Source organism: Pholis gunnellus (assembly GCF_910591455.1).
Source record: "Pholis gunnellus genome assembly, chromosome: 10".
NCBI lineage: Eukaryota > Metazoa > Chordata > Actinopteri > Perciformes > Pholidae > Pholis > Pholis gunnellus.
Genome location: NC_136537.1, coordinates 22,508,951 through 22,574,852, shown reverse-complemented (window position 1 = coordinate 22,574,852; position 65,902 = coordinate 22,508,951). Strand labels below are relative to the sequence as shown.

The following is a 65,902-nucleotide window of genomic DNA, read 5'->3' as shown; positions in this document are numbered from 1 at the left end:
ATCGCTATGTGATTGGCTGCTAAAGGGGAACGTCCACCTGTCAGACAAGGAAAAGGAGGAATGCGGCGAGCATGAGCTGTGACTCCGACTTTATGCTGCCAATTTCTGACAGGTTTTTCTGTTCTCCCTCTGCCACACATATACAAATATGGAAGAACAAACTTGCTCCAAAAATGCTAAAAAGTGTTGAATTCTATATTATTTCAAGTTTAGATTGTAAGCAGCGCAGTTAAAGCTGCAAGGCAGGGCAGGAAGTTTATCGTTACCTCTGTCTCGGTCAAGTTCACGCGTTTGTCAGTCATCCTGATGCTACGGAAAATAATGCGTCGTAATTTGTAGATGTCTCACAAAATGATTTTGTTCGTCATTCACGTAACCATGAGCGAGCAAGTGTAAAGACCGCAAAAGCCCACTTGGGGTAGTGTGGGGGGAGGTGGATGGGTCCATCAAACGCTGGTCTTTCACTCAGGAGACTATTTGTTTTCCATGTGAAACGAGAAGTCCAAGTTGATTTATTTGTCACGTAACTTGCGGAATTCAGTAACGGCACTTCCGTATTGTTTTGTGACCCAAACGACGATCTTTTCCTACGTTTTGTTGCCTGAACCTAACTAAGCTGTGTCCTGTAAAGACGAAAGTTTATATTGAAGCGTGCGTGCATGATACAAGCGGAAATTGACATGTGCTGCTGGCTTTCAGAGGAAAACGAACCAAAAATGAAGAGTAACGTTGTATGAAAATGATAATGACGTGTCTGATTTTCGAGCCTTAGGCGGAACCTGCCACTGTGAGACCAGCAGAGGTAGCAGACAGACAGAAAAACGTAACAACATACAACAACAAAAAACCTTGAAAGTAAGTTCAGTTTGATTTTCACACAGGCCTTTTCTACCGTACCGTGGTGTTTTGTTCTTCAGTCTTGTCTTTAGCAAAAAAGCTAAGCTCAACCATATGACTTCATTTGTCAAAAACACACACTGATATAAGCTTCTTATTCACTTATTGTTTATCTAATGAAACATTCTGCACACTACAGCTTGAATCATTCTTCACAGCATCTTGAATTTCAACATTTGAGCTCCTTGATTTGCTGGGAAAGGAACATCGTGGCTCCTCGCCTGAATTTCATTGGGAAGGCAGGGAGGATTTGTCAATGGGGCTCTTGAGTGCAGTGTTGATGTTGTGTGGCTAATGTGTTTGCGCTGGCTGTGATAGAGGGGATTAGCTCCTTTGTGGTGGTCTGCTGGGACCGCAGACTACTGGACTTTGAAAGCATACCTGCCAACTTACTCACAGGCAAATCAAAGCCTGTGAAAAATTGTTTCCCTCAGCACCTAGTTGACTGGTTGACCTCGGTGTCGGAAAAGGCACAAGCGTAAACACACACAGAGCCTCATCAGAGTCTGCACCTCATACTGTTTGCAGATGGCTGAGGGTCAAGGTGACAAATGGCAAACACCAAATAAATCTTCTGTGAGTTGATCACCCGCTAACTAGTCGGCCTACAATTAACCTACCTCCTCTGATAGGTCACTGCTAGAGAAAACATCTTCTCATAATGCTATTTGTATTATTGCCTTACATTTCAGTTTCACAGTTTAAAATGGTTTTACAACTGTTGTTTTGTGAAAACATTTCCCAAAACCACAGGAAAAAAAAGGTTAAAATGTGTACAACAGGTTAAAATAAGATAATAATAAATATAATAATAATGATTTATGATGGAAAAGCCTCATCTTTCCACAAAAACTTCACTGTCATGGCTAACTGGGGCACTTAATGGAACTAACCCATTATTAACATTCATAACTGTGTTTTGCCGACTATGATAAGTCAAAATGTCTGCCGTGAAAAAGGTCTATTGTAAAAACAGGATCGGATAAAAACACAATAGATTAAATAAGAAAGAGAAATAAGTATAAGTAAAGAAACAAAGAAACTGGCTTCAATAAATTGTCCCTGATGACAAGAAAAGTATGACATTAAGTCCCCATATGAGGTCCATTACAGCAGGAATAGCACAGGTGTAAATAACATTAACAACGGCTCCATTCCATTAAGTGTCCCAGTTAGCCATATCAGTGAGTGTGGACGCACAATAACAGACGGCTTGAACTAACTGACCTAAATGGAATGCAGCCATCATTAACGTCATTAATGATCCTACTTTAACGAGTCAAAATGTGCCAAGGAAATTATCACGAGTACTTTATACACATATATGCTGTGATTGTTTCTTATTTACTTATAGTTTTTGTAAAATGTTATTTATTTTAATATTCATTTTTTTTTTTTTTTTTTACAAAAGGCTTCATAGTTCAATGAATATTATATTTGTTTAATCTAAAATAGTTCATAAATCAGGTTCTAACAACAATAAATGTGAAGCACTTGTGTTTATGTTCTGAAATTCACTTTAAACTTTAATTTAGCCGTTAGATTTGTCTTTGCTATTTTGTTTAGGTACGGTTAATCTAATTTATGCCACTTAAACATTATTTAATACGTCTATTATATTTTTCATACGGGTTTCTCAAATGGGGGTACTAGTACTGTTCTTCTTGTTCTTCTTCTTGTCCTCAGCAGGTAGAGTCGTTAGCTTGATGAAGCTCACCTGGGCCTCTCGGGCTGTAGCATCTGATCCACGTGCTCACTGTCTCTCTCTCTCTCGTCCTACAGCTAACATCCACTCTGCATCATTAGCGCACATGCCACACATCCTATTGCCATTTGCTGAACTTACTGATCTGCACCATCCATCGTTTAGTTTGAGTAAACCTTAGTTAATAAACGATGTTTCCTTGCATGGACTCCCTCCGTGTCACATTCCTTGAGCCAGTTTGTGAAAACACTCATAAGGGGGACCCTCTATTGTGTATGGGGCCCACTACATGTCAAAAATTGAAATAGAACCATTTGTTTAAAATACAAAAATAATCCTAAAAATAAATAAAAAAATTAATAAAACATGTTGAACCTGTATTGATCAAACTCACTTACTACATTGAAAATACTGCAGAATCTAAATTCTTCTCTACTTCCCCTCCAGTTCTCTGAAGACAAGTCTTCTTTTCTTCATCTTTTCATCCTCCATCACTAACTGCAACTTAACTCTATATGAAAGCACCGTGACTAAAGCCTCCTGCACCCACACACAAACACTCATATGTGACCCCTGCTGAGCCCCTGCCACTGTGTTTACAGTAAACTGAACCAGTCCTAAGTGTACCCCACAAAGGACCCCGCGGCCTTTGTCTTCCAGCACGCTCCCAGGAGACTCCGTGAGGATGAAACGGAGATATGAGCAGCTAGAGTTACCTCTTCATGAAACGTATCAGCACCACCAATCACGGCAACACAGGCTGCCAATAGCACTTCGCCACGACTGGACGAACTCTTGAGGGGCACGAAAGAGGAAAGTCGGCAACACAACGGAGGAGGTGTTCACCTCCTGCGATCAGTCCTGAGTGAAAAGGTGTTTGAGGATAAAAAGCTGTTTTGCCTAAATATGGACATTGCTGTGTATCAGTATGAATAACTTCATACCATTTTCAGCAAAAAAACTCTTTAACAAATTGATACGCTAGGTTAGTTGCAAGCTGGTGAACATCACTTTGCATTTAGTAGCTGTGTAGGTGAGGTGGTGAGACAGCCCAGTCTCATGCACAGGGAGTCAAATACCATTTTTTCACCACCTTTGGTGTCTGATACCAATGCAGAAGGCACCTTTTAGCGTCTATATGAAACACACTGGGCTTTCGAGCAACTCGAATGTAAAACCCATCCGCTTTAGAATTAGACGCTCAGAAAAACTTCTCCACAAGTCAAGAAACTTGCTAAAGTTTGCCACAACAACTTTCTAAGGTGATAATATGTCAGTGTTTGTGTTTACAGTGGATTCTGCTGCCCTCAAGTGGCCACAAAAGTCAGTTAATGCTGCTTTAACCTTTTTTTTTTTTATCAGTGTACTATTTAAACATGAGGGTAGCTCTTTTTTTCGGGAAAGCAGCACAGTTTACCGACTGTACATATATAAGAACAGGTGTTACTAATAACACTAATGATGACTGTGTGTGTTTCTCCATGTCAAGAGCATGAAGCCGGGTTGAGTCAGCTTCCCGGAAAGGATATACATTAAAGCGAGTGTAGGCTTTTATCTACAACAGTTAATCCTCCCTGAGACCCATTTTAAATTTGGATCAGCGATGTCCTCACTGTGGAACCCTGGTCTACGTTTAACGAGATTCATTTCACTCACCTGTGTTAGCCCTCGTTAGTGAGAGTTTGTGCTCACAGCACACATCAAAGCTGGAACAGATCACTGAAATCCTCTAATTAGAGGGACTTGGTTAACCAAATGGTTTAGGTCGCCTTACCTTCATCATCTGCTTTAGTTTGGCGTGAGCGAAATAGAAAAACATAATCACTAAATGTTTCGCAGAAATGTTCAATTGGAGCATTTTGAACATTTTGTTTGCTGGCATGCAGGAACACATCAGCAGAACACTGTTTACTGTTTCATTAGCAGAACTTTATATGCAACTACTTCTAGGGAGAGCACGGTTGAAGGGCACAATGTCCTGACAAGATATGTAACAAACATTCTTGTGTATAATCATATATATCACACATGGAACACACAAAAAGAACACCTTGCTCATTTTGGCAGCGTAACTCTAGATAGCGAGATAAAGAAAGGAATGTCAATGTTTATTATTGTAGCAGCTAAATCATCTGAAAAATTGTCTCTACCTTTTCCAAAGCCAAAGTCTTTCGTGAAGTCTTGCGGCTTAATAATATTCCGCAAGATTCTTGAGGGAAATTCCCAAACAATGCTGAAATCACACAGTCTGTTGTAATGGGACGAGGGTTGTTACAGCTATTTTACAGCTTAGGGACAAAAACCACAAAGGAAAGAATGAGAAGAATGCTTTTTTTTTCTTCTTAAAGACAACCAGTAGTTTTTGAAATGAATACGGCAGCGTTTCAACAAGTTTCAAGGCCTTGAAGATCACAAAATCCCCTCAGTACATAAAAGACCACGGGAATTTACATTGCAAAGTGTTCTACGTCATTTCCATATGACCTGAAATAAACCAGGCAGGTGTTCTCCTGCTGTGGCTGCTGTGGATAGATTTGTTTATCTTTAAATGTCAGTCTTTCTTCACTGATGTGTGACTCGTATGTAAAAATGTATTTCTCATGGTTGCATCAATGCAATCAATTCAAATTTCAAAGCACTTTTAAATAAATGTTTGGTATTGTCAATTACTTAAATGATGGACCTTGCTGATATTATCATTATTTTTCTTTAAATAGATAAAAATAGGCCTTTTTCATTAAAAACATTTTTATTTCTAAAACATTCACTCACACTCAAAAAGTGCCAACAAGCCATGGAGCTGAAACCGAAGCAGCTAAATGGAATTCATCCATCATCATTCATTTGATTATTTACACGTGTGGAATCCGTACTATGACACTTGTCACAGTAGGAAATGTCTTCTGTGAAAAGAAAGGCCATTTAACATTAATCTACGGGTTATGAATGTTTGCATGGCCCTGCTGAACATTCTTGCGGGGGAAAAGTATTCAACCTCGATTTCGGTGGATTACCACCCGTGGAAATAGACCAATGACATCTTTTGTTCCAAGTGATGTCATACCTCCAGGTATAGCTCCAGGTAGCTTGCTGTCGAAATGGGGGAAGGGTCTTATTAATTTGGTTTCTCAACAACCAATATTGTACGACACACACAGTGACGACTACCTTAACCACCAAAGAAAGCACAATATATGGCTTGAGATCGCCCAGCAGCTGGTGGGATACAATAAAGATGGTAATGTAGCTAAAGTTATAGGTTGGTCACAGAACGGGGCTAGTCAAAACAGCTACTGTTGTTGTACTGATGTATTGTGTAGTTAGTGTTGGGTTGTAATACATTTTAGTTCAATGCTGTTTCAGAGGATATTACAGTGTTTATACTGAACAATAATGTTGATGTATGTATGTCTTTGCCAGATTTAAAGATGGGAAACGCTGGTATATCAGCTGTTAAGTGACTTCATTGTTACTCAGTAATCATAGCTACAACCTTGCTGTCTTTTAAAGTCCTAAACACATACCTGAATGTGTTAACAACACATTTAAAAACATTAAATCCCCAATAAAGTGTTCTTTACTATGATTATGTTGTACGTTTTCTACTGACTTTTTTACGTGGTTGCTCTTATTCATCACAGCGACCCGTTGCATTTTTAGTAAAGCACAGCATTGTGAGAATTACCGGCATGGCTGGAATGCATCATTGACCGATGACTTCATTTGGATGTTGCATAATAAGCTGTGTGGTCTGTGTGGTCTGACTGAGCATATTAGGCTTCATAAGGGAGGGAAATGTCTCTGAAAGAATGACAGGTATGATAAACCTTTCTCTAAATGTAGTCCAGTTGGAATGCAGGTCTAAATAAAACACAGACGAGCATGTTGCTACAGGTGACAAATAAAATAAAGCAGCGAGGGTTTAACAAATATGAAGAGCTTGTTTCCAAACAGCTCTGTAAGAAGTCATGGTTACTATCATCGGCGCCGACACCAGAAATACCAGCGACTTTTTATAGTTGAAGATGATGATTTCATATTTAACTGCTGTAACTGTTCAACAGTAAAATATCCAGCGAGCATCGAGGCAGGTCCTCTCTGTGTGGTGAAGCTCTGAAACAATGCAGGAACCTGAAGTTTCCCATTTTTCAGAAGGCTTCGTCACTACTTCCAGGACCAATCTAATTATAGTACTTTCATACTGCTACTGAAATCACTACTGCTTCTGCTAATACTACTGTTTCTGCAATTACCACAACTTGCTACTTTTGCTACAATCATGGTTAGGGGTTTAAAATCGTACTTAAGTAAAAAATACACAAGTATTAGCAGCTACATGCTCTTGGCCCTTGCCCCAAAAAATAACAGCTAAGATGAATCGGGAATAGCTTGCATATTTCTGGTCTCTTTTAAAAGGGAAGACACTAAGAAATATGAAACCATTGAAAGAAACCTATTTTCAATACTATTCCAGAGTAAATAGTTGTTCAATAATGGAAAAAAATATGATTTTTATCCATGCCTTGTATATAATCTAAATGTCAAAGCCAATACCACCATTCTCCTGCTCTTTACTACAGCTGGGACTGTACATTAGTTTGAGCTATTAGCCATGTTTATTGTTTGACTGTTTGGTTTCTTTTCTCATCGATGCTATATTACAAGCCTCACTGCTGTTACAAAACTGCTACTACCTCTATTGCTACAACAATGCTATGACTACTGAAAGTGTCAATATATAGATGACTAATTGAACATGTTGTTGTTGCAAAAGGAACAGTTAAAAAAAAAAAACACATCAGCAAGCTATAAAGTGAATTTCAAGGTTCACATAAGGGGAACTGCCTGATTGCATGTCTCCCAGCCAACCTGTGTTCAATGCCAGGACACACATGAAGAGGCTTTTCTTTACTGCTCCAGTGCTAAACAGAAATCCTCAAACCTGTCTGTGTGGGACTTTCCACCGTGACTATAGCTACACTCATTAATCAGCCCCCAAAAAGCAATGTCAAACCATATTTGTCACATTTTAATGATTCATTGCTTTGAGAGGAGGTGGAGAAAAACTCTCCCCTGAAGCCGGGCTTTCACCCGCAGCAAGCAATTCAAAGGCAATTTGTTGCTTTGTCATGTAAAGGTTGCACAGATAGTGACGGATGACCAGTCAGAAGCTTTTTTGTTTGCACAACAGTCGTACAAGACGTTAGAGGAGTTCAAAACTGAGACTGTTTTCATACAGCTGTGATGTATGACCCCGCAAATTGTCTGTGATCAGATTACAGCAGCTCCTGCTGACCCGTCAGCTGTTATAGATGGGATCGCAGACTACCTCAGTCCAGGATGATTTGACCAAGCTGTGAGGAAGATGATGAATGCCGGCAGTAGAAATAAATAGCAATGAACAAGTAGTTATTTGACTCCATTTCTCAGTGTATCCAGATACAATTCCACTGTTAGTTTTATTAAAGACACTATGTGTAAAATTGTATATACTTAGAGAATAATTCAAATGATGTTAAATTTGTTTGTCGAAAAATTAGAATTGGTGCAAAATTGGTGCAGTGTATTCACGATTCACTGTCTGCCACGGTGTTTTTTATACTACCACTGGTGGGCGCCAAATAAATTGTTGTGCCCCTTTAAAACGTGCTAGATCAAACAGAGCATTTTATGCAGTTTTACGTTTTTGTTGCTAGACAACCCCGAAATGAGTGCTAATGTTAACTCAATACAAACCATAAACTGCACGTTATCTAATAGTTGATAGTACAGTTTAACTGAAATCTCACGTAGCGTTTGCCTCCTGCTGTTCTCTTTTCAGGTCATGGTCTGGTTTTAAACTCATATAGCTGAAGGTATCCAGCAAAAGAAATATGATGACGTAAGGCGCTTTTTCGCTTTGAGTGGCATTTATTCAAGGCCCGTGAAGCATTCAGGGCACTCCTGCAAAAAAGCAAAGTGCGTAGAGCGGAAAAAAGTGAGCAGCTCAAAAATGCAAAAGCAGCGCGCAACACGCTTCAATCTTATTAAAAGATTTACAAAAAGCCTGGTAAAACACACTGATCAGGGCCTTCCTCAGCTTCTTAATATCAATGATTTACATGAACACACTGATTTGTGCCGTGGCTGGTGACTACATGTGTGTTCAAGAATTAACGTAGCTGTCCACACCCACACCAGCAGTGCACCAGTAGGAATTAGCAGTGACCACAATGCACCACGGGGAAAACAACACAATGCTTAACACAGTACGCGTGGATGTATTACTGCATGGAAGCTGCAGACAGAATGGCGAGTTGGCCTTGCAGTTTGAGAAATCTCTCAGAAGAGGAGTTTAAAAGCTTTTATTCAAACATGCATGGAATTATATTTCTTGACATTAACACAAAGTCAAATGACTCCATGTAGTGTGGAATTGTTGCTACTAGGTCGGTAGGCAGATTACCTCCAATAGAAAAGAAATGGTGACGATGTGGCAGAGGAATCCTGAAAATATTCACTTTTTATTATTTATTATAGAAAAGACAGACAGACAGTAGACTGGACTGATGTTGATGTACTAAAGTCACCCATACATTGTTCTCCATCTCATCCACAGTGAAACATTATGGCAACGTGCATCCTCCTCCTAGCTTGAGAATGCATGTTGAAATACTTTCTCACAGATCCTTGAGCATAACTTTAATCATAACCATAACAAGTATCGCTTGACAGTGTCAGAAAAGCTCTGCAGATGTGTGGCTGTGTGTCAACATCTTCTCCCCAGGGAGGAGAAATATGATATAGATGCCTTCACAGATTTGTGACCTTTTGTTTTGAATGTGGTCTTCTTCTTTTTATTTCCCACAGATTTTCTTGAACTATAAAATGTCTGGTTGACATTGAAGAGTGCACCACACAAGTAAAAAGGGGGCATTTACTGTGTGACCAAAAAAAGGAAAGATATTCAGTTGCTTCCTAAGTGTTGAAGTCTGGTTATTTTATCAGATTTGTATGGATGAGTGGAGGACAGACAAAATAAGCGGAATATTTTAAAAGTGACAAGAGGCATTAAAAGAAAATGTCTTGGTCTTAAACAGAGCTTATCTTGTAGATGACGATATTTGTCTGTCATCAACCCCAGTAGATTTGTGCTGCTCAGTGACTGGAGGGTTCTGATTTTAAAAGTTAAATGAAAATGTATCTCCACAAACAAACGTTCATGTAAGTACAAAAGAATAACCTTTCACAACCTCGTAAATATTACTACAATTCATCACAAACACCACTGGATTTAACAATTTTCGAACACATTTTCTTTTCTTAAATTGCTGCAAGTAGTGATGTTTTATCACTGTAATCAGAAATAAATCTAAAAAACAAAGTCCCATCGGAGTTTGTCTGTCAGTTTAAAAAGAGCCGCAAAGAGGAACACTGAGACCCCAGAGACAAAGCATCGGATTCCTCCATCTAATAACTTGTGGACAATTGCCAGTTACAGCTTATAGCGAGGGTGATGTAATGTTTGTACAATATAGGAATATTTCACTTCCCTGTCAAAGCAGTAACTCACCTGCGTTTATTCAATCTCCAAAGAATCCTCGGCTGCTGCAAAGGTGGAGAGACAATGATCGGTCTGTCACTGAGCGGGGAGGTGGGCGGGGTCCCAGCTGAGGCCCGAGCTGGGTCTTCAGTCGCTGATGGTGGGGCTAATGGAAAATGTTTACTACTTAAACCAAATCTGGCTGAACCAAGCTCAACTAAACTGAGCTGAACCCAGTTCTGTCTGCACTCAGAGAAAAACACATGGTTTAGAGGTAACACTTTGTTAAAACTCAACGCTCTGGTCCTTGAACTTGTACAGTCCTGTTTATGCCATTAGTAATTATAACATGCAGTAGAATCACAGTCTAATTATGCTAATAATGCCTGACATCACATATTAATCACAAAACGTAAGGACACAGCAGAAGCATTAGTGCTGCATAAACTTCTGTCAGCCACCGGAACTTGATTTCCCCACAAAGGTCCTGATGATGCAGGATGACAAGACTCCAATCGAGGAGTTACCGGTCAATCTGTACAGCTTCATGTTTACTCCTCTTGGTTAGTTTGTAAAAAGTCAGTGTACACATGTCACGGTGTTGGTTTCGTTTCATTCCTGTTTTATTTTGTATTTCCCTGCCTCTTGTGTCCCATGTTAACTTCACTTCCCACCTTTGTAATTGTCCCTGATTGAATCCTCCTGTGTCTAATCACTTGCACCGCCCAGTGTACCCTGTGTTCCTCTGTCTCCTGTTGGTTTGTCTGCTCTGCTCTCTGCTTTGCTCCCGGCTATGTTCCTACTATGTTCCCTGCTATGTTCTTGTTTTGTTCCTGCTTTGTTCCCTGCTTTGTTTCTGATAATATCGCTTGCACATGTCTGAATTACCTGATCCTGTTTTGTGTTTTGCCTGTTTTTGGACTATTCTTTATTAAAATCACTGTTATATATCCTTCTTCCCATGTCTACCTGCATTTGGGTCCCTGTTGCCCTTTTTGCCCTCCACGTGACAACACAGGAACCGGACCACAACTAAAATACTTCAATGTATATCTGGTCAGGACCAAATCAACCCAACTACAGGAGTGCAAGCACCCTGAGACGCTTGTATGTGACGCTCTGGCAAATCACTCAAATGTCCTGCTATTTGTATGTTGTACACTTGGAAAGGTATCTCAAATGATTGATCTGGCTTCACCAGAGGCTTCACTGAAGTTGAGTCCTCACAATGTGGTTGATACAAGTACACATGAACACACTCAGGACAACCACAGCTCCTTGTGAGCCGTCCTCCATACTGCTACTCCAGTGGCGCTTATCTGTGGTCAGAAGTGTAAAATGTGATCTGTGCTTCTCTGTTGAGGTGGTCTGGAGCTCTATAGCTGTAATTCTCCACTAGATGGTTTTGTTATTCATTATGAACCCCAAATAATTATGGTTATATTCTAACATTCAATTGCCGTAGAGGAAAGGTACAATAGTCTTGTATCGCAAGTTGCAAAAATTAAAACTGCTGAAACATGCAATCACTTTATGCTCTCAGTAATCATGACTCTTCTCAACAAGTGTAAGTGGGGTCATGGGTTTAGCATTGCTCAGTCATGTTCTCGTGGAGCGTCGTTACGATTGGACAGTGCCGAGTCGAGGCTCACGCTTTTATGTGATGCTGGAGAGGTGGAGTGCCGAGCTCTGCTCAGAATCAAACCCGCCTCCCTTTAACCAAAACACTCCCGAATCTGTGACGTTGGAATATTCATCCAGCTACGCCGTCAGGTCTTCTCAATGCACCTGAAATGTTTTGACAGATTCCAAACATATCATTAAATCAATCAGATATTTTGATAAGCATCCAAAATGAATGGCACATTGTTGAGCTGGTCTTCAGCTCTCTGCTGCTGGATAACCCCAGTTTATCTCTGTGCCATTAGATCCGGGCCCATCTGCATGACATAATCATTACACCACTGTGTATTTCACTGATCGAAATCAGACGGTGTGGTGATGCTGTTACAATGGTATTAAAGACTGCTATTAAAGACGGTGTTGCACAGAATTAAAACCAGTTTGCCAATATAATATCGGTCAGTACTTAGGGAATGAATTTTAAATAAATAAAAATACTATCTCAAAAATCTGATATTTTTTTGCATTCACCTTTGGGGTCATTGCATGAGGTGAAGTGTATTTCTTTGCTGTCCATTTGTGCGGATAGTTTTGTTGTTGTCTTTTAATACTCGTGCAGTGGCCTGTTCAGCCATTTGCTCGGGCCTCCAGTGTTGCTGCTGTCTCAGAGTCACATCCATCCACCGTGGCCTCCTTCCTCTCTAAGAGGTTTTGCAGAGCTACCAACAACACGCTATTTCGATCTTTGGTCCTGACAGATGCATAACTCAGAAGAGAATAATTGTACTATACATAAAAAAAAAGGCAGAAAATAAATAAATAAAAAGGAAAACATACTGTGCAGTGACGAGATGTGTTCAGGGTAACAAAGTAGCCCAGTGGAAAACGCGTATTTGAGCAGAGCGTTGAGAGTCCCAGTGAAGATTCAGCGCACATTCTTTATGGCAGCCATAAAATCCAAGAGAGGATTCTTCAACATATGTTTGTGTACACCAATGGCGTGGCCTTGTACCATTCCTTTAAAACAGTCAGTGTAAATAAATTACAAATATGAGGCTGACACAGTGGAGGAGCAAGACGGATTGTCTTCGAGCTCCCTCGTTACCGTGAGTTAGTATCGACACCATTTCCATTTTTCACAACATCCAGCTGGTGCATTGTGGGATTACCGGCACGGCTGGAACGCATCAGTGACCAATCGGGTGGCTAGGCTGAAACTATCCGTTGTGTAAGAGGCTGTGTGGTCTCATCCATGAGAATGTGATTGAGCATATTAGGCTTCATGAGGGAGGGAAACGTCTCTGAAAGTATGACAGGTATGATAAACCTTCCTCTAAATGTGGGCCAGTTGGAATGCAGGTCTAAATAAAACACAGGAGAGACAGTTGCTACAGGTGAAAAATAAAATAAACTGAATTGCATTTCTTAAATGCCATATATCTATTTTTGTAGCGGAAAGTAAAAATCCATTACTCGGAACTTCATCTCTAAAATATGTAATCTGTGAAAGTATTTAGCAAGTCGAGGCCTTAAATCAACTCTTCCCTGATAAAGTACGATCAGTTTCTCAATGCTGTTGAGAATTGGAGACTTATAACCTCATCTCATCATTGTTGAAGTGCGTGCATTGTAACATAGCAGGCCACATCTTATACTTAAACCCCGTAATCTCACCCATCAAGCCTTGACAAGGTGTATGCTGTAGCACAAAACTGTGTTGATAGAGGAGAACTTCATGAACGCGGTGGTACTTGTAAACCCCATCATCGGGTCTTATCTCGCAGATAATTTGTTTCTCATTCTGCGAGCGCTTCTTTTTCCCCCGGACTGAGATGTTCAGGCACAAAGCTGCAGACAGATCTCCCTCCGATGAAGATAAATGTCATCCCCCATTTCTATGTGTAATTTGTCGAGTGGAGATGTGTTCCCAGGATAAACACTGGGTGATAAAAAGAAGAAAACTCAGCTGCAAGAATTATGCTCCTCTAAAAGCAGCATAAAGCATTGAAGATTTATCATGGACATAAGAGGACCCGAGGAAATAAATCTGGACTGGATTGACTACATATGCTCATCCAATCATATACGGTTTAAGTGGGAACTTTTCGATATTTTTGGTCTCAAAGAGAGTGACTTTTTACACTAATATATGATGCAGACTTCTCGCAAAAAAGGGCTTCATGATATCTCGAAGCCCCCAGTTTTTTGTTCCTTATAATAGAAAAGTGTCAAAATACATTTCCATGGCGCCCTGTTGTGCAAGGGGTTTAAAGCACTGACCATGTCATTGTAATGAAGTGATACCTTGACATTCATTTTGTTAAACCGTACCGTATAGTCGGATCCATAATTGTAAGTGGACCCTGAGTTTTATAATCCTTGACTATTGTTTATGTCTAATGACGTATCTCACTTTCCATTGAGTCGTGTCTCACTGAGTTTTGATCCATTGCGTCGTTTACAGGCCCGTGTTTTCTATGGGAAGCACTTTGGAGGCTTTTCTGTCATCGAGGTAACTGGTTGGATTCCTCGGCACACTGGCAAACAGTAGCTTTTGTGTTCACTGTGCTGGATCACTGAGCAAGGAGAGGGAGGGAGAAAGTGTATTCTCTCCTCTCCCCAGTTCGTCTCTTTAGCCTGTGTGGCATTCTCCTCGCTACCTCATGTATGGAACCTTTTCAGAGACGAGGCTGCCTTTGCTTTGGGAAAAGACAGACTTGTTTTGCATATTGCACAGCTTCTACCAGACACACAGTCTTCTCACTGTCTCTTTGTGCTTTTCGCTGTACGAAGAACACCGAGTGTTTCAGATTTCTAGAAGATTTCCATAAAAAACTTTAATCTCAGGTCACTATTACTGTAAAGGAAACAAGTTGTAATCCTCAAACAAACCTTTGAAGAGGAAAGGACCAGCTAATACTTTATGAAGTATCTTCGCTGTGGTTTGAACCCAAATCGGTCTTTTTTAAAGTAAAACACCTACATGCATGCAGTGTAAAAATGTAAACAGTTTATTAAACTATTTAAGGACTTTGTGTACCAGGTGCTTTTCTAACCGTACATTTGTTGTATTTACATATTGACAGCAGTGCAAAGCCTCCCCTCCTGGGGTTAGATTGTCTGTCTATCCCAAAAAAAGTGAAGCCGAAACATCTCGATCGCCCCCTGGTGGCTGGATGCAGTATAGGTCATAAACTCCGCCCCCTCCATATTAGCGGATGGGACAACTAAAAAAATAAAAGTATACGTCAAATACATTTTTCCCAATTTCCCAATTTAAAATTTTTCTGATAAGTTTGGTTTTCATTATTTGATGCTATAAAAAAGGGTGTGTGACCTGATTATTGACAGCTGTGATGCTCTCACGCTAACAAGTTATGGACACATTCTGGTCCATTTGTGGTCATTTTGTGTCTCTTTGTAGTCATTTTGTGTATCTTTGTAGTTGTTTTGTTTCTTCGTGGTTATTTTGAGTCTCCACTGGTTGGTACTTGTCTCTTTGAGTGACATTCTGTAGGTGAATGCCACGGTGGCCCCTGACACTTTGGCCCGTGCCCTGTAGGCCTATTCAGTTATCCAGTATGGCTCCAAATGACGTCAAAAGTGCAAGATGGCAGCCTCTGTATCCGGGATATTTTGGCTTCATGTCTGTACAGTGGGAGGGAGTGGAGATGCGTTGTCCATTTATATAGAAAGTCTTCTCTCACACACAGTCAGGCTGTGCATGACAGTTCCACTACTCCTCAGGATCAGTTTGGGGTTGAGTGTGTATCTTAAATAGACTTTATGCTTTTATCTGAGAATCAAACCACAGACCCTACGTTTACGGCGTGACCCGCTCTACTTGAGTGGTTCACCAGTATATAACTTCCATTTTAAGGTGGATGTTTCAAATCAGGCTCCTCTCTGTGTCCAGTACAGCTCAGGTCCCTGAGTGATTCCTCCAGCGACCCACACTGTATGTTGAGTGGAAGCCCTCTAATCTTGTTGGTCACGGATTAACAAAGGCTTCAGATTCTCGATTCCAGCTTTATTTCATTTGGTGACCTTATCACTGCATGCTGTTATTCACTGTGTCTCCAAGCAGGGCAGTTCCTGATTAGCTGAGTATGTGTGGAAGTCGGCGGTGAACGCCCTTTTGTCCGCCTCCCTCTTCGGTTTGGATTGAACGTGATCTGACAGCAAGTGGAGCACATGTGCCGGCCGTCAGCGATGTCATAATGTGCGTATGTGCAGTGTCACTGTCGAATAGTCAGGAGCTGCCCAGCACTTCAATACTTCAACTCCACTTACAGTTTTCCCATCGAGGATCAGGTCTGTTTCGAACAGCAAATGGTCCACAAACGTTTGTCATGTAACCCTCCGTTTCATCAGGAGTTTGCCAGAAAGTTAGTCTTTTTAGGAGTGATGTAATTTTATGCCTGACTGAAACAGCCTGGAGAAAACTATATACTGTAGATCACACTTATAGTTCAGCATCCACTAAAATACCTCTTTAAGGCAAGGCATCCCTAACGTAGTGACGTTTCCTTGCTGATCACTTGGCCCTGCTTTTAAAAAAAGAATTGTGGAGGAAGAAATATCTCAAGTGCATGCACCCTTACTTACGTTTCTGAAGCCCCTTTCCCGCTGGACAAAATACACCCAGTAACATCTGGCTTTTGTCAGCAGTGGGAAAAGTTACAATCTGTATTTATCCACAGGACAAATGATTCTGCAGAAGTCAAGAGTAATTATCGGCTCCGTCTCCGATCAGCAGTGTTGAAAACATGACACCCGGGTGGACACGTTTGCAGCTTTTTCAGCGCGATTCTTTGTGACAGAAATGAATGAGTAATAAATAAAAGCAACAGGGATTTGGACAATCATAATGTATTAACCTACAAAACAAACAATTTATATGCTCTCCTCTAAGTCCCAGGACTCCGTTGACAGAAACAGTCATTTCACTTGCTGATTGTTGTAAAACACACTTCATTGAAACTCAACAGAAACAAAATAAAACTCTTCGAAACCGTCTTTGTTAGTCTTTTCACTCTTTCAACAACCACCAATTCTGGTTTGAGAGTTTGAAAGGGAGACGGAATAAAAAAGCATGCAACGGCACAACATTCTCGCTATGGTTAAGGAGTCTCTTGCCTATTTACAGCGGGTTAACCCATGTTTAAAAAACCTTCATCTACGTTCTAATTTTAATAAAGTACCTCTGCTTGAATATCACCAGCAAAATTGATGAAAACTAAAGAATGAATGAGAAATGAATGAGGAAAGCATGACTTTGATGATGTAAATTGAGATAAGATGATGTGTAATTCTGCAATAAGCTAGATGGGGAAAAAAACAACTAAACGTAAACAGTTGTAGGTTTTGCACATGACTGGATTAATGGCACATTGTGTCTGCAATGTGCAAGTAATTTACAGCAAGAGACCCTAAGCATGCATGGGGAAGATTGGTAGTGTTTCTGATATGCAACAGGAGGGTGTGTGCACACATTGTGTGTCTAATGAAATGGGTGGCGGCCATCAAAAGGGAACAAAGTAAGTAATGCATGAAGTAAAAGTTATGCCTTTGATTGTCCTCTATCAGTGTCCAGTGGGAACTGTAACAATCGCTCTCACAGCTTAGGATAGTTTGTGTATGACAGAAAGAGTAAAGTCACCTTTACATGACAGAGATGAGTCAGTGAGAGCAGAAATGTTGTGCATTACAATGCAAATGTAAGTGTGCAAGTGTGTGGTTTCCTTTTGTTTCGAGAATATTTAATATGAATATTCGATTTTTGTCTTCCTCTTTTTAGTTACTGCCTCAACAGCGGACTAGATAAGTTGTTTTTTTAGCTGCAGCTTTAACACAGTCAGAGATGGTTCAGAAAGGAGCGTGAGGCCCTGAGAGTCAGTTTCCTGTATCTGTGTCACGCTACTGCCTCCCCCCTTTAGGAGACCAGTGGCAGGTCCTGAGTCTATTAACTCCAATGGGAGAAGTGAATGTGAACACAGATTATGACTGATTCTTTCACCACCCAAGTAAACATCGGACACGTTTCACAAGCCACATATCTTGCAAACATTCTGACGCTAAAATGGCAAATCAGGAGACCTGTCTTTGTCTCTGCAAACAAATTCTCGTTAGCCAAACTGTCAAAATGTTAATCAAATCTCAACTGCCATCCGCCAACACCTGAGCTAGCTAATTATGGCTGTTAGCTGTAATGTTAGCAAAAGAAAATGTAAATACATTAAACTGCACCCAGACCCATACCATTGGTGCAGCTTGTAATGCGACATCTTTATTGATAGAGGCTGTTTCTCTGACACAGTAAAGCCTCCTCCAAATGTAACTTATATTATATTCATATATTATATTTGAGAAGCACCACAACACACAGGAAAACTGCTGATATCTGCAAACCTTTCTCTGCTGTGGTCACTGGCATCAATATTTATAGAGAAACTTTACATTGCTGTTTAGATATTCTAAAGTCAGGGTAACATGTAGTTTGGTGGACGCTTTAATCCGGAACAGACTGACTGCAGCACTGTGGTTGCATACATGTTTTTATATGGGTGGCCACAGAGGGAGTTAAACTGCTAACCTTGGCAGTGTTCTGCTCCCTCTCGTTGATTTATACGTGACGTAGAGCTTAAGATAACTTCTTAAGGTATAAGGATGTACTGTATAGGTATTAGACTGCTTATCTGGTGTAGAAATGTGTATTCATCCTTCATGGCTACGCCTCTCTGGCCTGCCTTAAACAGCATTTATTTTAGGCAACTGGGGAGGCGATAAGATTTGGTTTTAAAAAAATCTTTAAAGATTGATGTGATTGACAATGTATTAGTTATAAATACCACCTACAGTACAACTCACGCACAAAAAGAGACATACCCTCGCAGCCTCTTTTCACTCTTTCTCCCCCTGAAGCACACTGACCGTGATTGATTGTTGGGAAACAGTGGTAATGTTGCGGCGCTGGAATGCCCATTACGGCAAGATTCTCGCACCCCTACGAAATTCCACCTCGCCGGTGAGTTGAGACGTCACAGACGGACTTAAAATACGCCTGGAATCTACATTAATTCACATTTAAAAGCACAGGGAGGACTCGCTGCTCACTGTTTAGAGAAAAAGATCTTCCACCAAACCGTTGCATCTGCTCTCCTCCATTTCTCTGTCTTCATTTCGTCGTCTCTCCACTGCTCTGCTCCGAGTCCATTTAAAGGCAGCAAAGCAAACATTGTCTCTTTCATGTACAAGCTTTTAGGCCTCTGTTCTGGGCCCGTCCATCTCATAAAAGGTTGATGGCACTTCACGGGCCGCTGGGTCACATGAGAGAGGAGCCTGGAGTGCTGTGCTGCAGTGTAATCAGCTCAGGAGTCTGTGGCAGGGATGCTGGGATGTAGCAGACGCTGAAACCTCCTACACTAAGTTTACCCACCTTTTTATTTGTTAATTTATATATCCCATGGGGTTTTCTTTCCTCTTAATTTGCACAATCTGTTATTATTCTCTCTTCTACATCTGCAAATAAACAAACTAAGCTGCTCAGTGATGGATGGTAATGCCCTGAGCTTTGTCCATGATCCCTCTGTCTGGTGTTAATTAGCACTCAGGGGCTGAGGTTGACCATGACGTGATACTGGCTCTGATGTCATGGAGTCCAGCGACCTCGCAGGTCAGACGCCACATTGCACACTGCGGCTTTGATGCTCAGAAATACTGAGTCATTTGTTACAGTCCTTGGGTGGCATTGGAAATCATCTTCTGGAACGCCGATGGAGACGTTAGAATGTTCGTTTGGCTTTGCCAGTTTGCAGGAGTGTGATTCCTAAACTGAACTGACTTTTTCCCATCTGAGCGTGGAGAACAACAGGGCGGCTGTAGTCACAACAGAGCTGGGAAACAGTTCTTCATTGTCTTGTAGCGTTTAATTGCAAGACAGAACTTACAATGACATTGTTGGGGCGGTTGCTTAATTTGTATAACACACAAAGCTAAACACAGCTAAGAAATAAAACAATAGTAAACTTGCCCGAATTAATGAATTAAATACTTAATCACATCAAAAAGGATGCATTTCAAAGGTTTTGTAATATGCATTTTTAATGCGTAAAATGTTCCTGTAGTTAAAATGCTTTTGCTTCCCTCTGTCATTGAGACTCTTGAATCTTTCTCTTGCATGTGTTGTTCTAAAAATGGCTTGTTTCCAAAACCCAGTCGCCCGGAAAAAATGTTGGGATTGTACTTTTCTGCAACCCACGGTATACATTGATCGATATAATTTCTAAGCCTACAATGTTTCATGAATACATATCATATCAGCCTCCCATAACATTAGCAGAAATGCACAATACCGCGTGGTTATCGTTGTGAAACGTTTGGTTAGGTTTAGGCAACAAAACTTGGTTACGGTTGCAAAAAAGATGGTTTGTGCTTTATAATAACAACGAACGTAACAACAGTAACAACATAACTCGTGTAAACATGACTTGCCCTTAGCAGACTTTCTTACGTAACATTATGCAACTGGTGTGACAACCTATAGTCAATGTTTACTTTTGGTTTCACACGGGACACTAACAACAGTCACCTGGGTGAAAGTCTTGTGTTTGACTCTTTCGCTTGTTATACTCATTAATATACCCCATAACTTTCATACCACGTATATTTCAATAACGTCCGCTCCATGTACTACATAATTTGCTCTGCGTGTCACTCGTTGTTATACGTCACTTGCTCTGACGAATGCAAAATTGTCAAGATTCAACGTATTTGTGCAAAATCGCACAATGCCAAATTTTTTTATTCGATATTCATTTTCTACTTTTCACAAAATCTCCTGTTGTTAAGCGTCCTCGAGATGTCTCAGACATGCAATTGCTAACACATTTGCTGGTGCATGCATATCCCTGCCTACCTTTGCATGGAAGCCTTTCAATCTCCCTCCGTCTCCACACTCACTGGATTCAGTTGCTTCTTGTTGAACCACAAAAGCCCCTCGACTGTGCCGACGAGCCAGCACATATCTGCTTGCAAACTATTTGCAACTTTTTTTTAATCAGGTGTCTGCAGTGACAGCACCACCGTCTCTGCTGGCAAGTCGGCTTCAACGTTGTGTCAGGGAGCAAGAACGAGCATGTGCAAAGGCACCTGATCAGCGTGCCAGTCAACTGATGTGTCAGCCGTACAGAAAAGGATAAAAACAATTTGAAAGAACACAAAAGTGGTGTCAGCTTGCCACGTAGGAGCAAGGTTACACGTTGGACGAGATGATTGACTGAAACATGGCATATGCATTTGACTATGACAACTCATTTGGACATTTGTATTGTTCATCTCAGAGACCATTTGTACTGTCAAAAAGCAATGCAGGAACAGAAAACTTGCTGAGAGTTGTCCAACATTTGCCAGGATACGTTTGGTAGCAGCCAGGTATGTTTCACCAAGCAGAAGTGCTTACAAAAACACAGTGAGTAACAGAAGAGTTCAGGGCCTCAGACGTGAACTATAAATACTTTTAATCCATTGTACGTGCCATGAAATAGCTGTGAGACCATAATTCTCATTCGTAGTTGTGTTTCTGCATGAAATCCTGGCTGCATATTGGGGTGTGACTTGACTTTTGGAGAGACTTGGTTTGAAAGGTTTGTTTAAGGCTGGACAAAAACTGCAAACTGGTCACTGACATGAGACAGTGGGGATCACCATCACCCTTATAGTTACGGACAAGATGGAGAACAAAGTAGATGAGGGAAATGTTTTCACGTTGGAGACGTGAAACAAATGACAATAATGTTGGCGATTTTGTTGCCAACCGTCGAATGCACACATCTGATGCATATTGATGCTACTAGTAAGCAAGTTAATTCACCAATAACATAGTTTATATTGTTTAAACAGACTGCACTGCATTATCATGGAACAGTAACATAACTTTGACAAAACGTAGTACAAGACTTTGTATTTATTTCCATACTGTATTGGAATGCAGATGCATATCTGTCTGAAAAGCTAAATAAAACAAAACAATTAAACTGAGATTTGATTTGGAAAGGAGTTGTCTGCAAGTAGCTGTTTGCAAAATATATGGTGCTAAACCAGCTGCTCAATTACATAAAATACCACTTATAGGCATTAAAAGATCAACATTATTCAAATGCAACTGCAGAGTTGATAGGGAATGGGTTATTTAATGAATACCAGCTGCAGCATGCGGCTGGTATTGTTTTTATTCTGTGTGAGTCATCATGGCAAAATGTGGACCTGGAAACACCTTCTGTAACGAAAACTACCACAGGAGCCGTTTTGAGTAGTTTGCCAGGTGTTTATATTTCTGTCCGTGGACAGATCTTGTCAACCAGTCACAAAACTTTACAGGTGTGTAGTTGAGATCTAAATGAAGGCCGAGGTCGAAGAAGGGTGTGGTCCGAGCGAGGGCGTTGGAAGTAGTGGGGTAGGAAGTGGGGTAGGCCCCTGGCCCCCATTCTAGCTAGTTAGCTCTCAGTTTGGGATGATTAACTAAAGGGAGTCTTCTCAAGCTGGAACTCAGTGTTTTGAAGTGGAGAATGGAGGTAAAGTTGAGAGTTTACTGTGCATATCACCTATGAATTTTCTGAGTTAAGTCATGCAGTCTGCAACCCCTTGATGTAACAGCTCAACTGACCAAAGGGATGTCAAAATCCATGTCTGCCTTTTGGAATGCTCTATAGATCATTTCTGTGTGGACAGCTTCTCCAACATGTTTTGTCATTCAGGTACAGTTGAGGTATGGGCTGCATTAGCTGTCTCCACACGCTAACACAAACTTTGGACATCAAAGAGTACCGCGAGGACATTAGATTTAACATCATCCAAACAAACTGAGAGTTTCTATTTTCCCCCAATGAGCGTGGCAGCTAGCGCAAGATCACTACAGAAATATGTTAATATTTTCTTTAGCAAAGGTATAATATTGAATCCATCCCCACCCATTTTTGATATGACAGTTTAGGTATGGTGTCAAGTTTACACAGCAAAGATAAATGAAAGCATACTGTGTTTGACAGGCTTTTACATGGTTGAGTCTAATTCTGTCAGAGGACAGTCTTGATACAATGACGCTGTAAGAGACGAACAATGAGGCAGTAATGAGTGGGACTAAATATTTTCAAAACTGTTTTATCAGTGCTTGATGGTGGGTTGCTGCAATGAATGATTCTCAATCATGAGTAAGAGATGAGGTACATTTGTTGTGGTGAAGAAGAAAAGGAACCAGCTGAAGACAGGGGAAAAAGAAGAAGAGTAAAAGAATGAGAAGAACAACAAGAGGTGGACAGTTGTCAGGTTGAGACACTTCTCCTCTTCACGTTGAGTTTACTGCTGTAGACGCCCCATTCAACAAGTTGCTACTACATTGACAAGGATTGATCCCTCACCTGCTTCCTAACCGAAAACCACGTGGAATCGGGGATGTATCAAGAAAAGCTATGTTCAAATATGGCATCTCATTCAGTTTAGTAAGATATTCCCAAAAAGGCTTTTGCGTTTCTGATCATATACTGTAGGTGCAGTACAGTCCTTCCCTGCACCCTGGTGGCCTGAATCCCAATGTCCCCAGTTTGATTCCCGTTATCGGCTGACTTATCTTATTCATTTTCTCATTTGAATTCTGGAGGTTCCCATTTCACACATGTAGCACACAACAGGTGATTGACGCACTCTCACCTATTGTAAATACTCTGTTTTGTTTAGGCGAGGAGCGGCGCCTGAGTAGAGCGTGCAGGAGGCAGGACCTGATGCAAAAAACACGTAGCTGGTTCATAATTTGGTCATAAGCAACGAGTCTCATGCTGTTCTTTAAATACTATGTTATAGTAGTCGGCTATCCTCATTAACTGATCCTTTGTACATTGATCTAACAACGCCTCGGACGGAGCTTCAATGAAGTTATCCACCCCCGCCATGACGCTCAAACGACCGATGCGCAAAAAACATCACCGTGCTCCCGAGTCAACTACTCGCAACCACTTTCACCCCACACTACATTCATAAGAAAACGAATCCCTAATGGGAAACGCGATATTCCTACACGGGAGTCAATTCAACAATTGTGCCATTAAGAGGTTAAAACTTACCTTCTTTTGTCCCGTGACTATTTTTGCAGAAACTTTAAATAGACAAAGCCCTTACCCGATAGCACTAACTATAAACGCAACATATGAGAAAAACAACTCTTCGCTCCCTACGCGAGCGCAAAAAAGGGAACCCACTACTATTACGTTACCCCCCCCCCCCCCCCCCCCCCAACCGGCATCTAGGGAAGGCGCTAACTTACAATAAAGCACTCTTTACAAGAGGAAATATGCCAAAGAAGTCATCAATCATCACGCCGAGCCGACTCTTCACTCCGTGACACATCACTCAATTTACCTTCCATCATCAACCTGAGTTTCTCGCTTTCTAAATCCAATTTAGCCCTTTCCGTTTGCTGTCTCATTTGTTCCAATGCTAAAGCTTTCTCTTACTCCGTTTGCTGTCGTACTCTTTCCAATTCCCAATCTCTTTCCTCCAGCTCTGCCAATTGCCGCACCAACATCCTCCAGTCCTTCGGGTCAACCTTCAGAGGAGTGGAGTTGCCCATGCCAGCCGTCTTTCCCTTGAGCATGGACCGGCGTGAGGCGCGGCGGACAGATACCTCCCAGTGAGCATTTTTCCGTTGAAAAGACGTTTAGAATTGGTTCAAAAGTGAAAGTTTTTTCGACGACTATTTATAGACGTTGATTGAACGTTCACGCTTAGACCAGATTTCAAGGGGATTTGCAATACTCAAATTTTCTTTCCTCTACATTGTGCTAATACTAGTATATCATCATTTTAGAGGCTTACTAAGAAACCATATCCACATTTATCAGTTGAAGGCCAATACTCTTTTATAACATTAGGCTACAGGGACAGTTCACAAAGAGTCTCCAACATTAACTAACACACATATGTTTACTGTTCGTCCATGCTGCTGTAGCCACATGCTAACGCTGCAAGCTAACAGCCTCGCCCGCATAGTGAGCATAAAATGATATTAATGGTGGATATTTCGGTTTGCAATATTGGAATAAAGTAGTTCAAGTACTTACAGAGTACGTCGTTAGTGTGAAGCCTCGTTCATTCCGTCAGCTCGTTCACTTCGCTCCTCCCGTGCCGTGTTTCCAGATACAGGGAAATGAGTGAATGAAGTTGGAGAAGGTCTCTGAGCCTAAGTCCCATACGCATGCGTGTTCCAGCAGTAAACACAGACACGTATTTTACATTAACATACAGACAGAATGTGCTCTGCTCTCATTACGATGTCCCGGGAGCTTCTTGTTGACAGCACACAGTCGATAGTTCCATATTTACGACGTTTTATATAAAATATTAAATGCGTTGAAATCACGTCTTTGTGTAGACCACATTTCACCAACCAGCATAATATGACTTTGGAGAAATACATTCAAAGTAACCAATGTAGTGTCTCATTCAACCTACAACTGAACAAACCATCAATATTTTAAAACAAATTGGTGTTTTTGTGACACGTTGATATTGTAACCGCATTTTAGCCGGTTGAAAAGACGGTGAAAATAGGTCTTAGACGTTCAGACCCCATTTCAACCCGTTTTCAACCAGAACAACGTTGAAATCCGGGTTAGTGCTCACTGGGCTCAGTCATACTGTGCTGCAGACTGCCCAGCGAGTGACCGTTCACTTCATTTTTTTCCAGTGATCTTGTTTTGGCCATTATTTCTGGCTCAGCATTACAATCGCCTGAAAACATGCGGTTGGCTTGTTGTTGGATCTCCTCAAGCCAAACCATGTCGACATTCTCAATTGTCATTGACAAAATCTTGTACTTTCCCATCAAAATGTGCCTTGATGGATCGTTGGAATGATAGTACGGTGTTCATGTCGATGGCTTGAGGGAAAGATTGCACTTTGATATCTTGAGTCTGTTAGACCAAGCCGGAGGTATACTGATGCTGTGTGAGAGATTGTATTGTCATCCTTATTGAGGACCCAAAACACCTGGTTGGAGAAAAGCAAAAAAACTGCCATGACTGCCTTTTTGGCTTAACACTGCAAGGCATCATCTGGTTGGATGAAAATGTAACCTGACATTTTGTGTTGTCTTATGAAAAAGTGTTTTGCTCTCCTTGCAGTTTTTTTGCCTGCCTTCATGTTTTCTTGTCAACTCTAAAAATTACAGGTGTGGAGTTTGCAAAATAAAACTGCTTCGTTATGACCAGCCAAACATTTCCATCAATTGCCTTAGACTTTCTTTTTGCTGTTTTTTTTAAGTTTCTCTTTCTTTTACTTCCTAAATCCTTATGCACCATCACTGCCATAGAGTTAGAATAAATAACATATTAAAGCACTTATTTGGAGTTGCACATTTACAGTGTTTCTGTTGTGTGCATGTTCAAGCCATGGGAATATAATTGTCTTTCCTTCCATCTAAAACCTTATAAAGGCATCATATTTCAAGAGAATATTGACTTTAAGAATGTAACTTCAAATGAAGTTAAAATACCAGGAAAAAACACAGATCAAAGATCAAACCGGGCACTCTGTCAAATAGATATAAAACTGAGAAATTGAAACAAATCATAAAGTAATCTCTTGCTCCCTACTCCCTTTTGAAGCAACAGGTGATACAACTGCTGATTTAAAACCCCTGACTGTTGCGGCACCAATTAGTTTGGTGAACATTTACATGTGTCTGGGGCTCACGGACACTCGTAGATCATGCTGACTCAAGTGGGAGCTGTTTGGCCTAGAGCTGCACGGATGAATTATAACAGTTTCCAGCTCTAGCTTGGAGGGCCCCCGTGTTTTGGGGATGAATCAAGGTCCTACATCGCTAAACTGTCCATCTTAGCAAATCACCTTGTAGTCAGCGCTAAAATCATATTTTTCTGCAAACAAGACATGGGTGCGGTGACACATGATCATAAAGTTAGCTTGAGCACAGCAAAAATAGAGTGATCATCATTATTTTAAGATGACAATACTGATAAATATCCTAATTCGAGACTTTAAGTTATTTTGTGATTTCTCTACCTGGGAATTGTTTTGTTTTAATTTATGCCTCAATAAGTAAGCATCCAACTTTTAGTTGATTATAGCGCTAGAAAAAAACTCAGGGGATCACCAAATATAAAAAGATGATTACCAAATTGCATGGCAATCAGTCCAATAGTTGTAACTCAAAACCACAAATGTCTGCCTCATGGAGGGGATCTCCAAAGTCTTTAAAATATATTAAACCAGGAAGGTACCAATCCACCCGATAATCTTGAGAGATTTCATTGGATAAGTGAAAACGATGACCTGCTGGTGGCGCTGAAGCTAAAGGGAAAGGATCACTGAAGTCATTAGGTTTCATCCTCTGGGCACCATGAATGTCTGTACAAAATGTGACAGCAATCACACAGTTGTTATTTCAGTCTGGTCAAAGTGGTGGACCCTGCCGTTCATAAAGCCTTGCTGCTAGCGCGGTTAAAAGATAATAAACACATGATACCGTAGTTGTCCTGTATCTGACCTCCATGATGCCAGGTGCATACTGTCTTTTAAAAGAGTCAGCCTGTGTGTGATTGTGTTTGTCTTTGTGTGTAAGCGTAGTAAGGAGAAATATGAGCCTCCTAATTGAATGCTTTTGTGGCACGTTTTCAGAGTTGTAGCAATACGAGTTAACGTTTCCACAAGTCCCTCATTTTTCAAGGAAAGAAAGAAAGAAAGACCCCAAAAATAGCTAACAACCTAAATGCACTACTTTAAAAAGCTTTACTTTCATGTCTGCAAATGGATTCCTAATGGTGGGTGTTCTTTTAAATGGCATACATCTCTTTTTTCAATCAGTCTATGCATTTGTCAAAAGCTCAAACGGGCATCTTGTGAGGGACGTGGCCCCATCCATGACCCCGACTTTACTGTAAGCGCCCTCACCGTCAGACTTCCAGCACATGATGCAGAACCTCACTAATCAGACGGTGATGTTGAGAAGAAGCCTCAAGACATGATGCGAGATAGAAAAACGCTCTCTGAATTAAACATCCTGCTCTTCACAAACCAAGTGGTCTTTGTCCTTTTTTATTTTTTCTCCTTTTTTTTCTCCTCCACACTATTTGCTAATGAGGGCTTGGGGTCAATGTAATTGTTGCAGGAAACACTGCGCTGATCAGAGGTGCAATTTGAGGGAAAATTAGGTTCTGTCGGATGACCTCATCCCTTTGGTCGGGCAGGCCGAGCCCCGCGGCTTTTCTGATTCGTCTTCTTGGGTCAGCACCACCACATATGCGGTATGTGTGTGTGTGTGTGTGTCGTAGACTCAAGTGATGTCACCACGGGGGGAAAAAATGCCAGTGAAGATGAGTCCGGGTGCGGAGTTGAGATAATTAGACCACCTACAGATGATTCAGCGCCCAGTCGGTTCTCAGCAGACCCGCTCCTCTGTCTTATCAAAGCTTTGGCAGCAGGAGAGCCGATTAGGGATCTTTGATTAAACAGGAATGTAACATGATTTAAGTTCAGTTGATAAAGGATGAGTTAATGTATCATCCTTGTTGTCCGTAAAGACCAGTAATTGAGAATACGACCAACTCCTTTACCCAAAGCTAGAAATCAGAGATAAACGACACTTAATCACAAGGTAGGAAACCAGGGAATGATGACTTATACCTGCGACGTCATCAAAGTGTAACTGAGGGAACTCTTTCTCCAAAACCATTAATTTAAGTGAGCATTTTGTGGGATCACATGGTGCCCTGCTCACTTTTTAAGGAGCAGAACATACGTAATGGAGGATTTGTCAATATTCTCTGATAATATACCATGTGCATAGTACGGCAGGACAGGTAAGGTGGTGGCAAGTCTCATTTCTTCTGTTTTTTTTTATTTACACAACACAATTAACAGTGCTGCAAGTTTTTTCAAATATCATTTTTATAATTACTGGTGGCTTGAATACAGAGAAGTAATGCATTTTTTAGCTCTATTACAACAGAAGGGGATTGAGTTTATATAAAAATAGAAAGAACAAAATAAATGAAAAGACTAACATCATTGAGTAAAGCACCTTTTGTTATAAAATCACTTGTTTCAATATGACCCCATACTCAAAGAGGGTGAGTACATACAACAAAACATGTAAAGGAGGCTCCTGAAAGAAACCTTTGTCCACTTATTCCACATGGAACAGCGTGCTTTAGTTCTCCTTTAATCATATCATATCTTTGATCCACCCACCTTTTAGAAAATTAAAGGCCCTCACTCACAAATTCTCCATTAGCTGGGAAATGTGTGCAGTGGACTGGTTGTCCTCGCCAAACCTCCACCATTACCAGCTGTGGCCAAGCCTCACAGCGAGGAACACGACCAGACAATAGGTAAACACAGTCTGACTCCAGGTCAGAGGCTTGGGTTGAAATCTGGATCCTTTTGATCTCTGTATCGGTATCACAGTTTTATATCAAATAAGGGAACGAGTTTATTTGAACATTTAAAGTGACGCAGATGACACGCAACAAAGATCAGAGGTAAGATCAAAATGCAGGATGTTGCGTGTGGTTGTATTTAAGTCATTGTGTTCTTTTTAAGATCATCGTTATGGAATTTCTGCTCGTAGATAAAATGAATGACTTGTGATAAAGATCCAGATCCCTCAAGACTTAAAGACTCTTCAACAAGACGCAGAGGTAAAAGGTGATTGTCACTTCTATGAAAGGACATGTATATAATCACCAGGTTAGCCTGCCACCCGATGCACTGCACATCTCAGTCACACAAACTGGAGCATATTCCAGTTGGACATTTGACAGTTGCAAAAGTGAAAATGTTTTCTCATTTGACACCACGCTGGTTAAGGTTTGGTTAGGGTTTGGCACTAAAACAACTTGGTAAGGTTTATAAAAAGATCACGGTTTGGGTTAAAATGCTACTTTTTCAAGGTTTCAACATTAGCTGTCTGTAGGAAAACGCAAAGTGAACCATGGTCTTCTGTGACATAGCCTGATACACCCCCAACCTACTTCAGTGGACCTTGTGGCACTGTAACGTCACACTGCTTCCTTCTTTGCTCCAGACGGACAAAAAGTCTTTTTTCACCTGAACATATGTCGTTAATGAGCATTTGTTCGGATGCTTTCACTTTTCTCTGGAAGATTGGATTTGGGTATTTCATGCATCTTAAACTATGGAGCAGAAAAAGAGAAAACATAGATTATGTGACGAAGTATTTCAGTGAAGTGTGCAAAAATCATAATTTTACTGATATTACAAACAGTTTAATGCTAATGTCCCAATCATTGACTCCTTCTTGCACCAATGTAAATCATGCAGCCAGTCTTGCAGCCACCACAGCCGGCTGACAGACAGGAACATGTCAGTTTCCACATCTCAACACTGAACAAACATACAAAACCTGAGAGCCGCCAAAACTCTATCCCCCTTAATCTCTCAGCCTACATCACAGACCAGGAAGCAGCCAGACAACCCCCAACCCAAAGCCAAGGGCAAGCAAGGGAGCACACCTTCGACTGCGGAGAGCAAACAGGGGAGAGGGGAGATCTATATTTCACAAAGCCGGCCCCGGCACTCAGGGCTTGTCAAAAGTAAACAACAGCACTAGCAGGCCCATAATTGATGGCACCGTTCCTTTTTATACAGTAAATAGATGTCAAACAGTGGTGGAACGCAGCGACCAGATTACAAAAGATTTGCAACACCCCAGGATTACAGAAGAATGCCTTCCTTTGATCTTACACCACTTAGCCTTTGATTCCCTGTAATTACTCGAAGCAGCCGCTTTCTTAGGCACAGTCTGAAAAATGATGTATGGCCCTTTAACAATTTCTTAATTTTACGAGGAATTAGTGACTGGGCACTGGTTTGTGCAAATGATGGTGACCAACAAATAAGGTAAAAAGTCCATTTTGGTTACTTTTAAAACTATGCAATTATTGGGGGGGCGGGGGAGCATATCTTGGATTTATGGATATATAGCTGGTTTTTGATGATGTGGAATGAAAATCGTGTCTCTAATTTGTTCACTTTTTGATGAAATACTGACCCTCATGTTTTTTTAGCCATGCTAGCAGCACGACTCAAGGGATGGCAGTCTGTCAATTAATTAGTCGATTCACCACTTTAGTCCAGACTGGAATATCTCGATTACATTTGATGGGTTGCCATTACTTTCATAGAGGTGCATCAAACCCACTGTAGAACTAGAAAATTACCATTCATACTGCTCCAGCATTTTCATATCTAACTCTTACTGTTTATTATGAATTACTTTTTTTATTACCAGTATACATATGAACATTACTCTGCAGCTTTTGTTCTTCTGGTTGAATGCTAATCTGCATTTCATTGTCTCAGCCGCATGTGCAAAAAATTGAATCTATTATAATCCAAAACTTTAGACATGGTGGCTTTACATTTTAGATGCCCACTAGATTTTCATTTTAAAATCTGTACCATGTTATTAAATGTCATCTATATGTGCAGCAACTGCTGTAAGTACCGATGAATCCTATACTCTTCAGCTCCCGTCCTGCCTGTGTCAGTGACAGTGAGTGCTGAGCGTCATCAAGGCGACTTGTGCAGATAGCTCTGCTTCCTCCAAGAGGTGGTGGCGTGGGTCGCCGGTCTCAGCAGTTGCATGCTAGGAAAGAAGATGGCAGGGATAGATGAAAGACCGCCTGCATGTGAGGCTGGAAGAGAAGAAGATGAGACGGGGGTGAAGTCTCCAAAACAATTCCATTATTGAAACAGTAAGTGCAGGCAATGAGGGTCTCCTCTTCTGGGTCCTCATCAAAGTTCTTTACAGGACGCCAACAGGGAAATAATACGCCAGAAAGCTTGAACCAAATCACGCTCGGGCATCAAAGGATTGCCATTATCTCATGCAAATACACACACGCTCGCACACACATAAGCTCACAGCATTCTCACAGGCATCTTGGAGCAGCGTCATGCTTTGATGTGCATTTATCTGGATGTTGCAAACTGGTGTTACAAGGCTGCCATGTTTGAAGCAGTCGACCGAGTTACAGTTAGTTGATACCAATGCTGATATTTGTGTAGACAGCATGTGACCAGAGCTCATCAAAAAAATGCATATCTTTAATTGTGTCCACAGGGGGAAAAAATCATTTTCACAGACTGTTGTTCTTGGCATGTGGTAGCAACTATGACATTTCTTTACCATATCACTATTTCCATATAAAAGCCCCATTTTGGGGGATATCCTGGTGGCATTGATGTGTTGGCAACATCCCCAGTTCAGGTCCAGTTGGGGACCTTTGTTGCATGTCATCCCCCATTTCCCCACCCTCCTCTCCTGTTCACTCTACATGGTCTCTTATCTAATAAAAGCAATGAAATACTACTATTTGTTACAGGTTTGCATTTTTACGGCAACCTCACAAATATTCAGTGACTTCTTTTTAAAAGTTTCTTCAACATTTTGAGACACTAGATGTCTTCACTAGAACTCAAACTGATGAAACTAGCAGATCTGCACGACCCATCTGGCCTGCTGGGTTTTCTTGTACAAAACATTTTTTGTCATAAACCATTTGCAAAGATGTTTTATTATATATTGAAACAGTTTTTGATTCCTGAGATCTTCCTTTTCGACTTTTGCCTTCAGATGTAAAATTTATTTGAAAAAAAATATATAACTAAACAATAGTTTATCATGTGGTCAAGACCGAATAGTCATTATACTTCATAACTTGCAAATACTGTATGTCGTGAAAAAAACACGATATCGGTCTAACCCTGGGCAAGACGGCCGGTAACGGCGGCACTCACCTAGCCTGCATCCTTTTGGCGACGCTTCCTCTCTGTTTGTTATCCCTTTACCCTTATTCTCTTAAATGGCCATGAAGATAAGATGGCTGTGGGATAAGTGAGCGTGCACCTCCCTGAAGATACAGCGGATTACAAGACGAACAAGTGTGCCTGTCCTCTCTCTGTGTCTTAAATATCAAAGAGAGATCAGTATGGGCAGGTAGAGCTGTGATACTTGCATGAATGGACCGTAACAATATGGTCACATCACGTGAGAGATGAGCAATCTCCAAAATCAGAATTAGATTGTTTATTGTCATTTGTATCCTCACGAAAGCTACTGAAATTCTCTGTTATGCAAGATACCCTGATCCATAAATTACATGATTTGCTTCTTGTTATGAGTGGGTGGATTATGAGCACATGCAACAAATCACCTTATCTTAGTATGACTCTGTGTGTGTGTGTGTGTGTGTGTGTGTGTGTGTGTGTGTGTGTGTGTGTGTATGTGTGTGTGCGAGAGAGAAAGAAAGAGAGTCTACTACCACCATTTTGGGAGGTTCAGAGAATTACTCAATTCAGAGATAGTACTGAAACCGTGGATTCTGTGCCTTGCTCAAGGGCCCGTTTTGTGTTTAATGTTCCATGTTTGGTCTCAGGATTCACTTAACAATTCCACAGACCATCATCCTAAAATGTATTTATTTTTTTTTATTTCACAATTAAAAGACTCATGTTTCATGCAACTTGTGGAGAAAAGTCAAAGTCCTTTGACAATCCTGAGATAACCGAGACGCTTGCAAGTGATCACGGATCACTGCATCTTTGTGAGTGCATTTGTGTGCACTTGACACACACACACACGCTACACAGGCCAGAACACACAGATACACTCCTCACAAAGCTGCACACGAGCACGTGATTAATGAAAATTCAATAGATGACAGACAAAGCTCTATTGTGCCACATTAATAAGATTTAATACGGTGCTTTGTTTTGCCCCGACACTGGCAGGCCAACTTGTTCTTGCTGGCAAACTCGTCTTATCTCAGCATCTTCCAGTCGTCTCATTCATTATTTGGCCTATAGCTTATCTGAACTGAGAACTACAGTTTTCAAGGAATACTGACTCCCACAGGAAGGAAAATGTGATCTTTACAGTCAAATAAAATGCATTTGCTTCGCAAGAGGATTCATTACAACAACACAAAAGACAGTGGTTGTCAAAGCAGGTGCCAGATCTCTGTGTGCATGAACTGTTTTCATTATTTGCATGTTTACTCCAGTGCAAAAGAGGCAAATGCTGATTTCCAAGGCATGATAATGTCACTTCTTTTAAGACGTAAAAGGTTCAAAATTCTAAAGTATTTTATATTGTAGAGCAAAACGATAAAATAGATTGTGCTTGTCTTAACCACAGACCTATTTCAGACTAATATACGAGTTTTGGAATCATTCCTGCAGAACTCTGTTCAATGGGCTTAAATGAAACCAGGGCGTTTTCTCCATGCTGCTTTGTCAAACCATGCGGGATGTCTCATGCTGATCTGTGGGCATTGTCTCTGTCAAACAAGTTGACAAATGAAAAAAAAAAAAAGAAAGAATGAAATATATCCTATTTGTGCTCTGCATGGAGTTAATGTGATGACCGAATGCACAGACACATTAGGAACTTCACAGCACAAACACACACCATTGTACAAATTGAATTTATCTTGTGTGCGTTTTGTTGATTTACACTGTATTTGACTGCTTTATTCATCGTACTGTGTGTGTGCCATGAAATTCTGTGACTCATCAGCAAATCCTGGCATCATTCGCTCACTGAGACAAATTCCTGTGCATGTATTTTATCCAGCTTTCGCAGTGATTCAGATTGTGATATTGGACGTTTTGGGTTTTGTGCCAGGGGGAGGCCTAAGGGCTTGCCCTACATCATTCATTATGCACTTGCCCATAAAGCAGGGCAAGCTGTACTGCTCTGGAGTCATTCCAAGAGGGCTCTCGTCATTAGCTTGCCACTTGGCGGCCAATTGGTGAAGCAAAAGAGACAAAAGCTGCAGTCCACCTCTGCATGCTCTGATTGCTCAGAGAGAGAGAGAGAGACAGAGAGAGAGAGAGGGAGAGAGAGAGAGAGAGAGGGAGGGATGGGGGCCTCCTTTCTGGCATGGCGGGCCGCATGTTCTAGTAGCAGGGTGGTTGTGTAGTTGTTTTGGCACAGGACGTCCAGGACAGAGGTAAATGGGGTCTCTATCAGCTCAGAGAGTTGTCAGTAGATTCAGACCCTCGTGGTGTAGAGGAGTTTCCTCATGCGTGATTTCACTACGCGGAGTAACAGTCAACATCCAACCCAAGGACAGACACAGAGAGGAAGTTTGTAATCCGCCCTCGCGTTTTTTATTTCTGTCATTTCTCAATAAAGAAATAATCCTAAAATTATTAATAATTGTGCCACCTTTGTAGTCCTGGCAGGTGTTTGATCCAGCAGATAAACTAATCATTCCACCATAAAAGTGAAGGACGGGAGAAATAACTGACAGATTTGCAGGCACTTCAAGGAGATAGGGGTTCTATTGTCCATGATTTTGACATGAAGAAATGACAGCAAATGAAAGGCTTGGATCAGTCTTGATCCTCTCCCTTCTCGTCGGCTCTGTTGCCTCTTCCCTCACTCTCTCAATTCTTCTCCCGGCCGTTGGATTTTGCCATGCTGTGATCCTCCTGCGCCTCCAGGCCCTCAGGTTATTTGGATATCGCGTGGAGTCAAAGCCCTGTCAGTCAGATAAGCAGTGACCTCGCGGGCCCAGCAGATAAGACGTTACATGGCAAGAGGAAATGGCGGGGGACAAAAGGCCTGACTATGAAGGCTCGGTGAAGCGAGACTGATCACAACGGCTCTTCAAACTAAAAAAAAAAAAAAAAAAAAGGCTGCCAAGGATGAAAATATATTGCTTGTGCAATTTTTTCACTTTAGATTGACTGAATCTGATTTGGACTTCATTTGGAAGTGCTTGTCTTTTCATCTGAAGAAAAAAAAAAAAAGGTGTTCCAAGTTTCCTCTCACAAAAGGATGAATGGAAAAGGGAACATTTTTAAAAAATGACAGTTTATTGGGCAGCGGTTAAAGTTCTTACTCCAAAATGTCAAAATCCAAGAATCAATTATGAGTCTTAGACACCAATAAACAAACATTCATGCCAGATTTAACAGTCTGAATAAATGACTTGCACACTAAGCCATTTTAGCTGCTCCAGACTCACTGAGGTGGTTGGAATAAGACAAACTTGCCAGTCATTCCGTTACACTGAGAAATTACAAAAGGATGAATGAAGGGCGAGTCTTTGTTTAGGACGGCAGCTTTTTGGGTGGTCCACAGGTTGGAAGCCCTCTGGGAGGGATCAAGGAGACCTCCACATATAATACCAATACGTCGACCTGTTCAAACAGGGTAGGCGCTAATTCAGAACTCAGCCACAACCAAGAATACATTTTCTTCCCCACTTGCAGATTAATTTTTCTGCAAAGCTACACTTTTCATTCTTCCCATGATTAAATAATTGTAAGTAATTTTGGGGGGGGGGGGGGGATAAACTGGTTTTAGCCCACGTCTGAGTATAAACCTCAGATATATTACTTGTATAAAAGCATAAGACATCTTACAGCCACAGAAGCCTGAATAAAAACAAAACATACAGCACAACACAATACAAACTGTTGATTTAAATAATATTGGCCCAAAGATACAAGCCACATGATTATAGGGAAATGTTTGCAGAGCCCACACACTCTTTCATTTCAACACCCACTTATATTAACACATATTTAAACGTAGGTCTGGGAGCTGCCCAGGACAACCACAGGCCTCCACTGCTGGCCACCGAGCCAATGGTTCAGTTCTTTTTCTCAAGAGCCCCTCGATGGTTGTTGTTCAGGGAGGGAAGATAAGTACTCATTCAACCCCCAAACACTTCAGTCACAAGCTCTCTTCTAAGTGAAAGGGTTACTGCTGCAAAGATTAGATACATATAACCAATTAAACTCAGTTCATCTTTTTGTTTTATTTATGAAACAAATACATATTTAACCTAATTTAGCTGTTCATTTGCATTGTGTTTAACAGGAGCACACTTATGTGTGTTGCAACTTTTAAAGAAACTTAAATGCAAATGTTTATTTGCACGTTCGGTTTTTTTGTACATTCTGAAGAACGTATTATACCTTTTTCTTTCGATGCTACATCGCTGATTAGCTTTTAATGACATCTGCATCAAGGTTTCTGACATAACTTACTAGACTTAATGGGATTGCGTGCAGTGGTGAGAGCGGGCCACCCTCCATGATGCCTGAGTAGGACTCAATATGTCAGAGGCTTCAGGTTACAAGACCCACCATGTCGTTGCTGAGGATTGTGGTTGAACAGTGTTTTTCCCACAATTCACCTTTTATCCTGGAACACCTACAGGTATGGTACTATTAGCACTCCTCGCTCCGTGTTATGCGGTTTTAAGAACAGGAGAGGTACAACATCATTGCCAACATGATTTCAATCTGAGCCAGTTCCAAATACGTCTGTGCATCTTATCAGCAGGCTTCAAACGTACCGATACATTACCGTGTACAACTGCACAGCCTATATGATCCTATAATAAGTGGATTTGCATCGGTAATACATTTTTTTTAAATGAAATAGGAATATAATTCCAAAGTCTACACTGGTTTAAGAGGCTTCGTGTGCACATAAAGAAAACTTAAAGGCCTGGCCTACTGAGCAGGAGGTTTGTTTAGTGAATTCAGAAGTTTGAATGGCATCTTTTCTTCATCAACTACATTAAACCCTTGAGTGCACAAATGACTGTATGACACTGCTTTACTTAATGATGCTACAGAAGTATAAGCACGAGCCAAAGGCTGTAACCCGGTGGTTGAAGCGTGTGCCTGCAGTGCCCTCTATTGCCAAGAGAGCAGATTAACAAGCGGGTGTATTTAGAGTGAAAGCTGAGTGTATTATCTATTCAAACTCTTTATCCAAAGTTAAACTGAGGATACTATATATATATATGTTTTCCGAACAAAAGCCTAAAATTGAAAGACAGTGTTTTATTGGAAAAAGTAAGATAGCTTTTAGTGTAGCCTAAATGGTTCTTAACTGACATCAACTCTAGTGTGAGCATGTCATACAACTGTACATGTATATACAAGTCCATGTGTGTGAGAGTAGGAGAGTGCACGTTTGAGTGATTGTTATGGGCAAAAAGCTGAATAATAAGCCAATAATGTATCTATGTTGGGGGTGAAGCATTTAATTTGACTGGGATTTTCACTGCCTTAAAAACCCTTAAACCATAAAGATAATGTTGGCTAATATTATAACACATTTTTGAGGGTTTATAAAAACCTTAAACAGAGGAGATAACTAATAGAATTGCAATCTATTTGTGTATCCATTAATTAACCTGAAAGCTGGCGTGAACCCCCACAAATGTAGAGCAACCCCCCTAAATTTGCACCTCAAATTGTTTTTAGAAAAATAAAGTGAAGGAAATAGGCCTGCACGCAGTGCACGTGACTTTATATATACATTTTTGTTCGGCTTGGTAAAGTGTCTTTTTATTCTATATTATATTTGTATTATTTTTTTATTTTTTATTTTTTTTTCTCGCTTACATTTTGCAGTTACCCGCCTCCTCCAGATTGTACTAAAGGACACTTCCGGTTTACCCGGAACTACGCATAATTCCCAAAGATGGCGGAGCAAGGTCCGATGGCCATAGCGATGCGGCTACGAAATCAGCTACAGTCCGTCTACAAACTGGACCCGCTGAGGAACGAGGTGAGTGTCCATGTAGTACGTGCTCGTCCGCACTGGGGCGGACACGTGCGGGGACCTGGAACCGCAGCAGAGACCCAGCTAAACAACACGCGTGAGCGGGAGAGCGTTGTCGTCTCGGCGGCGCTGATGGAGAGAGAGGAGAAGCAATGCTGAAGCGCTGTGAAGGGAGCTGCGTTTGCGCATGCCTGAACGGTTGGGTGTCCACCCGTGTTGTTCTGGTGCAGCGTGCCGAAATCCTGTCAAGAAACTTGTTTATTTCACTCGTGTTATGCCACATATTCAGCTGTATTCGTAAGTTTTCAACTTGGGAGTTTATACTTATTTCAAGCGGTGTGTGTTTGTGTTTGAACCGGGACGGTAACGGCCGCTGCCCTCCGCGACTTTATCACTGAACGACGAAGTAACGGCGGTTTGTTTTTCGAGCTGCCGTAGGTTCGTTGTTTTAACGGTTTATACGCGTGACGTTCGTCTCAAACCGTCTCCATCAGTCGACATAAACGTGTCAACATTTGACGTTGTGTATGATAATCCAGTTTTTCCTCCTGGTGGGAACATTTCTCATTTCCTGACGTCTTTACGTCATTTGACAGACATGGACAGGACTACTACCTGGGTAATTACACCGACTAGATCCTGGTTCTGTATTGAAGTCAGTGGAGGAGACGTTTACAGTAAAGTAACGTAATATGGTAGCTAAATCCTCAATATCTGGCCGTCATAACACAACTTTAAATCATACATTTCTATGTCATAAAATAGACACCCTGCGCATTCAGTTTGTATTAAAAGTAGCTACAAAATAAGTTTTCTTTTGACCAAAAAAGAGAGCATTAACCCAACATAATACAACTATTTTTAAAGTTATTGTTAATGGTTCCATTGTATATGTTTTGCTTTGAGTTCAAGGCTTGGTTGTGCTCATTACACTTTGTTTTGGGGGATAAATTAACATTAGCTTTGAAAACATGTAAAACACCTTTTTTGTCATCCGGACAGGAGGAGGTGAAGTTGAAGATCAAGGACCTGAATGAACACATCGTCTGCTACCTGTGCGCGGGTTACTTCATCGACGCCACGACGATTACAGAGTGTTTGCACACCTGTGAGTATGAACAACAATAGTTTGCACGTCATTAACGCGACTGAAGACAAACGGAGTGAGAATAAAATGTCTCTCCTTTCTTTCTGCTCTACAGTCTGTAAAAGCTGTATTGTGAAATACCTGCAAACAAGCAAGTACTGTCCAATGTGCAACATCAAAATCCATGAAACACAGCCTTTACTCAACCTCAAACTGGACCGAGTGATGCAGGACATCGTCTACAAACTGGTGCCCGGACTACAAGAAAGTACGTAAAACAACAACTGCTGTCTGTGTCAGTGTGACCGAAATGATCAGCTCTAATGAGGGCTAATATTCAGAGTTCTGAAATAATGTTTAACTAGTAACACATTACAGCTGAAGACTAGATCATTATTGACAGCATCAAACATTGTAAATACCATATTTCTTTTGGGATATTTGATAATCAGTATTGTCTTTATATCTGTCGTGTTTGTCTAATATTAATCTCGGCGTTTGAACAGGCGAAGACAAGAGAATAAAGGAGTTTTATCAGTCACGTGGGCTAGAGAGAGTCATCCAGCCGACGGGAGACGGTAAGTCTTCCACTTAGTGAAGTCTCAGTGTGTGATTTAAGGTTGTGTGTACTGGGATTGAAGAGATCAGTGTGTGTTTTAGTTCATATCTGTGTGACTTATTTGGTGTTTCTCTGTGATTTCTGTGGTGTTTGTTTTCTGAACGGCACTTAACCAAAGTGGCAGTACTGTGACGCATTTAGCAACACTTTATGAAAATATTAGAGTTAACAGCATCTTGTCAACAGTATACGTCTGTTTAACAGTCTTTGTTTAATTTTTTGACTTTTCTAGCTCTTCATTTTCTCTCTCAGTGATTTTGATTTTGATGTCCATCAAAATCTGACATTTTGAAACGATTTGGGGACTATTTTTGAGCAGTGATACTGATGTCATGCGGTCACAGCTGTGTTTAACAGTTCAAACACAACTCAGCGAATTTATACATGCAATTAAGCATGCTTACAATACACATCACATCACATCCTGTACCCTTTCTCTAGTACCAGACATGGCTTGAATCAAGAAATGTAGAAGTTGTCGTGAAGTAGCTGTAGGTTGAATCACTGTTAAGTTTTTATCAGTTGCAGATTGGTAATATCAATGTATGCAAGAGTTTAACAAACAGTTGTTTGCTTCAGTGGCAGGTGATACAACTGAATGTGCAGTCTGTAGTCTGCAGCTATTTGCTGCTCTGTTTCCCAGTCAGAGACATGCTGATTAATGTTTATTTTCCTTGTCTCCAGATGCTATACCCGATGCCACAGGTCTACCATACACGAGCTTCGACCATTCAAAAGCCCACTTCTACAGATACGATGAGCAGGTGTCGCTCTGTTTAGAAAGGCTAAGGTGAGCTTTTGTCTCTGGTTGTTATCTTTCAAGTCATGCAATGAAGATTAGCCGGATCAAATGTAAATGAAATAAGCTTTCAAGTTAAACCTGTCTAATATGCACGTTTCAAAACTGTGTGCTCTGTTTCGTCTTCACAGTTCATCGCTTGCTGGAAAAGACAAGACGAAACTCACTCTTCAGGTGAGTCATACAAACAGTCACAGATTTATTCAGCGCTGTATTTCAGTTCAGTCTGTGTACTTAGTGAAATTGCCGAGGTGGTTACGGATGCTTTCAAAACGACTCGGCTCACAGGTTTGCAAAAACATGTCTCCGAGGGCCCATTTCTGAAGCCCGAGCAAGTAATTTTCTACCCTTAAGTGCTAAGAAAATACATGGCACAGTGACATCTGCAGCAGCAGCAGAATTCACTCTGCGCTGGTTACTCTGGCTGCCTCATATTCACGGAGAGTCGGGGATAAGTGGGACGAGCACACCAGTGAGGCATAGAATCATTCTTTATTTTCACCACCAAACCGCTAATTTCTCAGTAACTGGACTTTTTCCAATTTTTTTAGAGTGAATTTCAGAATTTGAGAGTGTGTTGCCTGATGACAAGACGTCTGCTCAGTGTTTGTGGTGATTAGTGCCGACTTGTAGGATTTAAGATTTGTAAAAGAATAATAAAGACACGTTTAATATGTTGAACACTATTTAGCAGACAGAAGAATGTGCTTTGGACACAAATGAGGTGCTAATTATGACCGTGGTCCCATTGTGTTCATAAACAGTATATAGTAGTACGTATGTTCATTCTTACAGTCTCCTGATGCCTATTCACACAAATGTACATCATGGCTGTTTGAAACACAGCTTGTTAAGCAATTTCAAACTCACTAAACTGAAAAAGGTGCCTACCTCGTCAGTTATTGCCCCGTGTGGCTGGATGCTCCTGACAGGCCCATTTGTCGAGGGACGTGTGTGTGTGTTTTATTGTATAATGCTCAGATTGTACTGAATCAAAACTTGATCAAAGATCATGGGGGCAGAGCAATCTAACTAAAGCGCAGACTGTGTTAAACTCACTGCCCAGCCAACATCGCTCCTCATACTGCAGAGGCTTTATTCAGCCAGCGGAGGGCGCTGTTGTTCAACATGTGCTTGTGTGTAGTACCTCAACGCATACACATTTGGGCCCAAATCAAGAATTCAGATTTTGTATGTTTTGAACTGTTTTTATCTCTGTCAGATTTGATATATTCTCAAATCTCAGCACACCAGACCTTCAGTCATTTCCCTATGTTTCCATGGGATGAAAGCTGTAATATTAGGAGAAGAGTATCTAAAACTAGAATAAAGTGACGCAGGATGTGAACATTAGTGGTTTTGGTGACGTGTTGCTGGCATCGGGGGGGCGTCATCTTCCACCAATGTCCTCCATAAAAATGTGAAGATTGAAATGTTGTTTGTCTAATGTTACCTCGTGTAATGGAAACATCTTTGGTTCCATTCCAGACTCTCAATATATGCAGTTTTGTTTCCGTCTAACCTCTGTGAACTATTAAAAATAGAATCAACATATTGACTCTCAGCCTTTTTGTTACGTGCTGTGCTCTCTCCCCTGCACCTCCATTCATAACCCGATGGTTTTACCGAGGTGGCTTTTAAAGAAATACTGTCTTTCACTGCATTCAGGCGTAAAAGAAGGAAGGAAAGCTCTCCGGCTTCAGAGTGTAATAAGTCAGATGGGAGTGGAAAACGTCGAGCAGTTGGCTCTAAATGTAACCCGAGTGTTTCCTGTGGAAATGTGCTCCGTCACCTTTTGTGACAGTAAACTTTGGACATTATAAAAACGACGATATTTGAATGCTGAAGTGAAAAACGGTAGTCTGTAGCAAATCTAAAGAGACGTTTATAACTGACACGCTTTTTACATTATCTGGACAACAAAACCGAAAATGTCAGTCAGCTACAAGTGATTGAGTGAGTGTGTTTCCGTGGTACAGCTATGTGTTGCATATCGGGGTGAATCAAGCATTTTAACCTGCTTTATTAACAAGAAACCCCGCTAACGTGCTCCATAGTTGCAGTAATAACAGCTGAGTTCAGCTGTGCATTATTTATTGGAATGACCTCATTCATGTCGTCATGTCTTCATCATATTGTTCGTCATAAGTTTGTTCAGTGGATGTTTGACTTTGTCTCCGCAGCAGAAGTTCGTCCGGTGTTCTGTCCGAGCGGAGGTGAGACACCTACGGAAAGTGCTGTGTCATCGTCTGAACGTGGAGAAACACCAGGTCAGTCAATACTCCTCATTGAGCCGATAAAAGAAGACGTTGTGGTACACGTGACATTCAAGATTCGTCCATTTATTTGGCTTATGCTGATGAGGATAAATGTGTGAAACGGCTATCGAGCTGCTTCTCGCGCTCTTCAAAAGACAAACTACATCTTCTGAGATAATCCTACATCTTACATGTGAACATCGACTGCTGCTACTCCAGTGGTCGGCTCGGGGACGGTGTCCTGTTGAGACTGGTGACATTCAAGGCCCCTTTGTCATTAATTCAATATTTATTGAGGCTTTATTGGCGAAGACTTTCCCAAATTCATGTGTGAAATGAAACGTGTTCCCACAAAGTAAGACTGATTCAAACAGAAGAGTACGTTTTGATTGGTTAGCAGATGTTTGGGAAACCCTTGTGTTACATGCTTGCATCAGGGCCAAGATGCAGTACGTTAAAGATGGGGAACCTGACAACACAAACTCTTGTTTTTTTGTTAAGACGGCCTACATTTTGCCGATTGGTCAAGTGCCGATCATACACTCTTAAGGCACTACCGTTGTTATTGGTCTTATAGAACGGTCTTAATTACTGAGTTTACCATAAGTCCATTGTGTTGGCCTTGTGTGTTAGATTTGCACATGTTGATCTTAATACGGTTAATTAAGCAGAATCACGACCGTAAAGAAGCAGCAAAGAGCAAAGCTCTGTTGGCTTTCGACCCTTAATGGCTCTCAAAGTCCGTCCTCGTCTGGATTTCTTCAGCCAATGAAGTCGTCACGTTTCTCTGGTGACTCGGCTCTGTGGGGTGAATGGATTTCCTGTGACTTCCTCTGTGTGGAGCTCCGTCGAGGTGCTTTTGGGTTAAATCCTCCATCAAATAACGTGTTTTCATAACTGTGATTAAGCCACGGTCACCAAAAGAATCTTTGTCTTGTTGACATCCGTCTTGAACCCAAATTGTGTGTTTTCAGTTGGGGGGGTGGGGTGTGTGTATTTGTGCTTCCTCGTCGCATGTTTTACGAGCAGCAAACAGGTTTTGTCATATAAAAAATAATGGCAGATGTTGCTTTCGGATTCCCCTTCACATCTGTTTGTGTGGTCTCCCTATAGGTCCAGATGTTGTTCAATAACGAGTCTCTGCCCGATCACATGACCATGAAACGGTTATGGCTCTCACACTGGTTTGGCAAGGTACGGTACAGCCGCTGTTAGCCAGTGCCAACTGCACATTCCTTCAGTTTCTTTGGAAAGTCACCATGAAGTTCATTGTAGATGTTGTAGACATTTAAACATCATTTTAAATGAAATAAAATATTTCCATTCGAGTGATAGTGAGACGTGTTGGATTTGACACATAATAAAAGAATAACTTAGTTTGCTCTTTTTGACAGATGTTGAAAGCTCCGTAAAGTGTTTCCATCCCACATATATATATAATATTTAAAATCTTTTCTCCTCTAGGCCCAACCTTTAGTTCTTCACTACACCATCAAGGACAAAAGGACCAGATAGGACATGTTTTCACTCTGAGGACAGCTGTACATATTTTGTTCAATACATATTCTATTTTTAATAGTGTTTGTGTACATATACTTATTTTCCTTGTTTTGTATTTTTGAAAAATAAATTTTGAAATGGGAAACTAATAGTTTGTATTACTCGTGTGTGTGTGTGTGTACGTGTGTACGTGTGTACGTGTGTGTGTGTGTGTGTGAGAGAGAGAGAGAGAGATGTAGTATCCTCAGCCTTTTAAACGGGTTTTATAATATTAACACAATTGAAGTGTGCTTTGACTTTCTGCAGTTTTATTTCACTTATATTTGAATACCTCAGTAGTTTTGTCTTTGTCTTACACTAGCTTTGCAAAGAGTAAATAAGTTATTGGTTTAGTTTCTAACCTCTTGCGATCTTTGTCACAAAGTGTGATTAATGATGTCGTGACTTTCTATCCTAAGCCGACCCAGAGTCCCCCCGTAGTACGAGTCGAGGAAAAGAAGTATGCTGCAGTGAAATAGAGATGATCAAAGTATTTAACATACAGCAAAGATACCAAGTCAACTTCACCCTGCAGCTTCTTAATATCACATCAAACCTACCAGCTGTCCTCCAACATGATGTCATTCATCTTTTTAAATGTTTAAATTCAAGCAGCTACTCATATTTGAGTGTGCAGTGACTCTGGTTTCTCTCTGTTGTGGAGTTCTTGAAGTTTTTCATGTTTTATTGTTTCAGAACGATGAATTTCAGCAGAAGTAACTATAGTCTTCATCAGCGATCATCAGAGAAGTTGCAAAGAAATCTCTTCCTCGCCCAACTAAAGACCGTCTGCGTTCTGCTCCATTCTTTACGAACCTGCTCTGTCAACTTTCACAGTGACTGAGTGAATGGTGATTCTGGACGCTGACTTGGCCGTTGTTATCTTGAATCCATTCCTGCAGCTTTGGGCTTCATGTTGGAGGTTATTGCCTGACTGGAGAATACATCGTCTCTCAGGTTGCAGTTCTTCTGCAGACTGCAGCAGCTTTTTGGGCCTTCTTGGGTTTGTTGCAGAGACGCATCTCCTCAGTAAGAGGCTGACACCGCTGGGTTTGTGCTCTGATACATGATTCTGGTGATGCTGCAGTGAGTAATATGATGATCAGAAATGCCACTCTGTCAGTGTCCTGTACCCGCCTTCTGGCAAACACTGACCACATCATGAGTCTAGCAGTAGTTTTCTGCGTCTCTTATCTGGACCGTGTAACTCGCAGCTCCTTCAGGTTCCAGATCTCTCAGCCTGCTCACAGATTCACAGCTGTGCTGTTCGCTCCATATTTATAATGGACTTCACTGTAATCGAGTGATATTCAGTGAACGTGTGACAGATTTGTTTGTGTTGTGTGTAGGATTTGGATGCAGGTGCATTTTAGATTACACGCTCACTGTGTAACTTCTAAAATCTGTAATGATTTAAATACAAGTCAAAGCATTTATTCATTTTTCTTTTAAAATATTTGTACTCCTTTTTTAAAATCAATCTTTTGTTTTTTTCTTAGATATTAAAAAGGCCTATTTTTCGTTCCTACAGTGCCTGAAAACTAATTTACAGCCACTTATACAATATAGTGGACATAGTCTACAGACAGTATTAAAGACTTAGTTTTTTAATTAGAGCATTATTACACCCGTTTTGTTGTTGACTTAAAGGAGCTTAAACAATGTGTCGTTGCTTTGACATAAAGCTGGGGGATTTGCAAGAGACAGATTTCAACATGAATGGTCAGAATTGATGCAGAGATATCTAAACTTTTCACCGCTAGCATTAGCTGATCTCCAAAAGTGCTGGAATCTACATTTCCAATAATACAACTCAACAGCATCTTTAATGAGATGGCATCTTTAAACTCCACATCCCCAGTTTAAATTTTTTTTGTCTTAGATATCTCATCAGGCTTATTGTTATTGGCTTTAGAAAGTTCCTCCACAGCCACTTATAGACATTGACACAGACGCAGTGAGTGGAGTGAATGCCCCTTTAAGCAGCACATCGCACACGCCTGACATTCCACCTGGTGTTTTAAATATTTGTGATACGCTAACCGGTGATATTTTACTGAAAATGTTTGCTAGATTAAAGCACTGTGAAGCCTTGACAAAGGATCGCTGTAGTTTTGACACCGTTTCAACATTTCTTCAGAACTAAATTTCTCTCCCCACCTTCTCTCTTGTACGCAGCTCTGTTTTACTCTGACTGTGGAGATTATCCTCCCAGTCTGACACTAGGTGGCACACTCGGTGCTCTTCAGAGGTGAGGCCGGAGGGAGGCTTTGATGTGTGTGATCTTGTCCAGAGAGAAAGGAAAGGCTCTGATGACCTGACACGGGTCTGATAATGTACACAAGCCTTTCTGAAGTAGAGCGTGCTGCTGCAGCCACAACATTTCAGCAACGCCTTGCTATGTTGCACGTGTGACATCTTGAATATCCTTTTGAGGATTTTTTTTTAACATTGGGATAATATTGTGTCGTTGAAACAGTATTTTTGTTCCACTGTACAATATCAGTCTTTGGGGTTTTTTTGTCTTAAGGTCAAAGGTTAAGTGAATTTAGATTTCATATAAAAGAAGACTTGTTTATCAAGGGTAGAGCAGTGTTCCATTTTCCTGCAGAGGTCAATAACGTGGAATAAGGTGTTCTTTTTAAAGGACAGTTGGGGCCGACATTTTAAAGTCTTTTTTTTTTTAATCAAGTTTGGAGATATTTCTACAATCACCTTCAGTTCATTTAAACCTTTAGCTGTTCCAAATCAGGCCCCTGGCCATGTTTGTAAATGGCGAATAAAATGAACTCCCTGTAAACCTGCACACCAGTCAGAAGCATAACACACACACACACACACACATGCATATTATGCGTTTCCTCCAGCCACCCTTATAAAGCCTGAGCAAGTCCCTCCAGGGCACTGGTATGTTGAAAACACAAGAACCCCTTAAAGCTGTGACCTTTTAGCCCAAAATAGAGAATTTCGGGTTCCTGTTGGACCGTTCAGTTAGTTTAATTTTTCTGATCATAACACATTAGAAAACTCTATCTAAATGTGACCCCCCCACACACACACACACCCAACAAAGGGAGCCCTGTTTTGGAGAGCTCGTTTGTATGATTCACCTGAGATTTAATGCCATTTTAATGAAGACAGTCAGCTGTGAGGGTGAAATGCTGATGCAGTCACTCAATGTGAGAAATAAAAATAATAAAGATAATAGTTAACCGTGTTTTATATGAAGTTGTTTAAATGCTTTTCAGTTTTAAATTTCATAATGAAAGCATAGAATAAAACCGGAAAACTATAGGAATGTCAATGAATAAATTATCACTTTAGTATTTTTGCAATATATAAATTAAATATTATAAATAAAATATAGTTGAATCATGACTTCTCCCGTTTGTCCACTGACTTGTATTTAAATGTCCATGTTGTCCCTGCTGCCGGTGCAGTGGCTCCATAATAAAAGGCCTACTTGACTTTTCAACCTCCACGATTCCAGCCGATTACTTCTATTGTGTGCACCAGCCTGTTTTTCTACCCACCCCAAAAAAAGAAGAAGAAAACGTCTGTCCTAACGAGCCCTTTAGTTCCCTTTAGCTCTCAAAGTCTTGATTTTTTTTTTTTTTTCAAGCGTAGGCTATATGTGGCAGAGAGAGGGCCTGATTTCATGTTTGCATTGCGAAAATGATTTAAAATATCGGTTCGATCGGCCTTCTAACTTGCAACTTTATTAAGATTGTAGGAGTTTGTATTTATTTTAGTAATAACAGAAATTCAGAGATTAAATTAAATTAAAAAAATGCTCATAAAATACATTTTAACGCCTAGCAGCCGAACATTTAGGTTGTTTTTCTCTCTTGAATATCCACTACAGACTAATGAGCCTATACTTCCAAATGAAATACAAACTGTGTCCAAGTCTCCAGATGAAGAATAAAATGAACTCGATGGGTAACGTGACACTTGACTCGCGCACAAAAGGAGCTAATCCGTGTCCCGCAGACCGGTTTATACTGAACACTATACATACTCTTGTTTTAGTATAAATGTATAATAATGTCAAATATCTACGAGAACACCTCATCTCTCCCCTCCCACGCACGCACACTAACACACGCACACACACACTCACAGCAAACTGTTACAAATGGTCGGCCAACAGCAGCAGCACGCCGTATTTCCACTGCCTCCCATTGAGGTTTATTCATTAGGATCCTCACACTAAGCCATTTGCTATTCATGGGAGACTTCTCTCTCTCTCCAAACAAACCCGGGTCCAGAGTGGCAGATGCGTGCCCATTATTGCCCGCGGCCCGGTGGAAGCTGTTTTATGTAAGGCAAAGGCGGGTTAAGCTAATCAATCATGTCGACTAGTTGTGTTAAAGACGATTCAGAGGAGGAGGAAGAAAACATATGGCGCAGGGGCTGGGCGCAAGCTTTTCTTAACACCGCAGCCAGACCGGGACCTTCTTGTGACAAGATGCATTCAAAGCCGGCCGAAAGAATGGGAATAAAGGCAGCTAATTGAAGTCCCGGCACTTCCAGGCTGAAAGCAGGGGTCAGTAATTCAACAGGGTCAGTTTTTACCAAGCAGAGCAGATTTTTTTTGGGGAAGGGGTGTGCATATTTTAAGTATTTGCTTAATCTTTCAGGACAAATCCCTATGTTATTATATTCTTATACAAGTCACTTTATGTGACTTTATCTACAGCATTCCTGTAGAAAGCATTTGGAGTTTACAGGCCATCTTTACATATAATATATAATATATCTTTATGGATTTAGTAGTACATGTTGTTCTCCATATTGTCTGTTACCGTCTAAGCTATTAACTTCCCTTTTAAGTGGCATTCATTACGGTGTAATATTATTCCTTCCAATGTGTCATCCTTCATTTTTAATTTGGGGTAAAGTTAATGCACAATCACAGGCAATCGCGCCGAGAGCTCCTTGAAATATCATATAACCTTTATTTACATAGATAATGATTAAATAGAATGTTACAATAAAATTATCGCATATGGATGTTTGATCTATGTACAGAACTCAGAGCGTGTAAAAGTGTGCAGTCGATGATAAGTGATGCGTCCTTTGCGCTGCGAACAGGCCTGCATGCTTGCAGAAACACTCTTCGCTCAGAAAGAAGAAGAAAATAATAATTGTACACTTCAGGAGGGATGGCGTGACACATCGACCCCGGGCTGTGCATGTACAAACAAACAAACAACAAAGGGTGATTTAAATATTTGGCAGATCCGATTCCTTTAACAGAAGAATACCAAGAAATGACAAGCAACAATAATTGCACAACTTTCCACCCCCCCTCCCCCCCACGTAAAAACGGACGTGAAAAAAAAATGTTCACACAATGTTCAGTCTTACTGTACCATAACAGTTTGGGTTGTCTGAAAGGAAAGCAGATATTCCTCAAATACGGTGGAGAAACCTAAACGACAGACTTGGAAGGATTTACAAGTCCGATTAATAAATTAGTTTGAGAAAAAAAAGAGGAGAGGGCAAAAAATATCTTGAAATGTTTTTAAATGTATATATTCTCCTTTTTTTGTTAATATCCGTGCAAAAATGTTTGGGAAGAAAAAAAATTTCCCCTTTTTTTAATATTCTTTTTAGTTGTTGCTTATGAAAAACACAGGCCCCCTGACTGTCAATCGTCCACCTCGATTTCCTCGTCGTCCTCCGAGAATTCATCCGTAGTTTGGTCTCTGGATGAGGAGGGGGACTGTGGGAAGGCCCGGTGTCCTTGGGAGGTCGGGGAGACACTGGGCGACCTGGCCTCGGGGCCCCCACCCTCCTCAATGCTCTCCATGCTGACGAGCTTCTGCAGCGTCGTCGGGTTGATTTTCTTTAGCGACTCCACGTCCGCTTTCATCTCCTCCAGGTCCCGCTTGAGTTTGGCCCTGCGGTTCTGAAACCAGGTGATGACCTGCGCGTTGGAGAGCCCCAGCTGCTGCGCGATCTGGTCGCGGTCGGCCGGAGAGAGGTACTTCTGGTACAAAAACCTCTTCTCCAGCTCGTAAATCTGGTGGTTCGTGAAGGCTGTCCGCGACTTTCTCCTCTTTTTCGACGTCTGCCTCTGTCCGAACGCGTTGACATGCTCGCGACCTTGGAGGGGTGGAAGAAGGGAAAAATACGAGACGAATGAAACAACTGCGAGGGTCACTCAATGCCCCCCCCCCCCCTCCACAAAAACCACAGCAACAACAGAGGACTCTGATCAACAGGCCTGTCCTCGGTTTACACGCTTGGTTTTCTCTTTTCACTTAAAGCCAAATATAAATCTTTCCTTGATTTCAATTGTGACGAGACACATTTTAAGAACTTTGCTGAACTCCACTGAGCTTGTAATTTTAAAAAGGCTGTCACTAGTGTTACACACATAGAAAATATCACCGAAAGTAAGTGAAATAAATCATCAAAATGGCGTAGAACCATATTTTGGGCCAAACAAACATTGTACACACTTATAATTGTTTAACAGACATTCACATGATCAGTGTGTGATCTACGTTTATCTGTCAGTCTCTCCATTTTCATCCACCATAGCTCTGCATAGAAGTACAAGCCATAATGTCTGGTTTACTTTTCGACAGTACGCTGAGTATATCGGACAGTTTGCTCAGTTTAACAGATCTTATGCATGCACATTGAATGCGTAAATTAGTCCTTTTCCATTTACGCATTCCGATACAGCTGTCCGAGCGTTTCCACATCTAAAGTCAAAACAAACCCAGCTATGTCAGCTGTGAGTCAGCTGTGATCGTGGCGCTCGCTTCTTTTCAAAACCCGCATTTAATCAGTTCCATCCATCTGAAAACGTGTAGTTTTAAATATAGAAATACTGAATGTGTTTACCTTCTGCTGCCTGGATAACGCTGACTTCCAGCCCCTTGAACGTTTTGCTGGCGAGCTCCTCCAGCGCGCACAGCGGCGACGAGGGAGTGGTGATCCCGTTCCGCGCAGAGTTGGAGCCCGTGACTTTCTCCAGCACTCTGGGCGGACAGATACTGGCGACCGACTTCTTTACCGAGGGTTTGTTAAGGATATCCTCAATGCTGAACGGCGTTAAAGGCTTGTTGGAGTTGGCCGGCGGCGGCAGCTGGTCCAGGGGAGCCCGTCTCCTCTCCTCGCCGCTGGACTGCAACACAGAACCTGCCTTCATGTCTTTACTGGAGGTCATCGCAGTCCCGAAGAATCGCTGCTTCCAGAAAAGTTGATTATTTCATTCAACTGGCAGTTTTCCTCGGCGTTTATCGTAGACCCCCCTCTCTATATGTTGACACTCAAAGCCGCAACTTAGCTCGCCTGAGAGCTTTCCTCCAAAATAACCATGCTCCGGGCGTAGTTTGAAAAGGCAGCCGGACTGTATTCCCCTCAGAGAGTCGCAGTTCCTCTGCCGAGCTCCATGTAGATCTTTAGGAAGTAACGGACTGGAGGGGGGTGAATCCCTGCAAGAGTAAAAAAGCTGTGTCAAGCAGCAAGAAAAAGAAAGCGACCGCTAACGAGTTATTGTTGATTGGGCGAAGTTCAATTAGAGTAACACTACACTACTTGCTGACCCGCTGCTGCGTCTTAAAGGGCCGGACCGTAATAACTAATTGGACGTGGGGGATAGGCGGAGTCTGTTGCTGCCGAGGAGAAAGATGCCCTGAATGTTTATGCATCTGTTTCCCTCTGCTGGTGTGTTCTGCTAGAAAGGGAGAGCTGATGGCCATTCAAATACTGCCACCAGCATCTTTGCATTATGGAAAAGTTTTATAGGAAACAGTGAGCCAACAGCGGTCTCCAGTCGTGATATTTATTTAGTCATTTTCGTGCGTAATTACGCATAGAGCGGTATGCGTAAAGTGCGCATTAGGCGCTGTGTTGTACGGGAATTTGGCTTAAAATAGCCACAATGAGCACATTTACGGACCTGACTGTGAAGTCTATTAAACTGATTTGCCTACAAGTAAACAAAAGCGGTTCATGTTTAACCCATTGTTCAACACGAAGGCTGATGGATTTCTGTTCTTCTTTATGACAGCAGATTGGTGATATGCTTCTAATCTGAAACCAAAAATGTATGTATATTTAAATAATCATATTTATTTCCTGTATCACTCTAATACCCACAAATAGTATAAAGGTTTCATTTCTGAGATAGTATTATTATTATTGTAAAAAAAACAAAAAAACATTTCAGGGTTGAATTTGTTTATTTCTTTTTGTTCATGCTGCTTTTTTATGTTTTATAATTTCTCCTCGGTATATCACACGCGCCATTGTGACCCTGCAGGTACAATCCACAGTTCCACTTCTGTAAATGAATGCGTAGCGTGAAACAAGCGGATAATAAAAGGTGACGCCGTGCTGTTGCTCAAAGTCTGAGGACGGAAAAATGTGATTTTTACTGATGAAGCTTTTAGGATGTAAAGATGGAAACGCGTAGAGAGACTAAACGGGGACGAGCCGGACGCCTTGGAGAGCGGCAGGTACGTCTGCTCAGAAGAAACACACCGCGTTGTATTTAAGGCTCGTCAAATTCAACGCATTTAGCTGTTGTAGCCACGTGGGTCCTTCATTCGTTTTAATACATTCTTAGAGAATGCACATAACATGTAGGCAGAACGAAATATACATTTTGCAGGTGTGAGAAAAATGCAAAGGAAGTAAACTCACGTTTTATCCGCGAAATAGAACAAAAGCGTGACAGGACAGTAAAATATCTCAATTGAGCCTATATTTTAGCATCTTAATTAAATTCTATATGTGCCAACTTCTGATAGAAGCCAGAGGCTCAATAAATCTGGGGAATTACTAGTTTAAAAAAAAAAAATACAATCTGATTATTCTGACCCATTTGGAGGAAGCCTGCCGCTCAGGAAGCCACTGCGGAGAGTCTTGTGCCAACAGGAGCATATGGTGACATTGGTTTAGGGACAGAGTTATAAAACAGCAGGAAATTCTATTAGCTGCCTTGGAGGTCCACCCTTTGTGGCTGCTTTGAATATATATTTCTCCATAACAAGCAGGAGTGTTTGGGATAAATTAAATTTGGGGATTCGGACGGAAACGTGCACCGTTTTGATAAAACGTGCAGGTAGCTGAAGATTTCCGCTGGTCTGAGCAGACACGAGGTTTACCTTGACACGTGAATTCACAATTAGTTTGAAATGTTAAGGGGATTACAGAACAAACTTTATGTGTTTTTGTTGTTGTTGCACAATTGCCACATGAAGAAAGGATTATTTAAAAACTGAAAATAAACAAAGACGTGTATTTGCCAGAATTAACAGAGGTTCAGATGGATGGCATATCTATTTTATTTTCGTTTGGTACAATAGAGGATCAAAACATAATAATTTGACATTATCCTTGCAGGCCTCTCTCATCCACACTGGTCTCGTGATTACGAGAGGGAGGGAAAACCTGCTGGTTTTATTTTACTGTCAATTCTAGATTTGATGTCCAGAACGATACAAGTGCACTGAAGACCATCTGGACCTGGCTGCTGTAGATTATTAACCTCACATTTAGTTTAAGCGTGAATGGCCCTCAGACCTCCCCAAACACCGGTCCACTGGGCTTTACGGTCTGAAGCGAAGCAGCCGTGGTCAGAAAGTTATTTTTATTCCTTTGGTTTAATTTAAACGTTAATTAGAAGCAGAGTAGCTGACATCATCAATCACTAGCTCTTAAGGGATTTAATTGGATGATTTGCTCCTATCAGTACCGGGCTCCTTACTCCAGAAAGTAGTGCGTTACATTAAGCCACTTTCAGAGACTATTATTAGATCTTTTTTTCCTCTTTGTGAGGAGCAATTTATCAAACAATCCCGGCCTCTCTTGCATTTAAAAACCACTGGTCCTAATAATCAGGAGGCGCAAATGTGCAGTGTTCGTGTCATCCTTTGGCTCGATAAAATCAAAGCAGAGGGAAAACTCCCACCCGGTAAAGGTCAGCCGAGCTCTCTGTCATTAATCACCAAATTAATTCCGAGCGCTCCGCAGCGAACATCAGGGAACGTATCCGATTCAGCCACCGGAGGCTCGAAGAAGGTGGCGACAAATGCAACAACTGCAATAATAATCCTGAACATTTCATTTGTTACAGTGCTGTAACGCGTTACCGCTCATCGCTCCGTGCAAAACAGCTGCGAGGCTTACTATCAGAGGTGTGTGCAGCACAGTTGTTGGGGAGATTCTTTTTAATGCATTTTTCCAGATTTTGATTAGTTGTTGAGCGTTTAAGACAAAAGCACACATATTTAAAGTCTATACAATAAACATTTGCAGGAGGTGGACTTTTTTTTTTTTTCTTTCAAATGAATCTCTAAAATAAATGTAAAAAAAAAATCCAGGTTACAAAAATCTAATACAAAAGTTCTTAGGGATATTTAGAAATTAAAGCATATTATAAAGGGGACATATTTCAATAAATTAGCCTCCAAGGTCATCATCGAGCACCACAAATATTATAAACATAACAAGTTCCACTGGAGACAAAAAGAACAGAGTTTAATAAGGTCACAATCAAATCAGCGCTGGTAACTCTCTCTGTCCCTTTCAGATGCTTTTAGGCTTATTTCTTGGGAAATGTGTTTCGGTTAATTATGATCTGTTTATGTGCCGTGATGGTGGCGTTTATGTCTCCAGTGCTGTTGTAGAGAGGCAGCTCTCACAGCGCAGCGTGTCGTCCTGTATTATGAAACAAAACAGCTGTAAACGCCTCTCGGTATAACATGATACAGGAGAAAGCTGCCCAGGGCGCTGTGGGTGTTTGTTTCCATTCTTAACCGGCTTGTTTCCACTGTGAAGGACACTGCGGCTGAATGAATTAAAGGGCCGGATCAAGGTGTGTGCTGACGAGGATCCACGGCAGTTCTGTTAAATTACCACTCTTTTTTAATTTTTTTAATTTTTATTCTGAACAGAAAGTAGCTGCTTTTCAAAACGTGGAAAAAATGGAATATTAGAGTCAAAATACTGTTATTTCAAGTGGCATGCAGGCAGAAAGCCACATAATAATAATAAAAAACAATACGAAAAATAAACATGAGAATATTTTGGAGACTATATATTTTAGTAAAACAATAAAAAAATAAATATATGCTGTTTATTTCACGCGAGGGCTGTGTCCGTCTATTATCACGCCAATATCAAATTACGAGATTGTCAGTGGACAGTATTCTGTCCAAGCTGTCCTCGAACGCACCTTTTCAGTTCGACGTCGCGGCGTCTGCTGAGACGCTCAGGTGTTCATCTTCTCAGCAGCTTCACTCTGTTTTGCAGGCGACGTAAATGACGTCGTCAGTTCTCATTGGCTGTCGGTCTCCGTCCAAGGCATTCCATGACATCATGTATCCCCAGTGATCTTTTGTTTCATTAGCTTTCATGCTCTGGTCTTTATATGTGTCTGCTGTTAATTGGATTTCTGAGGAGAAAGTGAGGAGCAATTACTGTTGATGGACAGGATGTTATTGTGTGATCCAGACATGCAGCCCATCAAACCAACAGAGAGAATGTTGGGACCCATGATATCATTTTAAATCACCATCTCTTCTTTTTATTGCCCATTTGATCTTTGTTAAAACAATAAATTCCACTTTACTCAATTGGGACTCACAAGCTTATTGCCTAAATCCTATAGACAAATGACACCAAAGTTGTAACTATATAATTATCATCATCAATTTATTTACAGGTTCATTTCTTGATTAATCCATTCTGTCTCTAAAATGTCAGGAAATCTACAGTCCGAGAGCCAAAGATCATCGTTTTACTCTCACTTCTGACAAACACAAGGGAAACAAATCTTCAGAATTGAGAAGCTGGAAACAGTTCTTGAAAAAACTGAAACTATTAATCAGTTGTCAAAATTGTTGTCAAATTGATTTCATGATTAATTGACTGTTGATTAACTGACCAATCACCTCAGCTCTAAATAACACCTTTGACCTCTCGTCTTGCAAAAATTGTTCTCATGAGATATTCAAACGTGTAGCACTGCAACAGCTCAAACATAACAAAATGAAGAGCACTTCAAAATAGTAGCCTGCATGTTGAAATCAATTGATTTTTTAAAATAATGTCCCTGAGTGCAACACACATAAAACATGATGGAGATGCTTGAGTTACAGCAGCAAATAATGTGAATATTGATCGATGGATTGCGAGCTAGCTGTCAACATTCACATTTTCTTACAATATGATAGCTGACAATTACTCACGTTAATTACTGTGTATTTTTTACATTATGGCTGCCAGTTAATTACTGTGAATTTCACGGTACGTTTTTTTAAGAATAGTTAAAAGGATGGTGGTACGGGAGCTCAGGTAAAATCTCAGATTTTAAAGAAATAAAGAGAGAAATCCTTTGTTTTAAATCAGCTTTGCACGGCTTGCCTGACATCTGTCAGAACACAACTTGTATTCTTTTCTGTTACTTCATCATAATAAACTATTGTCATCCCTGTAAGTGCCAACATCATTACATATTTACAGTGTTAATAATTAGGTCAAAGACATGAGGTGATGCTGTTATAGTATAATGGCTGATACAGAGATCATGCACTACGAACTTCTCATATCTGCTTCCATCGTCTAGATGAATAAACTGCACAGATTTTATTGTGTTGTTCCACCACCACCACCACCCACTCATCTCCTCACACATCCTGAGCCGTTTGGATTCCCATCAAAGGCTGCGGAGATCCACAAATAAATAAACATGCTTCCAAGGCCCTCCACCCCTGAACACAAAGCTACTGTAGGCATCTGTGGCTTCATTGAGTTCACACACACACACACACACACACACACACACACACACTCCCACACACTCCCCCCCCGTCTCCAGGGAGAGGACCGAGCTTGTCCTCGTTTCTCTCTAATGACCCACCGGGGCCCATTTAAGATGATAAAGAAGGATATGTGGGGGCTTTAAGCAGGATTACAGCAGCATTAAGGCTGAATGCGTCTCCTGTTTGACTCTTGATTAGCTTCATTACTGCATAATTAGCCCAGTGACTGGAGGTACACGCCGTGGAATCTGATACCAGGCATTACATTTATATTCTTAGTGTGTGTGGCGTTTGTTGCCTAAAGACATCTTATCCAAGTAGAGGAACTAAAATGACCGCACACTAATATTGTTCTAATTATATATCAAAGCCGCATGACAAGTGGAGAAAATGAATTCTTCTTGTAAAGGGCTCTCGGTTGCTGTTAATCTTGGGACGTGATGATGGAGTTATTTTATTATTATTTGTTAATAATGAAAACAAACTGTGTAAAATCAGTATTTTGTTTGTTTCTCAAGTGATCATAGGCTGTTTAATTTATGGATATTAATGTAAACAAGCATTTAGCACCATAACAAACCATAATGGTGTGATTTCTTTGTTGTTATATTATTATATATTTTTGGGGGTTATTTGCAAACATCAGAAGCACAGTTCACTGACCATTTGACTATAACAAAATATGTTTATTTTATTTTTCCTTTCCTGTGAATTATTTCAGTCTTTTGTGAGATAAACCGACCGGCCTTGGATTCAGTTCATTATCTTTGTCATTGATTGATTGATTTGTTTCAGGTGTCCGGCACCATATGGGCCTACAAGACACTGGACAACAACAGCAAACAGGGCGGTCACATGACCAGTCGTAACGTACAGTTCCACAAACTGAAAGAAAGAAAAGAAAGAACATTAAATGTCAGTAACACAAAGGTGTAATTATGATGGATACAGTGTTCTCTGTCCTAGTTTATGCATTTTCTCCACATACGAAGGCAAACGTCGTATTAAAGAGCCACTCTGTCATACCGGCTACTCTCACACAAACACACATATACAGAGAGCACTTGAGCCAAATCTATTTATATAAATGAGTCTCGCTGAGTTGCTCTGTGATCAGGAGCGACCGCGACATGAACGCCAGAGCAAAGACCTTCATAACCTCTGACGAAGAGTCGTCGAAACGGCTGGAAAACTACTACAAACTCATACTTCTGGTACCTAAAAAAAGGCCCAAATATATAAAAAAACAAGTAGAGAAGTTCAATTCCAGGTCCAACCAGTAAAATTTATGGGAATGAATACTTAGTAGTGAGTATTGTTGCAGATGAATCAAAGTGTTGTCTCTAAAGACGGACAGTGAAATAAGCAACAACATAACCAGCACATGATACAATTATCCAGAATTAAACAGAGTTTACATGCTAAACTCCAGTCCACACACACTCTCATGCAATGATGTAGAAAAAGGCCCTGAGGATACCTCACAAACTCTTTCTGAGTCACTGGCAGACTTATTTATGTGTTGCCATTATACCAGTGAAGTACAGCTCTGACATTTCACTTGCTTCTGTGCAGCAACAGAAGAAAATGTTTATGAAACATTAAGACGCTCATTACTTGTCCATTGGTTCCACGGCTTTAGCTGTTAAATGAACCGAGAAAATGTTTCGTTTTAGTTTTTTCTGAACAGTAAAACAATGAAAGAGAAGCAATCTCACCCAGCATAGCAGGATGTTTGACTAAAGCCTGAACTGTTGTTTTCTAGACTGAAATAAAAATAAAAAAAGCCATGGACTCCACTCAGGACTCCACTCAGGACTCCTAAAGCCCATCTTCTCATGTCCCATATCTTGGCAAATGAAGACAAATGCTTGTGAGAGCACACCACGTTCCAGGGGAGCTTTCAACGAATTAATCACTTGCAATTCTACCCTTGTCCACTTGGGCGCCCCTGCGGGCCCCTGACGCAGAGCCCGATTGTGGGCTATGTAATGAGGGGTTTCGTCGCTGAACGCTCCTTTACGAGCTCCTCCAAAAACCAGAAAAAAAGCCATAAATGAATGAGTGAAGCCACCTCTCTGGAGGGGCGTCGTTTTCTTTAGATGGTGTGGCGCCTCGACCTCCGAGATCACCCCCTCTCTTCTAGCCAGTCTTCCTCTCCCTCCTCACATCAGGATTTCATTAAGTGGTGAGCAGAAAAAAAAAACCTCACCCCCTCCAATCCACTCCACTCCATCACCACCACCACCACCACCCCCCTCCTCCCCCTTTGCTCTCTCCTGCGCCACTTTGCTCCCAAACCAAATGAGGAAATAGCTCGTCTGGTCGCTGACAGACCTCGGGTTTGGCCGTAAAGATAAATGACCCAAAGTATTAAAGTTTAACACGTTGACAAAACCCACCTGATCTGTGGGATTAATGCAACAAAAAATCCATCTCTGGAAAAGAAAAGAGGGGGGGGGGGGGGGGGATGTGGAGTCACAGGAGACTAATAGCCGGGCATCGTGGAGGTCAAACTATATTTAGGAAAAGTGCACATCCAGAGCTGAGAGGCAGAACTTTGCAGAGACGTGTGTTGTGTCTTCGTGTGTGTTTGGGAGGTTCAGCAATTCCACAAAAGGTTAAAAAAAGAAAACACACACACATTCACAGTAAGACTTATTGTGTCATATGAAGAACACAGGGAGGGCTTTCACTTCAACACACATTAATAATATGATGTCATCCGGAGCAGAGGTTCTGTTTTTGAGCATTCCAACCTCAACAAAGTGCGTTCAGCAGGAACTTGAATAATTACTTTATTCTTATGTATTACTTATTACTTATTGTCATATCTTATTGCGCTTATTTGCTGCCATTATTAAATATTGTTTTTATGTACTTTTAAGGTGTCTTCCTGACCACAGCTGCAGAAAAACAGTCTAAAATGTCATTTTATAAACACATTTATACTTTTTTGATAAACTCCTTGTCTGAAGCTGTTTCAATGGGTCCCCCCCCCAAAAAAAACAATTCTCTAAAGGAAATGTTTGTCACATTTAAAGATACTTAATATGGGCAGAAAACATTGGCTACATTCAGCTACATTACAAATCCGTATTACTGCACAGCAGTTTACTCTAGTTGTTGACGTCTGTGGTGGATTTATGGCTTTACAAGCAGGGGAATGTGTGAGCCCGATGTAAAGATGCATATAATCTCATATGACCTGTGATCAGGAAATATGAGGTCATCTCCAGAGTACATTCTAGAGGTGGATGTGGTCGTTGCATCATCCTTTTGTCCGTGATTATTACTGAAGGATCCCCATGGGGACGGCGGTGATGGAGTTTGTGTTATCTTCTATTTAAAGTGGAGGTTAAAGGTGAAGGCACAGTGTATACTTTTACCTGTCAATATTCACAGCAGAGGGCTGCGGTGGGAAACTTTAAACATGTCACGGTGAGTCTTCATCCGTGTCCGCTCGTGGAAATGTTGGTCTGCTGGTATGTGGACTCATTTAATTTATTTGCATTTTTAACAAAACCCACTAGGATCTGGGGATAATGTGCAGCTCAGTATCAGGAGACGAATGAATGGAAATCAGATACACATTATACTCCTAAGTCCAACACATGTAATGTGGCCTTGGTTGGTGCAACAAATCGTACAGTCACACTTCACATTTGTAGGAATTATTTTTTTTAAACCAAATTTTACTCCACAGTCAGACTCTGCATAAATGATGATACAGTGTTACAAATTAATGTTTTATTTTTAAACAATAACTTCCCCGCTTTATCCCCCCCTGCTCACAAAAACAAAACAATGATACATAATAATAATCAATAAAGATATTTGAATAAAACACATAAATATAGACAACAAAAATGGGCGCAAAGGACATAACTGCTATGTTTATGAATTCTATGCTATTCATTTACATATATATGTTGTATAGGAGGCCAATAATTCTGCTCTCTCTGTCTGATGATCATCTCATGGATATTGTAACTCCATAATGTTGCATTATATATTTTCCATTGTGTATTTAAAGGTTTCACATAGCTTGTCATACCCAAGTAATTTAAGGTATTTATCAACAGCTATATATATATATATATGTATATAAATACATGTATATGTCTCTTAATTGGGCCGTGTTGTATTGTCAATCACACTTTGATACTTTTAAACACCACATGTCAGTGTCTGTTTGATGTATCCACTGTATTTGATGAATAGACTCTGAGTTGAAAAGAGCGGATCATTATTCATTCCAGACTGAAGATTTGTTCACCTCAGATTCGACGTCCAGCGGAGAGCAACAGGTGTAAAAATGATTAGTTGTAATTCCCCGTGTTTGTTTTGCCTACTTGGGCGACCAGATGGATGGAGGTATACTCACACAGGACAACATGACTGCCAGCAGTTTTAATCATTTTGAAAGTAAATGCAATATAGTTTTCTGTGATCGAGACCCAATGTGAAATGTGAATTCTCAGGATGCGGAAAGCAGCTCTCGCCTCAGTGGGATAAAACAAACACACTGCTATTTGGCCCAATTACGAAGGGCTTCATGGAATACTGAATGTGTCCACATTGGTGAAATATAAGCTATTAAACGAAGTGTATCGCAGCAGAGAGTGCAGCGCGGCGCTCACAGGAACATGTGTGGACGCTTTAACGCCAGCTGTTAAATTATTAGTCTCTCTTTTTTTATTTTTCAAAGATTCAAATTGAAATTAGATCCCTTTATTTCTGTAATATTTAAATTGTGATAAACCGTAGAAGATCAAAAGTAAAATCCCGTCTTCTCTTATTCATGCTGATGTCAGAAGCTTTGGGGGGAAAAAACCTTCTGATCATCAAGACGGCAGAGTTCCTGTAAAGATGCTAATTTCTTGTGAAAACGGACAAATAGTTACACCAGCAGAAATAATGTGATGCTTTCAAGAGACCCATCTCCCCAAAGTCCTTCTGACATTTGCATTGTTTTACAAATCACATTTTAAAAAGAAAATATGTAACAAACCTTTCCACAGTCACTGATGCACTGACCACTGACAATAAATGATATTTAATGATTTATTAACCTTTCGTAACACGTTTTTGTTTGACAAAGCGCTCGTACTTCTCCCATAACTTTCTTTTGGCTCCCTTCATTTCTCAGATTGAGATATTTTAATGGGCAGGAAAACAGGAAACGTAGCAATAGGGGGAAAAGAAGTCAGGAAAGCATAAATATTAAGGGAGTGAAAATACAAAGTAAGGTCTTGGCCCGACCTGTGTCCATAACTTACTCTGTTCGCTGTAGTTCATAAATATCAAGAAAAGGCTCATGAGCGCTGAAAAAAATCGAAACCTTTTGTCTGTTTTATTTTTATTTTCCAAGTCAGCATCACGAGTTTGAGTCCAGAACTAACAGCCAAACCATTTTCTGTTGTATGTGAGAAACTGAGCAAGAATCGTATCCAGTGCTGGTGGTTTACTGCCTTGAGCTCATCCACAGTATAATTAATCCGTGTCTGAACTTTTTCTGGAGTGTCCATTTCCAATTTTAGGTCGACTCTCTGGCTGTACGATGAATGTTTCTTTTTTTCCACAGTAACTCTCAAACGTTCCCTCTCCTCCCTGTCCCATTTAACACTGTCTGCCTGCATAAATACAATTTGTAGAGAGACAGAAATGCATGCATTCAGCCTCCCACTCCCAGTCACTTCCCCTATGTGATTTTATTCCCTGCAGTAGAGCCATTTTAATAAATCTCTCCGTTTTCCTCCGTTTCATTTCATGTATGTTTTTCTATTCTTACCATATTTTCCATGTTGTCGCTGTCATCACTTAAGTGCATCCCAGTTGTGGAATTGCTGGTCATATTGGTTTTGTTGGTAGTTTATTTCGTGGTTTTGCTGATAGATGGTTTGATTAATAAGTGATTGTGGATCACCTTTTCTTTTCTTTTTATTCTTGTGAACATTTCTGTAGGAGGAGCCTCTCTGGGAGCAGAACAGGTCTTATTGGTTGAGTGAGACATAAACCGGCGGAGCCAAAGAACTTCAGTTTTTATATTAGACTGAATCCAAGTGGAAGAGGCAGGGGAGAGAGGAGGAAACTACAATGATGTTATGAGTCCTAACGCCCTTGTTAAAAAGTGCAAACGCAGATTATCGGCCTGTAGCTCGTCTTACATGTTCTAACCAGCCTGAATACTTCTTACATGCAGTCGATGTTGGAAATGCAAAAAATTAGACGAAGAAATTGTGCTCAGACTTCCAGCTGATTCTGCTGATTTGCATTTAGTATCTCACCTCAGATATACATTTCATAACCACATATGTGGTTTTAGTATAACTCTTTACTTATACAACATTACAACATCTTCTATGAATTCCATTCAGTGTGTGTGTGTGATGTTCAAACAGCGCTGCAAAACACACGGATGTGGAGGTTGTGGGAGACTTAACCTCACCCAGATCATTAATCATCTTTTGCTGTATTGAGGGAACATGCAAAAAGATGGCGATCGATATTTTTAGATACATTCAGTGTAAATGTTCTAAATCAAAACATAAGAAAAGTGTAATCCCGGCAGGATTTAATTTTTCCATTTCACAACAGAGGCTTATCGACTTGAGTAAACTTTGGTGATTTGTGTATCACATGTTCTGCTTTGTGGTCCCCACATTTAGCAAAGTGCACTAATTGAGTGTTTACATCCTGTGTCCTCTATTGTTGGTAATCGTAATCTATATTCATTGTCGGTTCGTTTGTGTGTGTGTGTGTCTGATCACCTCTGATACATTCAAGTGTGAACAAGGCCTCAGAAACGTTCGTAGAGGCAAAAACTCATTTTCCACAAACTATCAGTGACTTTGAAAACAATGAGAGAAAAAAAAGAAAACCTTGAACACATCAGTCAACTTTCTGTCCCATTTGTGCCTCCAGAGGATCGACAGTCTGTGTGCAGCGGCCATGGCACACCCCTCCGTGACCACATCCGCCACAAGCAGCCGGAGATGAAACGATATGGAGATTATCGGGACAAAAAAGCCTCCCAGCTTGTCACAGGATGCAGAGCGTATTGTACATCCACATGTATTGAACACAAACCTGTCACCGTCTGTGACAGCCCCATTCATCACACACAAAGCCAATCCTGTCAGCGGCACAATGCGCTCTATCGGTCCCTCCTCACTCCCCCTCTTCTAAGTGACAGCGTTGAAATGAACATTAGGACACCCGGGTATGTATTCAAATGATTTGTTTTTTTCCACCTCCCACTGAAGCCAATTTCCAGAGGCTAATAAACCTGGGAATTATTTCATCTCGTAGAAAGGGATGGGCTCACTGAAACATCACAGGGTCCTGTGGGAGGTTGCCATGGAAGATGGTGAAGCTGTCATTTCAAATCCAGAAGATTATCACCAAAGAAAGTGTGATTTTTTTTGTGAACATAAAAAAATCCCAAAGGCAGAGCTGAGGAAACGAGACCTAACGTCATCATCTGAGTCAAATATTAATGAATGGAGTTTATAACTCATGTCAGTCAAAAGCAAAAGGCAATGAGGAATTATGAAGCTAATTATTCTGTCTAAACGGTGAAGGTAGACTTGTTTCAAACTAACCATCTTAGAGCATCTTTAAACTTTTTATAATCGGCTGTGGAATGAAGTGTGAGAGTTTCCCATTCGGGCATTAACACTTTGAACCTTTGGCTATTTCTGCATGAACTGCACTCTTTTTGTTTGCATGTCTTTTTTAGTCACTCTTTAGTCCTCTCTTGGCATGCCGGACATGAAACCTAAGTAAGTTGTTTTCGGTGAAAACAGAAGTCAAAAGACCAGGAATTTTAAACGTGTTGCTTGACTTGTAGGAAAAATATATTTATATTTATATTATATATTTATTTATTTTTTATGTATACGGACATGAATAGTTATGCTGCATGAGCAACCAGCAGTTCCTGGATTACTTTTGTTATACTGGAGCAAAAATGCACATTTTCTTACATGATTGTTCAAGAGATTTGTGGGTATTCAGCTTAAACAGCGATCACCAGAAAGAGCAGCTTCTTTTGGTGCCCTGACTCTGAGAGGAGTGGGTGCTACTTTGAACCCAAATGCATCAATTGAGTGCTAAAGGTGAAATAAGAGTTTGAGTTGCCTCAACGCTGTCCGTTATTTAGTAGTAAATCGGTTTTGCCCCGAACACTCCATGTTTTTTTTGCCATGTCTTTTGTGGTTCAGCTCAACCAACAAGATGAACTCCAGAGCAGCTTTAAGTCCTCTCTACAGTCTGTGCCAGAGCAATGCAGTCCGTCCTGGTGTCAGAGTGAAGTCTACTGCGTGTCCATATGTGAGCTGTTTGCATGTGTGTGTGTGTGGGGGTTCATATGGGTTTGTGTGTGTGTCCTGAGTCAGCACAGTCCCAGTAATTACCCAT

The 65,902-nt window shown here is 40.9% G+C and overlaps 2 protein-coding genes across 4 annotated transcripts; one reads left to right on the top strand and one right to left on the bottom strand.

Moving 5' to 3' along the window:
• Positions 1 to 38,280: 38,280 nt before the first annotated feature.
• Positions 38,281 to 44,739, top strand: pcgf1 (polycomb group ring finger 1; the record flags this gene model as incomplete). 3 transcript variants are annotated; one of them, XM_079167645.1, is made up of 9 exons in its annotated part: positions 38,281 to 38,388; positions 39,385 to 39,490; positions 39,585 to 39,737; positions 39,976 to 40,047; positions 40,773 to 40,878; positions 41,019 to 41,061; positions 43,074 to 43,157; positions 44,259 to 44,339; positions 44,610 to 44,739. In XM_079167645.1, 9 exons carry the CDS (start codon positions 38,302 to 38,304, stop codon positions 44,658 to 44,660), a joined length of 783 nt encoding a protein of 260 aa, XP_079023771.1. In that variant the 3' UTR covers positions 44,661 to 44,739. The 3 variants fall into 3 exon arrangements, with proteins under 3 accessions (XP_079023771.1, XP_079023770.1, XP_079023769.1); XM_079167644.1 differs by having other exon boundaries at positions 38,302 to 38,388; positions 39,388 to 39,490; positions 43,071 to 43,157; XM_079167643.1 differs by having other exon boundaries at positions 38,302 to 38,388; positions 43,071 to 43,157.
• A 5,601-nt stretch (positions 44,740 to 50,340) lies between these two features.
• Positions 50,341 to 51,990, bottom strand: lbx2 (ladybird homeobox 2; the record flags this gene model as incomplete). The annotated part of the gene is made up of 2 exons (XM_079167933.1): positions 51,549 to 51,990; positions 50,341 to 50,798 (listed from the first exon to the last, which is right to left on the bottom strand). The coding sequence occupies exons 1-2, from the start codon at positions 51,871 to 51,873 to the stop codon at positions 50,341 to 50,343; spliced, it is 783 nt and encodes a 260-aa protein (XP_079024059.1). The 5' UTR covers positions 51,874 to 51,990.
• Between the last annotated feature and the right edge of the window lie 13,912 nt (positions 51,991 to 65,902).